At 44.3% G+C, this 60948-nt stretch overlaps 1 long non-coding RNA gene across 1 annotated transcript; it reads left to right on the top strand.

The window, feature by feature from the left end:
* Window positions 1-1704: 1704 nt before the first annotated feature.
* Window positions 1705-28578, top strand: LOC143927946 (uncharacterized). The gene is made up of 4 exons (XR_013262353.1): window positions 1705-1926; window positions 4509-4615; window positions 21268-21392; window positions 21478-28578. It is a non-coding gene; the product is annotated as an uncharacterized LOC143927946 (long non-coding RNA).
* The last annotated feature ends 32370 nt before the right edge of the window (window positions 28579-60948 follow it).

The following is a 60948-nucleotide window of genomic DNA, read 5'->3' as shown; positions in this document are numbered from 1 at the left end:
AGAGATGTGCTATGTAGGGTGCACTTCTATAAATGCAAGGAGGAACTTTTAAATAAAGCACAAAATCATGGTCCTATAGACTCAAATGGTGCCCAAATCACACTTTACTCAGATCTTTCTCGACGAACTCTCGCTAAACTGAAATCTTTATGTCCTCTAAATAGAGCTCTTGTAGAGACTAATATAACTTACAGTTGGAGGTACCCATTTCCTCTTTTGGCTTGTAAAAATGACCATGCCTGTATATATTACGATCACCAACAGAGCTTCCCGTTTTTATTTTTTTATTTTTTTTATATAAAATCTGGGCATCCCACAAGTGGAATTGTATCCTTGGCCTGATCCCTCTATGCCACATTTCTCTGAGCTACCATTGTGGGAGCTGTGGATTCCAGCAAGAGCTCTAAAGCATCAGCAAAACAAATGAATTAGCTACACAATCATTAGAGTGAAGAAATGGCTTTATCCACTAGTAATCTGTGTTTGCATCCCCTTTTTTTGGGGGGAGGGGCTCATTGCTCCAAGATCCATTTTGACTATTCGTTTTTGTGATATGTAAACAATGATATGAGAGACTTTCTGCTGTATATTAGCCTTACCGGGCCTAGGTCTAGGTGCTATGAAAGACTTTTATGTGGGTAGGAGGGAGGGGAGAGAGAAGGGAAGAGGAAGAGTAATGACTAAGATAAATATTATGTGTTTGTTTTTTTTGGTTTTGTTTTTTCTCCCTCTCCTTTTCTCCCCCTACATCTCACTTTACACTCTTGGTTTTGTTTCGTGTATGTGTATATATATATATATATATATATATATATATATATATATATATATATATATATATATATATATATATATATAGATTAAGGCGCATGTACGTATAGACATCTATCTGAGGGCTCTCTTTCCCTTTTTTTTTATTTACATTTTTAAAATTTTTGGTAGGATTCGCGCCTATGCGAATTGGAGGTGGGTTATCCCACCCCTGGTTTGCATGATAGGAGAGTATGACTGGCACATAGTGGAACTACTTTACATTTCTCCGGGGGTGGCTGCAGAGCATGCACGGTGTTTCTCTGGTTCCATTCCGGGCCCTAGTTCAGGTAAATTGGGCTCTTGACTCATCCCTAGAGGGTGGAGGGGAGCACACTGAGCCCCACGCTGCCAGGCACTTAGCAAATAATGTGAACCCAGCCTTAAATGAATTAAATGAATTGTGTAGAATATGTGGCTTCAGGTAAAATGTGTTTATAACAGGCTGAATAGGACTGGGGACAATGGGAACCTAAACAGGTATATATATATATATATATATATATATATATATATATATATATATATATATATATATATATATATATATATATATGTATTTATTTTTTTATTATAAAAAAAAAAAAATCTTACCCAATGGATTTGTTACTATATTGCAGAGCTACACATCCTCCCGAATACACCATGCCACATGGGTCTGCGGTGATATCCACTGTACCTCTGCTTTTGATGGGAGGGTTATTTTATTACTATTTATTTTTTTATACGTTTCTTTGTATATATATTTTATATTGTTTTTTTTTGTTGTGTTTCTCTGGGGAGCCGCCTCGTGACCAAATATCATACGCCAGGTTTATCTAAGTCTTATTTCCACCCACCATGAGGACTCGAGGTTTGTATCCTTGAATGTCAGAGGCATGAATACGCCCCCCAAAAAAAAATCGCAAATAACATATGATATGCATAAACAAAAGGTAAACATTCTTTTTTTTTTTTGCAGGGAACTCACTTCAAATTCTCTCAGGTAAAGCCCACTAGCTTTCATTCCTCATGGTTTATAAGTCACAATCCAAAGAGGTAAATCAAAAGGTTTGGCGATTGGTATACACGCCTCTATTCCAGTCTCTGATGTGCAAGACCTGATTGACCCTGTGGGTAGGTACTTCTTCGTTTAAATGTTACATTTTTGATCAGCTATTTACACTAGTTAGTTTCATAGTTAGTTAGGTTGAATAAAGACACCAGGCCATCCAGTTCAACCTGAGTGAGTGTCTACAATTTTGCCTATCCCTGTACACTGCACACTCACATCAGTCCCTACCCTCAAGGAGCCAACAAAAGCTAATATATACGCACCAAATCAAGGACAAGCTACTGTTGACCTCAGTCTTAGGGAAACTTAGGGACTTTCAGGAAGGAGTTCTAGTTTTGGGAGGTGATTTAAATTTAACTTTGGAGTATGCTATGGACACCTCAATGGGTCTCTTATGTTAGTTTAAATAGGTTGAAGTGGATGTTTCATTCTTCCCAGTTAGTAGATGTTTGGGGTGTTTTATACCCTCTGAATAAAGATTTTATGTGTTACTCTACTACTCTATAATACATACAGCAGGATAGATTATTTCTTAGTCTCCCATCGCCTTTTGGATTGGGAACCGCGGTCCGAGACATGTATACAAAAGTGGTCAGATCATTTTCCACTATACTTCTCAGTGAAGGTTCCTACTACTATGAAACCTAAACTTACGTGGAGATAAATGAGAATCTATTAAATTACTCTTTGACAGCGGGGGGGCCATAGTGGAGACAATTTCTGCTTTTTTCAATGATCATAAAGATGATACAACAGCTCTGCCAATAAAGGGGAAGAATGAAATTGCGTGCTGATGGCAATATTAATTTTACATGGTACACGATTGAAGAAAGAAGGGGGCGCGGCGACCGAGCTCTAAGATGGCCACTTGATCTAGGAGCTCCGCTCGGCTGCCGGAGAAACACTTCCCCACCGGAGCACGCAGAGCCTCCACGGACTCACAAATAGCATCGCTACACCGTCGAACGATCCGGGAATGACATGGTGCAGGAAAAACCCGCCGCGACCTAACAAAATGCTGGATTTCTTCACGCAAAAATCCTGTGTGATCCAGCAAAATGGCGGCGGTAGCAGCGGCTTTCACACACAGAGGTTGGAGGATAGAGCCACTCACCACACGAACTGGCACAGCGGAACCCATATGTGGACCTCCGAAGCCCACACAGGCAGCGGATCCTCCTCAGGCACTTCAAGTCCATCCACGAGAAGCCCAGCCAAATCTAAGCCGCAGATGGCATCTCCTGACAGGCCGCATTACATGCCGGACATGGAGGTAAGCAGGCCGCAGAACATCCTGCATACAACACCACTGAATGACCCCGTAGCAGACTTCCCCACAGCAGATAGGCCTATTTCTGATACCATGTTAAAAGAAATTCTTCTCTCACTCAAATCCTCTCTGCAAATTGAAATGGTGAGAGAGATCACACAGTGCTACAAAGAAGTGCAGGCCTTAGGAGTCAGAGTGGACCAAAATGAACACCAGATGGACACCTATGCTTCCACCTACAATACTATGGTTGATGCTCATGTGGCACAGGGAGAGGACATAACCTGGCTGAAGGACAAGGCCACTGACCTTGAGGACAGAAGTAGGAGGAACAGTATAAAAATGACAGGGGTCCCAGAGACAGTCCCTGCCACACAACTCCTACAACATGCTCACGCCTTATTCTCCACTTTAGTCCCTGAGCTGACTGCACAGGACCTCATAATAGACAGGATCCACAGAATTCCCAAACCATCATTCATCCTGGAAGGCACTCCAGGAGATATTCTTCTGAGGGTCCACTTCTACCATATAAAAGAGAATCATTCAGACAGTGCACAAACAAGATTCTATCCCTCCACAGTACTCCGATATCCTCTTGCTACCAGACCGCTCCAGGCACACCCTGTAAAGACGCCGCAACCTGGCGACAATCACAAAAGCACTCCATAACACACAAATGGAAGTATCCTGTAATATTAATCATCACCCATAATGGTGCCACGAAAACCATCACCACACTGGAAGAAGGGATAACAACTCTACGCCAATGGGGGATACTATCCAACCAAAACATAACGTCTGCCTCTTCCTCTCAACCGATGACACTTCAATCCGAATGGCAGGTAGTGTCGCACAAACGTGCCAACAAAAATCACACCGGTGGTAACTCATGACGGGTGGCACAGTGGTGTAGTGGTTAGCACTCTCACCTAGCAGTAAAAAGGGTCACTGGTTCGAATCCCAACCACGACACTACCTGCCTGGAGTTTGCATGTTCTCCTTGTGCCTGCGTTGGTTTCCTCCAGGTGCTCTGGCTTCCTCCCACGCTCCAAAGACATGCAGGTAGGTTAATTGGCTTCTGTCCAAAATTGGCCGTAGTATATGAATGGGGTCCTTGGATTGTGGACTCCTTGAGGGTAGGGACCGATGTGAGTGTGCAAGGGATAGGGAAAATTGTAGACACTCACTCAGGATGGACTGTTGTCTTTATTCAACCTTTCTAACTATGTAACTGTCTGAAAAATGACCACATGCTTCTCCGGTTAAGGGAGTGTACTATTTAATCTCCTATCGCCCTGATACAATACGCAGCACTGTTCTTTTCATCTTTTATTTCCTTTGTTCCTTTTGCTTTTTCTCCTTTGTACACAGTCACTCCAACCGCATGAAAATGTCACCAGATGCTGAGACCAGCTTCCAAGGAACCTTCCCATCATCATCGTCTCCTTAGAAATCCACCGCAAGAATCAATGGACATAGTGAGTACCTATCCTACACTACCAGAAATCACACCCCCCAAAGCCACAGATGACTATCAAGTGTTTATCTATTAACGCAAGAGGCCTGAACCATCCAGCCAAACAATTCTCAATGTAGAGAGAGGCCCTCAAACATAGAACTGACATTCTCTGTGTTCAAGAGACTCACTTCCAAACGCAAAAAAAGCCAAAATGCTTGCACAGAGAATACCCCCACGTATTCTTGGCATGCACGCCTAACAGTAAAAAAGGAGGTGTGACGCTGGCAATAAGGAGCTCCTTATCATTTCAACTCAAAGACAAATGTATTGATGAAGGAGGCAGGTACCTTATAATCACTGGAGACATCAACTCTAGACCATACACGATAGCCACAGTGTATACCCCAACCAACCACCAGATACACTTTTTACAAAAAGTTCTCCAAAAAATCTAATCTTTACAATATGGCAACATCATACTCGGAGAGGACTTCAACTGCACACTCCTCATTCCTCTCCTCCCTCTCACTCCTTCCTCCCACTCCTCCTCCCTCACCTCTCCCCCACACTCCTCCTCCTTCCCCTCATCCTCTCCTAACACCCCTCTCCTAACACCTCATCTCCCCCACACTCCTCATCCCTCTCCTCCTCCCTCCCAATCCTCCCCCCTCTCCTCCTCCTCTCCCCTTCCTCTCCTAGAACCTATCCTCCCCTTTTTCCTCCCCCACACTCCTTATCCCTCTCCTCCTTCCTCCCAATCTTTCCCCTCTCCTCCTCCTCCCCTTATCCTCCTACCCCCTCTCCTCCACTTCTCCTCTCCCCGTCTTCCCCCACTTCTCCTCCCCTCTGCCCCCCTCTCTTCCTCTTCTCTCGCCTCCTCCTCCTCCCTCCTCCTCCTCCTCCTCCTTTCACCCCCTCCTCCTTTCCTAAAACCCCTCACTCCTCCTCCTTCTCTCCCCTCCTCCTCTCCTAAAACCCCTCACTCCTCCTCCTCCTCCTTCTCTCCCCTCCTCCTCTCCTAAAACTCCTCACTCCTCCTCCTCCTCCTCCTCCTTCTCTCCTCTCCTCCTCTCCTAAAACCCCTTACTCCTCCTCCCTCTCCTCCTCCGACTCTCCCCTTACACCCCTTCCTCCCTCTCCTCCCCTCCCCTCCTTCTCCTCCTCCTCCTTCCCCCGTCCACCCCACCCCTCTCCTCCTCCTCCCTCTCCTGAGAGAGCAACCACCAGGGATACCCACCAGTCGTACCAGCCAGAAGTTCCTACCCACAGAACAGCCATCTGCAGCCACCTGCCATAGCCGCTGCAGGTGGGGTTGGAGGTAGAGCCAGGGGGCGGCAAAATGAGGTTTCGCCTAGGGTGTCAAAAATCCTTGCACCAGCCCTATGCATAATATAACTGGGTACCTCTCAGGGGATCAGGAAGGAATTTTTTCCCCTGCTTTAGCAAATTGGATCACGCTCTGCTGCGGTTTTTTGCCTTCCTCTGGATCAACTGTGGGTATAGAATTGGGTATATGGGATTGTATGATATTATTATTTTTATTTTTTTTGTGGTTGAACTAGATGGACTTGTGTCTTTTTTCAACCTGACTAACCATGTAATCATGTAGATCCAGATATGGATACCACTACACTGAAACCTAACAGACCTAGAACCCTTCAAAGCCTACATAACCAGGATCTGTTCAATGCATGGATATGCTTCCATGCCAATGAAAGGGACTACCCCTTTTTTTTTTTTTATACCAGGCATTGCACATACTCCTGCATCGACATGTTTCTGGTGGATCAATGGCTCCTACAACGAGTATGCTCTACTCAGATACACAACATAACTTGGTCTAACCATGCCGCAATCTTATTGTCGATGCAGCACAAAATTGTTACAAGAACCCCATACAGTCCCTGTGATCTCTCAGCATCTCCGAGATTTCTTTCAAATTATTCACACACCTACAATAGATCCATTCACACTATGGAACTCCCATAAGGCCTACACAAGGGGCATACTCATACAAATAGGATCTCAAGAAAAGAAGCGATATTCCACCAAATTAAACGCCCTCTTATCAAACATATGCAACATTGAACACCAAAACAAAACTGCACCAACAGTGGCTATATCGGCCCCACTTTATAAACTCAGAGAATCCCTGCGAGAACATCTATCACAAAAATTTGATAAACACCTTCATAGTTTCATAGTTTCATAGTTAGTTAGGTTGAATAAAGACACCAGTCCATCCAGTTCAACCTGAGTGAGTGTCTACAATTGTCCCTATCCCTATACATTGCACACTCATGTCGGTCCCAACCCTCAAGAAGCCCACAATCCAAGGTCCCCATTCATACACTAGGGCCAATTTTGGACAGAAGCCAATTAACCTACCTGCATGTCTTTGGATGGTGGGAGGAAACCGGAGTACCCGGAGAAAACCCACGCAGGCACAGGGAGAACATGCAAACTCCAGGCAGGTAGTGTCGTGGTTGGGATTTGAACCAGCGACCCTTCTTACTGCTAGGTGAGAGTGCTAACCACTACACCACTGTGCTGCCTACTGACCTTAAAAAAACTACAGCTAAAGTCATATGCTAATGCAAACAGAGCAGGGAAATATCTTTTTTTTTTACTTTATTTCTTTATTAAGATATTTATTTTGTTTACAAAATACATCAAAATTAAACATCCCCTCAGTCCCCCCCCCCTCCCTCACATCCCCTTATCAGATAAAAAAAAAGAATGGTTCATATCTTGGGTGGCCTAAGAGGGGATTGGTATCATGAGGGCCATCCTAGCTGATGTTCCATGTAATCTAGATTCCCACTCTATCACACTTCCCTCTCATCCCCATTCTCGCACACTTCCACCCTCTTCATTTGCCCTCTTACTTTAATTCCTATTGGGTCACTTTTCATCGTTAAAATATTTTTTCCACACTATTATTATTCACATATCAATCCCTCTGGCTTCCCACCAAGGTTTCCCCATCTTGTCCTATTTCTTTAAAGTCCCTTGTTTTATATATAACGCTTTCCTCTTTAAGAATTACCACATTCATGCTATTTCTCCATTCTCTACCGGACGGAGGCGACACCAACAACCATCTTAGGGCAATCAGTTTCCTTGCCTGAAATAGGCATCTCAGAACCGCCATCTGGCTGCTGCCTGGGTTTCCAACTCCTTTAACTAATCCCAGGAGACAATAATTCGCCTCCATCCTGGTGGAGGTTCCAAACACCCGATCAATGGTTCCTGTCACCTCCGTCCAGTAGCGGATAAACTTCGGGCATCTCCAAAAACATGTGAATCATGTCTCCCTCCATGTCCCCGCACCGGGGGCAGCTTGCGTCCGGCCGTCGGTCAAATTGAAGAGGTTTACGAGGAGTATATTAAGTTCTATATAATAAGAACAGATGTGACATCCTCTGAGAGGGAGAGAGTGATACCAACGGAGCCAGTTCAAGAATTCGATTCCATTGTATTTCGGAGATATCAAGGTGTAAAAAATACTGCGCTATGAACAAATGTACTCTACCCAGCTGCCAACACTACTGAAGACTACACAGTAACATACAAAAATTAAAACAAAAAAGTGTGGCGCTTAGGTGGCAACAAACCACATGTACCAGTAAGGCACTAATTCAAGCAAAGAAAATTACATACACTTCAAAACAAGAAGAGAATATGTGTAAATTCTGTTATATATCAAGAGATCTTACTCCCAAGGTAAAGAGTGCATGAACCTCATGCACACAAAAGGTTAAAGTAAATAAAATTAATTATACATATACAGTCCATCAAGTGAACGTCTAACAGTCCTTGAAATGTGTAATATCAATCAATTCCAAACTTGAGGTGACGTAAAAGAGGTGAAATTCAACTTCTGATGTATAGAATAATACCACCACCACCGTGATAAGGAAGGGGAGAGGAGGCTTACCAAATGACGTGGACTCGGAGGAAGGCTTACGCCTCTCGAATCATATGGGCCTATAGGTTAGAAAACCAGACAATCATACATCTAGTGTGTAATCTCCAGCAAGTCTTCAGGTCGTGAAATCATCCGTAGCGATCCTCCTATAGTGCTCATCCCACGAAAATAGGGGGCTCAGGTATCAAAGACCATGGAAGTAGAAAACTAGCATAGCGTGATACCGTTTTAACATCCAATTTATTAAAAATAATACAAAAATTACACTCACATTTGGTTCAATCGAAATAACACGATCAGAAAGTAGCGATGTCTGTAAGGGGGTCCACCCGACGCTTTTCAACTAAACAATTGTCCTCTGGGGGTCACACCCCAGAGGACGACTGTGGGAGCGCTACTCCTCCTTCCTGTTTTTGTAACTGCAAAGTACTCAATCGAATTCTTGCCGACCCACCCTTCCAAATCAGTTCCCTGAACACCATGTCTATCTTTTGAAACCACATTTTATATAACCAAATTGGGGAGTTATGCAATACATAGAGAAGCTGCGGCATCCATATCATTTTAATTAAATTACAGCGACCTGCCACAGATAATGGCGGGCGTTTCCACACTTTTGTCTTCCTCCTAAATTTATTCAGTAACGGGATTATATTATCTGCTGTGTACTGTTGAAGGTCTCTGGATACGTTTATTCCTAGGTATTTAAATTTACTTACTATTTGGATCTGTGTCACCTCCTCAGGCAAGGGGCTTCCCAGAGGATCTACTGGCAGAAGGCTAGATTTTTCCCAATTTATCTTAAGTCCGGAAATTTGTCCAAATTTGTTAATAATGTCCATAGCTTTCTGAAGGCAATCCTTTATATCGCCAAGGAATAACAGTAGGTCATCCGCGTATAATGCTACTTTTTCTTCCAAGTCTCCCCTTCTAAGACCTTTCACCTGAGCAGAAGACCGCAGGGCAATGGCCAGAGGTTCAATTGCAAGGGCAAAGAGGAGAGGTGACAAGGGACACCCTTGTCTTGTCCCCCTCCCCAGTCTAAATTTATCAGACTTTTCATTATTCACCTTTACTCTGGCTTCTGGTGCCCTATAAAGCATTTTTACCCATTTCATGAAACCCGGTCCAAATTGGGCCGTCTCCATAACTCTCCAGAGATACTGCCACTCAAGACTATCGAAAGCCTTGACGGCATCTAAAGACAAAATAGCCCTCTCTCCACTCTCATCCGTAGGGACCTGAAGATTCAAGTACCGTATATACTCGAGTATAAGCCGAGATTTTCAGCCTCTTTTTTGAGGCTGAAAGTGCCCCCCTCGGCTTATACTCGAGTCATCGCCGTCTGTCTGCCCGAACAGCGTGTCGAGCAGACAGACAGCGGCCATTCTAACTTTCAAAAGCCGCGCCTCCCTGTCTGTGATAGGCGGAACACAATTTCCCAGCAGTCTGTGTTCCGCCTATCACGGACATCCGCTCATCCTCATACTACGGACGAGGATAAGAGGATGTCCGTGATAGGCGGAACACAGACTGCTGGGAAATTGTGTTCCGCCTATCACAGACAGGGAGGCGCGGCATTTGAACAGGGGAATGGGCGCCGACGAAGAGCGGTGATCCTGGGACGGGACCGGACGGAGGCTCGGCTCGGGACGGGACGGGACCGGACGGAGTCTCGGGACGGGACGGGACCGGACGGAGTCTCGGGACGGGACGGGACCGGACGGAGGCTCGGGACGGGACGGGACCGGACGGAGGCTCGGGACGGGACGGGACCGGACGGAGGCTCGGGACCGGACGGAGGCTCGGGACACAGGTAGGCTGGACACACAAGGCCACACACACACACACACACACACACACACACACACACACACACACACACACACACACACGGATGGACACACACACACACACACACACATGGATGGACACACACACACACACACACATGGATGGACACACACACACACAGGGATGGATGGATGGACACACACACACACAGGGATGGATGGATGGATGGACACACACACACACAGGGATGGATGGATGGATGGACACACACACACAGGGATGGACAGGCATATCTCACCCTCGGCTTATACACGAGTCAATAGGTTTCCCAGTTTTTTGGGGGTAAATTGGGGGCCTCGGCTTATACTCGGGTCGGCCTATACTCGAGTATATACGGTATACCCTCCTTATATTTGTGCTAGTAGTTCTTCCGGGTATAAAACCTGATTGATCAGGGTGGATGAGTTTCAATATAACCTTGTTCACCTTAGCCGCCAAGACTTTTACCAGTATTTTTATGTCAGTGTTTAATAAAGTGATAGACCTATATGAGGCAGGATCAAGTGGGTCTTTACCCTCCCTGTGTATGGTGATTATGGTGGATTCCATCATCGATGAGGGGAGCTCTCCCCTCATTAATGACCAATTCAATACCCTCAACAGCTCGGGAAGCAATACCTTCTCATACTGCCGATATATATCTCAGTCGAGAGTCCGTCTGGGCCCGGGGATTTCTGTTGTGCCATCTCAATAGTGACCTTTTGTATTTCCTCTATCGTTATAGGTCTATCTAACTCAGTTCTATCTGTCTCATCAAGACAGGGGAAATTCAGATCCCTGAGAAAGCTGTCCATTTCATCCCCCATTTCCTCCTGTTGTGATCTATACAAGTTCTCATAATATTCTTTAAACTTGCCCACTATTTCTGGAGTATATGAGGATACCCTTCCATCTCCTATAGTTATCGTGTGTATAAAGGATGGGGTGGAGTTCACCCTGACTAATTGTGCCAGCATACGTGCCGCACTTTCCCCCTCTCCAAAGGCAAATTGTTTCTGGAAGAGATGTTTATTCTCTATTTTTCTAAGGGTCATTAATCGATAATTTTGTTGTTCCTCTATCCATTTCCTAAGTCTATCCGGTGTTGGGCCATTGATATACTGTTCCTCTGCTGTAGTTACCCTCTCCCCTATCAGTCTCTCCCACTCCTTAGTCTGTTTTTTAATTTTTGAGATTTGTTGGATCATTATGCCTCTTAAGAAAGCCTTCAGAGTGTCCCATGCTATTCCTTCTGAGGCAGTACCTCTATTCAAATCGAGAAACTCCCCCATTGATGCCAATATCTCGTTCGGATCCTCCATCAGTTCGATCCAAAATGGGTTTATCCTCCACTCCCCAGGATAGTTACGCTCGCCCAGCTCTAGTGATATTGTCACTGGGGAATGGTCCGACAGACCCCTTGGTCTGTAGTTCACACTCTTTATGATAGACATCATTTCGTCATTTCCCAGCACTAGGCCGATCCTGGAGAGTGTCGAATGTGTGGGGGGATGGGGGGGGATATCCGTGACACCACCCGTTAGTGTCCCCGGGGGGAACCTATCTAGTCTCCGGTCCATTACCACATTGAAGTCCCCCGTTACTATCACCAGGACTTTCGGCTTATCCACAACAAACTTGGCAAGCTCACAAAGGATCGAAACGTTAAAGGGTGGAGGGAGGTACACATTTCTTAATACACGGACTCTGTTCTCAATCTTACAGAATAAAAAATAAATCTCCCATATTCATCCACCTTAGCCTGCATACAAGAGAAAGCCACCCCTGATCTAACAAATATACTCACCCCCCTACAATAGGAGGTGTGTACTGAATGGAACTGTGTACTGTAATCTCTCCATCTCAATTGGGAAATTGTCAGGTCACCTTGAGGCGAGGTGACAGGTGCACGCCGTAGGGATCAGGAGTGCACCGCAAGGTTGTGGACCCTACGGCTGACTGCTGCAGACGGGGGACAGATCCCACTGGGGTTAGAGCGTAAGATTCCCTGGGGCGCGGAGTCTAAGAGCCAGCAGGTGTTCACCAGCGCCTCCAGTGGTGAGGATGGTCCCCCAGCTCACACCCACAGTAGGCAAAAGGAGGTTAGGGATGGTGAGGGACAAAGCCAAGGTCGGGCCACAAGCAGACAAGAATAGTTTGGTACACGCCAAAAGGTCAGGATCACAGGCAAACAGGGATAGTCAAGACACGCCAAAGTCAGTAACGGAAAACAGAAGCAGAGCACACGGCAGGAAACAGGAAGCTAACACACAAAGGAATACACAATGGTTGATCAGCACTGATGGCCTGCAGTGCACAGGTTAATATAGGGCTCCCTGATAGGGCCTGGGGGGGAGCCATGCTTAGAGGAGAGGTTATAAAAACCACCAGGTGGAAGTGGCTGGGCTCTTAGGCTGAAGACATGAGGGGAGGTAAGCAAACACAGGAAGATCACTGCATAACCATGACAGGAATAGAGATTTTAGTAAGATGTGTCTCCTGCAAACAAAGGATAGCCACCTCGTATGTCTTTGCAATCAGGAGAACTGCTGCTTTCTTCTCTGTATCTCCCATTCCCCGGACATTCCATGAGCACAAAATTTATTTTTTAATCTGGGTGCGCATAACCAAAGTTTAATTTTTTTAGTGAATCTAACCAGTGCCTTTTCAAATTTAGTTTTCACGTATCATTTTTTGTGACTCCATAGTCTCTCTTCTCATACCTGTAACTTAAATCGAACAAACTTTTGTGCCAGACCCACCACTCATTCCATCCCATACATCCGTACCTCCTCTCATGCCTATAATTGTGTTCACACAGTCTTTTGTACCAAACAACCCACTTGTTCCATCTCATACACCTATGCACACCATTCACCTGCCCACTGGGCCTATTTTGGGGCTTCCTAATGTGACCTTTGCATTCATCTAGCAATTTAAGTGTTATCAACTTTAAACTTGTGTTCTCACACTCTTCCCTCCCTATCCCCCCCCCCCCCCAGAAAACCATACAGCCCACATTTAATAAAATAAACAAACAGGACAAGACAAATGTAGCAAAACAGACAACACAAATAGAGAACTCTTCGCTCCACCCCTTAGAAACATGGGGTGGTATGCTCGTTGTTCCCTCACCCTTTCCACCGCCAACACCCTCCTCTCTCCCTAAATTATTCAACAGTGTAGTGGTTTGTGTCTTAAACAAAATCATATTGCTAATAAAAGTCCAGGGCAATATAGTCAGATTGGTCTACAGTCTCCCACTATAGGTTACTATCCAGTTCTCCACTCCCTCCGGGGTATCGAAAAACACAGTCCCCCCCGGGGGGGGGGGGGGGGGGCGTTTATACGTAGTCTTGCCGGGTATAGCAGTACATAGTTAAATTTTAATCGTTGCAATTTACGTTTGACTTCTCCAAACTTAGCCCTTCTTTTTTGCAGATCAGGTGAGAAATCTGGGTACAGAAGAATATTACCCATTTCTCTGGCTTTATTTAGTATAATTACTTTATCTTTATAGTAAAGCAGTTTTACCAATAAGGGTCTTGGAAGGGCTCCTGATTTGGGAGGTCTAGAGGGGACCCTATGAACTCTTTCCAGCACAGAAAGGGGTGAGAAGGACTGTTCTCCAAATAAGTCTTTAAACCATTTTTCCAAAAATGTAGTGGGATCTGTACCCTCACTACGTTCTGGGAGTCCCACTATCCTCACGTTCTTCCTTCGCATCCTGTTCTCCATTTCGTCGACCTTTATCTGGTAGTTAGCCATCTGTTCCCTTATAGTCCTTATCTCCCGTTTAGGAGAGTTCAAGTCGTCTAATAGGCTGACCCTCCCCTCCAGGGTGGTAGTCCTTACGCATACTTTTTGCATGTCATGCCTAATGAGGGACATGTCTTCCTGAATAGTTTGAAGCTGGGCAGCCATTTCATTTATGGAAGTTTTTCAAGAGTTAATTGCGTTCAGTACTTCCCTCAATGATGGTTCTGCTTCCCCCAGAGCTACCATTTTAGTTGGTTATAATGACCGCGTTTGAGCATCCTCCATACTCTCCCCCAAAGGGTTTCCTGCAGGGGGATTCACTGCCTTCACAGGAGTTACCTGTCCATGTCCCTGACTCTTTCTTGTGGTGGGAGCAGAGGCCCCGGTCTGTGGTTTGGACAACATGCTAAATTCTCGACCGTTTTTAGGGGAGCTCTGCTCAGAAAGTCGACCTTGTGCGTGTGCAAATTTCCCCAGTTTAGCTGCTGCTGCCTGGCTTACTTTTGTGGTGCGCTGCAATGGCATAATAACATATAGTCGGGTGGCTTAATTACCAAAAAATATTTATCTCAATCCCCCTTTTTCCCCTCCTCCACTGTCCCCTAAAGCCTGCCACCTAAATAGCGTAATACGCTGGACCAATAAGCAAAAAATAAAAAATAAATAAATTCCAAGGTGGAAAGGGGAGAAAAGCGATCCACCACAGTTCAAGAGGATTACTCTTCACAGTCCAGTTTCCAAAATCTACGCCGGGAGATAGTGGGGGGAGGAGTAAAATGGAGTGCTCTATCTCTACACGGCTCTTTTCTCAGCATGCGATTTGTTAGATGTACTGAGAATAGGGTGGAAATTATATACAATAAGTCCGCTAAGTCCAGGGTAATAGAGGGAGACAATGCTCACATGTTGGATTTACTAAGTTTGGTATATATAACCTGTGGCGTATATATGGCAAGATTAGCAATAGGAAATACAGCTGAGGGGTTACCTTAAAAAGTCTCTCAAGCTTAAGCGTTTGGATATGAAACACCAGTAATGCAATGTGCTACCTGTACACTAAGATAACAGACTGGATCAGGTTTTGGTGCTATATATTTTTAGCATATCATCCTTAAAGCTACCAACTGCGTCCGCTTGTCTTCCACTTTGGCTCAGATCCAATTTGCATGGCTGATAAGCAGGAAATAGTGGTAATGAAAGGAAAAAAAAGACAAAAAAAAACAAAAAAACTGGCTTTTGCCTCTCATCCAGTGCTGCAGGGGTTAATCCTCCAAGCCTCTGCTCTCTACATACATTTAAACTGCAGTTAGATCTGTCCCATCATCCAGCTCCTTATCACACACTGTTTCTTGAGGATATCACACTAAATAATAAAGGTTTGCTCCCTTAGTGTGTCAGCAGCTCAGCGCTGTTAGCATATCAATGATAAACACAGTCCAGGCTGGCAGTGTGCAAGAGAAAAAAAGAAAAAAAGTCAGAGAAAGCAGAGAATGGGGGAGAAAAAGAAAATAGGGGTTTCACCTGCATTCAGCGCACATGGGATGATCCTCAGACACGGTTCACTGCTCTTAGCTCTGTGTCTGGCATACACGCTGTGGCTGCTGGAACTAGTCTCCTCGTAGTACTCTGACCTGCAAGGGAGGAAGAGATCTCTCATCATAAGCACAGCTTGTCCAGGCTAGTGGGATTGTGTTGGGGAGAGGAGCATTTAGGAAATATTTTTAGCACAGGCTGATGCCTCTCACACATCCCCTGCTAGCTTCCATATCCCCATCAGCCTCTCAGGTGTCTCAGGTGTGTGGGGCAGAGGGAGGGAGAACCGTCCTCTCACATCCACCTCCGGTCACGCCCCATTGTCCCATCGTCGGCTTTCCTGCTTGCCTTACCCGGGAATATCGCAGAAACTGCGAGAGGTAGTCAGGAGATATCGACTTTGATACATTGTTGTTACATGACCTTTTATTTTGAATTACATTGTAAGGCCGTGTACACACGGGCGGACTGTTCGCCCAACTTTGTCCGCTGAACAGTGTTTCAGCGGACAGTCCGCTCGTGTGTGGGCTTCAGCGGACAGTTTCAGCGGACAGTCTGACGAACAAAGTTTTTCGGAATTTCCGTAAGACTGTCCGCTGAAACTTGGTTTGAGCGGACAGTCCGCTCGTGTGTAGGCTTGTTCGACAAACTAAGTCTCGCGCATGCTCAGAAAGAATTTACACGGCGAAGGTTGCATTGCAGTGTATTGGACTTCGAATTTCTCGTTCCGTCGTACGTGCCGTTCACGTCATCGCGCAAGTTTTCAGCGGACTGTTCGTTCGTCGTGTGTGGTCAAGTCCGTTCATGCTAATTTTGAACGGACTGTTTGTCAAACTGTTTGACGAACCTAGTTGGGCGGACAGTCCGCCCGTGTGTACGCGGCCTAAGTGTGCAATCTTAAGCAAACCTATAATAAATACATTTTAGTACTGGATTACGATATGTGTATCTTTGTTCTCTGCCTGTTACGAGCAAACATCTAGATGGATTACATGCAGAGAGCTGACAACACCCATTGCAAGTCAAGTGTATAACTCAGTATCTTCTGATGGAGTGTATGCAGTGAGCAGACATCATCCATTGACAAATAGGCATGTAACCCAGTATAATCTGGTAAATGTATTTCCCAGGGGGATTGTGACAAGTGTAGTGTGGAGGAGGCGATTGTTTTGAATTATTATCTGCAACATTTTCTGTGATGGACAATCCTACATTTACATCTGCCTCATTTTATATAAAGTGGACTTCATACTTATTTAACAATTTTAGTGAACTTTAAAAAAATCCTAAAATGTTTGGATTATTTTAGCTCTGCTATTGTTATGGTATTGTTGCTGTGACATATTTCTGCCTTAGTGTTTTATTATCATAGTAGCTGCTTTTTGTTATTTTAAAGTAACAACTTTCCATGAACGCTGAGGGAGAGATACCAACTGAGTGTTGAATTATTTTTCATTTTTCTGCCAAGTTTAATTTTCAACTTCCTTAAATAGACCAAGCAGTCCACAAAAGTGAAAGTTAGTGGATTGTAAATACTTTTTAAAGGCATTGTACACTTTTATAGTTATATAGGTATTTATTTAGTCAGGTTGAAGAAAGACACTAGTCCATCTAGTTTTGGGGTAGGCAACGTTAGAGTGGTGGAAGTTTACCTGATCAACATGGGAGAAATCAAAGATCACTGGGCACAACACGCTCTTTTTGCGAGCTAACCTAGCAAGGCCATTAAAAAGTAAGGCAGTTTTGACGAAAACTTGGGGCCAATTCACTCCAGGATCACACAGTAATGCAGCACACACTCCTGTGCATTTCCCACATTTTTCCCCTGTGGTGCATTTTGACAGCCCACTTATTTGAATGGGCTGCAAATTACACTGGAATGGAATTAGACGCTGCCCGTGTCTTCCGGGTCCCCTGGAAGACGTCAGTTGTGACGAAACGGCGTAGGGAGGAGTGACGTGCTGACGTCACCGCGTACTGCACTGGACCCGGAAGACACGGGCAGCGTCTAATTGAGTCGGCCAGCTTGTTTGTTTCATCTTGAGCGTGTACGAGAAAGAATATATGTGTAAGTGCAATCTTATTTTAAATAAATCATTGTGTGTACGAATTACACTATGGAGGCATTTTTGTTTTCCGCATGGGGGAGGAACATTGCCTAGAACATTTCTGTGTCATCTGTGACGTTTCTATGAGAGCCGTTCTTGAGAGCCTGAAAGTGAACTCCTGCCTGTGAAAGGATTACATGCCTGTGTAGATCTCCCTAAAAAGAGATCATAAAATCTGGTAAGCGACAGTGTGTGCAGAGGTGGAGGATTTCTCGCTTGGAACGGGTCACTACTTTCCAGGTGTACATTTTTCATGTGATGTCACGAGGAATAGACTAATAAAGATATAAGCATATTTGGAGGACTCTTTTTTCATTTATTATTTTTTTCACCTGTCTGATTGGACGCTTTGAGAATTTGTGCATATAGTTATTTCACAAATATTGATCACTTTGGGGATTGTGTCATTTCACCGATTGATCCCAATTATTCATATTTGTATATCAATGTTTTTGTGTGATTAGTCATGTAAGAAACACTTTTTCAGCGCAGCTAATAGGTTTGGAATGGCATGGTACTGTGGGTATCTCACATAATTTAGCTGCAGCAGTTAAGTGAGTGTTTATCACCTTTAGGACAGCGCAGTATGATATTTTCACAATTTTAACATACGATCTCCCAATTACCCTCTTAGGAGCTAAAATACCTATGCTGCCTACAAAGAACCTCCTAGCAGGGGTATTAAACAATATCCAAGATATGTTTACAGGAACAACTCCCAAGTCTCCTGAACAAATAATGGCCACATACCACCTACACGATAAACTACTATTCTCTTACCTATGCATTTCCCACTTCCCAAGGACTTAAATTCAGTTTGCCCTCTACAGCATGGCTGTTCTACATGAGAAAGCCTCCCCTTGCTAAGGGTATATCATTATTTTATAACCTCATTCAAAATAAACACCCTTTTCATAAGACAACGGCCATTAGGAAGTGGGAAAGTGGTCTAAATACTACATTCTCAAATGAACAGTGGAAACACGCCTTTAAAACGATATACATAACTTCACACTGTATAAATCACTAGGAAATGACACTTAAAATCACCAACGGATGGCACTATATGCCTTATAGACTTGCTACCTTCTTTACAGAAGCGTCCATGTGCTGGAGACCGTGCGGACAAATAGGCAATTTATTACACATACTATGGGAATGCCCGAGCATAACCAGTCTTTGGAATGACACCTTTAGAATTATCTCCTCAACTATAGGGATTTTAACAACACCAGCCCTAGCAATCCTAAATATTGGGATAGAGAAATTTCCACCTGATCGTAGAGCGACCACCACACACATATTATTATCAACCCTGCAATCTTATCTTTCGTAACTGGAAAAACACCACAGCCATCAACACATCTGAGGTGATCACTCTGGTCAATAGAAATCGAACCTTTGAACGCCCATTGGCTATCAACTCCTTGTCATGTAAAACATTCGACAAACACTGGGAAACCTGGAGTAAATTATATAAAATTGCCTAAAAACGACACTGTACTATGTATAATTTGATCAATCGGCATTATAATTGAAGTTAAACTAACACAAATATACATGTGATTTTGTAACAATGCAAATTTACTTTTCAGAACTGTGTACAAAGGTTATTTATTTGACATACTACATGCTTGTTCAATTTGAAAATTCAATAAAAAATATTGAAACAAAAAAAAGGTGAACTGCCCCTAAACACCCCTCTGTTAGCCTTTTTTTGTCGATATATACATAGGCATTTACTGGTCTTAAGACCCCTTTCACACCGGGGCATTTTGCAGGAGCTATAGCTTTAGAAATAGCGCCTGCAATCCGCCCTAAAAAAGCTGCACCATTGTTTGTAGTGTGAAAGCCCGAGGGCTTTCACACTACATCGGTGCGCTGGCAGGACGTCAGAGAAAAGTCCTGCCAGCAGCTTCTTTGGAGGCTCCTCCACCGCTGCTCCCCATTGAAATCAATGGGGCAGCGCTGTAATACCGCCGGCAAAACGCCGCTATTGCGGCGTATTGCCGGCAGTTTTAACCGTTTCTCGGCCGCTAGCGGGGGTAAAAGCGCCCCGCTAGGGGCCGAAATGCGCCGCAAATCCGGTGGTAAAACACAGCTAAAAATAGCGGCGTTTTACCGCCGACACTATGGGCGGTGTGGTGTGAAAGGGGTCTTAGGGGCAAAATTCTGAACGCAATATCACGTTCAAGAGAGGAGCGTTTGGGCAGAAAAAAAATGCCTAATGTACCTAAACATATGTTAATGCATCTAAACACATCTAGACACAAGGTGCAATCAGCGCTTGAGCATTTGTTCATATTGATAGCTAGAATACATTATTATTCTAGCCAGTCAACTAAATAAACCACAAAATACTTGATAAGCCTTAACGCGTCTAATCATGTTTTAAAAATGAGGCTTTAGGCGCATTTTAAACGCTGCTTTTCTATCAGGAGAAAGGCATTTAGAAGAGCCTAGTGTGCATGAGGCCTAAGTTCTGCAAAACAGTTCTAGTGGTTATACTGTCATTATTTGTATGTATTGTTTTATTGCCATATTTTATGAATCTGAGAAATAAATTGGATCTTTGTGAAATGAATTCCGGACCACTTTCTCAGAACATTGCTGTAATGGAACATAAAATAACAGCAGATAATAAATATTATTATTGAACTTAAAAAAAAAAAAAAAAAAAAGAAAAGAAAGAAGTCCTCTACTATGGCCTCCTTGCTGGAAGAGATCCATGAACTTGAATTGAAACATAAACAAAACTTAGAGGCCTTTACCTTTTAAATCTCTTCAACAAAAGAGATCCGAATTGTATTCACTACTTGATCAGGACTTTTTGAAACATAAGGAATGCACGCAACATGTTTTTTATGAATATGGAAATAAGTGTAGTAAAGCTCTTTGCACGCTCAATTTCTAAGAACCAGCCCAGATGTTACATTCCTAAGGTTTATTGCCCTTAGCAGGGCCTTGTATGTGCTACTGAACAAATAGCTTCCACTTTTCATGATTACTGTTCTTCATTATATCATTTAAACGATTCAATCATATCAACACCAGATAGATTCAGTTACCCCCAACTTTATGATTACAGCCATAGCACCAGCTAGCCCAGTGTGTCTGAGGAGAAGGCAAAGAGTCTTCTGAATCCTTTCTCATTGGCAGAAGTTACTCAGGTCATCAAATCCTTGAAACCAGGTAAAAGTCAGGGGCCTGATGGATTTTCAGGTATTTTTTATAAGCAATTTGGATATATTCTTAATCCAGTCCTGTGTAATCTTGTAATCTGTGTAGGACACCAGCACACCCAGTGGATACTATAGGGGTGTCTCCATCTGTCAAACTTGCACAAAACAGGTAAGTATTCCAGCTTTAGAAAGTCTTTAAAATAATGTTTTCAACTTTGAACTGCCAAAAAAGAAAATTGTACGACACTTCCAAGCAATGTTTCATATTCCTATTTCTGCCCTCAAATATCAGTGTGCCAAGTATTCCTTTTTTACATTCTCATAGGGGAGAGAAAACTCAGGACATCTGAGGACACCAGGGACCCCACAGCTCCCAAAGAAGGGAAAATCCCAAAAGCACAAGCAGAGAAGGAGAGGTTGTTGAAATTGGCGAAATTAGCACCATAACAGGTGAGTGTCTGAGACCACAGCTTCAGGTAATAGATGTATGCCTGCATTTTTATAATACATGGTATGTTTTTTGGTTTATTTTTAGGTGATGTGGATGTTGTGGAAGAAGAATCGCATTTTACCAGACAAAGTGCCCAGATACTCATCGGGGATACAATGGGGTGCAATTGCAATTTAGATAATCTCAAGAAAAACATCAATGAGGTTCAACAAAAAAATGAAGAACATCATTGATGTTTTAGGGAGAATCTGAAACACACAAAACTAGCTAGGATCGATTTTTATATTTTAAAAAATAGTTTTATATTTTGACAAAAGCCAAATTTGGAAGATGCACTGTCGGGGCTGGATTAGCCCTTACTTCTCTGGGCTGGCTGCTCAGCTGTCGGCTATTTGCCAGCTCTCATTTCTCTCCACAGTCACCAAGCTGTTCCTGATCCTGCTCGTCTGACCTGCCTACTTAAAGCTGTCCAAGTCACTTCATCTCTGCCTTTGCCTTGGTCACATCACAAGTAACCATCTCCTGTGGTTCTGTTTAAACACAGAAGGATCCCTGACTTCTGGCCTGGCTGATTACCCGATCTGGTTATTGGACTCTGGACTGGCTGACTACTCGATCCGGTTACTGGACTCTGGCTTTGACTATGCTTACTCTATTTACCTTTTTTATTTTTTATTAATAAACAAGTGTGAGTTAATTGTACTTCTGTCTCGGTCTGATTCATGGTTTCTGACAGTAGGCGAAGGCCACGAATTCAGAAGATACAGTCAATCCACTTGTTGGTAATATTTTTTCCAGATTGGATGAGCAAGATCACCACATGGATCAGTTTACCATACCGTTACAAAACGCTCCTGAGTCGCACGGCTCACCTGGAATCCCCCACTGTGGCTGCTCCGGTACAACCTGAGTTGCAGGCTGTCCCTGCTGCTACGCCAATCTCTGTGCAGGCACCTGCCTCAAGTATTACCTGTCACGTACCTTACAGCGGAGTCAGACTGCTGGGGGTGGCCTCTTGCACGGTTCTGTTCTCAACACCCCTGGAAGTGGGGACAGGGAGTGTTGAGACAGCGAAAGGGTGCAGGTGCCTGCGGATTTGAAGATGAAGGCTTGAAGACCCTGGATCCTCACGGAGGAAGAGGTGTAGACTGGTTACTGGAGGTATTCAGTGGAAGCCAAGCAGGTATGAGGAAAACACTGCACGTCAGGAACAAGCAACTGGCTGGCAATAAGGTACAGGAACGGAAGGCAGATACGTAGTCAAGGACGAGCAGGGGTCTGGTAACGTGCTGGAAGTGAGGTACAAAATTCAGGAAGCAAGCCGAAGTAGGAAGTTTAAACCGAGGTCAGTTATAATCCAGGAAGTAGTAAGCAGGGATGATCCAAAAGAATAGTCGAGCAAGCCGGGTAATCAGGAACAAGGTCACAGGTACAAACAACGATCAGGTATTTCAGGGACAAGCTGAAGATGATCCAGCACTGGTATCAGGTCAGAATCCTGTTTATATATTGTGAGATGTGCCAGGATTGGTGGACGTGGTCGTGCGTGCGTGAGTACACACATACGTTTGGTTGGCGCGAGTGCGTCCACGTGTTCGTATTGGCGTGAGCATGCGTCCGTTCGTTCCGGAACTCATTCGCCTTTGATGGGAACACTGCGCATGGCCCTTGGAACAAAAATAAACCGCTGCTACACGGGGACGGACATTCACATGGTGAGTTCCCTGACCGTGCCCCCCCTTAAGGGCAGCCTCCAGATGCCTCTTCCAACCAAACCTTGGGAACGATGAAAGGCCCGTATGAGCCTCTGGGCATGGAGGTTTGCTTCGGGCTCCCAGGAATTCTCTTCAGGACCAAAGCCTTTCCATTTGATTAAATATTGGTTTTGTCCTTGTCGTTTCCTGTAATCCAAAATGGCTTTGATCTAGAACTCCTCCTCCCCATCTACCATCACAGCTTCTGGAGGGCCTATCTCATGATCTGGAAAGGAATTGGGTACATAAGGTTTAAGTAAAGAAGCATGGAACAGAGGATGGATCATGAATGAGTCTGGAAGTTCAAGTTCATAGGCCACTGGATTGATTTTCTTCTTAATTGGGAAAGGCCCCAAATATCTGGGTCCCAATTTTTTAGAGGGACATGCCAGTTTCAGGTTCGCAGTTAAAAACCATGCACGATCACGGCCTTTAAGTCCAATTCCCCCATTCTCTTCTTGTTGAAGAATCTTTTATTGTCCTCCTGTGCCTTGGAAATGGTTTCCTTAAGTACCTGATTGTTGGTAACAAAGAAATTTAGCCTATCCTGGACAGCTGGTACATGAGAATCCAGTATAAATGTTTGCAGAAAAGAAGGATGAAAACCGTAATTAGAAAAGAATGGTGACTAATTTGTGGCAGAGTGAGTAGAATTATTGAATGAAAATTCCGCCAGAGGTAGTAATGAGGCCCAATCTTCCTGGGAAAAGGAAGTGAAACAACGTAAGTACTGCTCCAACGTTTGGTTAATACGTTCTGTCTGCCCGTTATTTTGGGGATGATAGGCTGAGGAAAAATTTTGTCTAATACCTAGTGCTTCACACAACGACTTCCAGAATTTTGATGTGAATTGAACTCCACGGTCAGAAACAATATCACTGGGAATTCCATGAAGCCTAACAACTTCTCTAATGAATATTCTGGCTGTCTCAGTTGCATTTTCGAAAAACGATCCACCACTACAATGATAGAAGAGAACCCTTCAGATGGAGGGAGTTCAACAATAAAATCCATTGCGATTTTATCCCATGGTCTTTCATGAATAGGTAGCGGTCTCAACAGTCCCCATGCTTTATTTTTGCTATTTTTATTTCTGAGGCAGGTTGGACAAGAGTTGACATAGTCCCTACAGTCCTTTGTAAGATTTGGCCACCAGAAGTGTCTTTGAACTAGATTCATAGTCTTGTGACCCCCAAAGTGACCTGCCAGGGGATAGTCATGACAGACCTGTAGGACAGAAGTGAGGAGATCTTGAGGGATGAAAAGTTTATCTCTCTGCCAGAAGAGTCCATCCTTCTCTTGGAGGTTTGTATCTGGGGAGACTGATGTTCCTCGGGAGGACTGACAAACCTGTGATAAGAAACTAGGTTGGGTTAGTAAGAAATTCCCAGCTTGCAGGATAGTGTCCGGAGGAGATGAAACTTCAGTGTCTGTGAACATGCGGGATAACGCATCAGGTTTACTGTTTTTGGATCCTGGTCTGTAAGTTATATGGAAATTAAAACGAGAAAAGAAAAGAGCCTATCTCGCTTGCCGGGGCCTGAGGCGTTTGGCCGTTCTGAGATACTCTAAATTTTTATGATCTGTGAAGATCAATATTGGGTGTGTTGCCCCTTCCAGGAGATACCGCCATTCTTCTAAGGCTGATTTTATTGCCAGAAAGTCCAAATGGCATGTCCAGGTACTCAAAGTGGCCAAAGCGTGTCCGGAAAGCCGCTTTCCACTCATCCCCCTTACGGATTCTGATCAAATTATAGGCCCCTCATAAATCCAGCTTTGTAAATATTCTTGCCGACCAAAGTCTCTGGAATGATTCCGGGATCAATGGAAGGGGATAGCGATTTTTAATTGTTACTTTGTTCAAATCCCTGTAGTCCACATATGGGCGGATAGAATGATCCTTCTTCTCGACGAAGAATATTCCGGCACCAGCTGGAGAAGAGGAGTGTCGGATGAATCCCTTCTTGAGATTCTCGTTGATATATTCTTTAATGACCAGAAGTTCAGGTTCCGATAAGGGAAAGATCCTTCCGAAAGGAATTTCAGCTCCTGGCAATAATTAAATTGGGCAATCATAAAACCGATGAGGAGGAAGAGTGTCAGCCTTTTGTTTGTCAAAAACGTCTAAGAAACTATGATATGTAGCTGGGACCAGTCTTTGGGTCTCAGATGTAGGCCCTGAGCAGGCAATGACTGGGACCAAATGGTGGGAGATCTTATGGCAGTTCTGGAGGCAGCAAGCAGACTGAAAAACCACCTCCCCAGTCACCCAGTTTATTTGGGGATTATGGGCTTGTAGCCAGGGCATTCCCAGAATGATTGGAAATAGTGGCAAGGAAATAACATCCAGGCGGAGTAGTTCTTGATGATCGGGTAATATGTTGGCTGATAATAGTTGAGTCTCATGGGTAATGGGGCAAGATCTGATGTTTGATCCATCCGCTAGCCGTATATGGAAAGTTGGCGTTGCTTGGGCATCAATGGTATTTTGTGTTGAAGAACGAGAGCATGATCGATGAAGCAGCTACAGGCGCCAGAATCAACTATAGCTTGGACCTGGAGTGTTCCTTCTGGAAGCTGTAAGGAAATGGGAACAGTGATGTGAATAGATTTTGTCAAAGGCAATGCATTGGGTTCATGAGGTCAAGGATTGAATTTATGGGTCTTGTTTGGGCACGTATTTGCATAATGACCAGCTTCTCCACAATAGAGACAGAGATTGTTCTGGCGTCAGCGCTGCTTTTCATCCGTAGATAACGGTGAACGAAGCAAGCCTATTTGCATTGGCTCTGGGGCTTCAGAGGTGGTAGCAGGTACATGAGACATAGGAATGGGAGGATGATCCGGGACCTTAGGCAACATTAATGTGGGACGAATTTGGCTGATTCTCTCAGATCTCTGCTCCCTTAGGTGACAATCTATTTGAATTGATACTTGGATTAGGTCCTACAAAGAACTGGGAACTCCGACACGGGCCAACTCATCTTTTAGAGCCTCGGAAAGTCCAATGCAGAACTGGTAAAGGAGGGCGGCGGCGTTCCACTGAGTATCAGAACTCCACCGCCTGAAGTCCATTACGTAGTCCTCTATGGGTCTGCGACACTGCTGGAGAGCATGGAGACTGGCCTTTGCAGGTATGGCACGCTGAGGGTCATCGTACTACTTAGCCATTTCATTCAAAAAAGAGTCCATAGTATCTAACAGAGGGCTGGCCTGTTCCAATAAGCGGTGAGCCCAGGTTTAGGGTTCCCCCTGAAGTAAGGAAACGATGAATCACACCTTTGTGCTTTCCAGGGAGAAGGTACAAGGCTGTAGCAGAAAATATAACTTGCAAGCATTCCTGAAGGCACGGAATGGACTGCGATCTCCGGAAAACCTCTCTGGAGTAGGAACTCAAGGCTCTGGGGGTGGCACCACCACTGCAGGTGCAGATGCTGAAGTTGCCAGACCGGAGGACCGGGATGCTGTGGCCCCTTGGGAAGCAGCTGTGCTTGGTGTCAATGACTCCACTCTCTGCTCAAGTTGGTGATAACCATCTTGCAGGCCCTGGACTGCTTGGGTAAGGGTGTAGATCTGTTGTCACAAGGCTTCCAAAAGGTGAGGCCCCCCTGTTGGACTCCATTATGGCTGGATCGTACTGTCATGTACCTTACAGCGGAGTCAGACTACTGGGGGTGGCTTCTTGCACGGTTCTGGTCTCAACACCTCTGGAAGTGGGGACAGGGAGTGTTGAGGCAGCGAAAGGGTGCAGGTGCCTGCGGATTTGAAGATGAAGGCTTGAAGACACTGGATCCTCATGGAGGAAGAGGTGTAGACTGGTCACCGGAGGTATTCAGTGGAAGCCAAGCAGGTATGAGGAAAACACTGCACGTCAGGAACAAGCAAGGTTGGCAACTGGCTGGCAATGAGGTACAGGAACGGAAGGCAGATACGTAATCAAGGATGAGCAGGGGTCTGGTAACGTGCTGGCAGCAAGGTACAAAAATCTGGAAGCAAGCCGAAGTAGGAAGTCCAAGCCGAGGTCAGTAATAATCCAGGTAGTAAGCAGTGATGATCCAAAAGAATAGTCGAGCAAACCGGGTAATCAGGAACAAGGTCACGGTTACAAACAACGATCAGGTATCTCAGGGACAAGCTGAAGATGATCCAGCACTGGTATCAGGTCAGGATCCTGTTTATATATGGTGAGATGTGGCAGGATTGGTGGACACGGTCATGCGTGAGTACGCACATACGTTCGGTTGGCACGAGTGTGTCCACGTGTTCGTATTGGCGTGAGCGTGCGTCTGTCCGTTACGGAACTCATTCGCCTTTGACGGACGGGGACACCGCGCATGGCCATTGGAACAAAAATAAACCGCTGCTACACAGGGATGGACATTCACACGGTGAGTTCCCTGACAATTACCTCTATAAGAGATATGTCTGGTTCCACTCCGCTTCCCCAGCGATTTGGGGGCGATCCAGTTCAATGCAGAGGGTTTCTCAACCAGGTTGAGATTTACTTTGAAATGCTGCCCCAGGCGTTTCCCACGGACAGAAGCAAAGTAGGTTTTGTGATATCTTTGCTTTCTGAGAGAGCCTTGGCCTGAGCAAACCTTCTATGGAAGATGCAAAAACCTATTGTCTTGAGTTACCCTGACTTTGTGGCCTCCTTTAAAAGGGTATTTGATGTTCCTGCACGCTTTGCTTCTGCTGCCAAGTGCCTCATATCCATCAAACAGAGTACGAGAACTGTTGCCGACTACGCCATCCGTACTCTGGCAGCAGAGGTTGCTTGGAACAATGAGGCCCTCGTAGCTGCTTTTTCTCATAGTCTCTCGAATTCCATCAAGGATGAGATAGCAGCCTGAGATATACCCACTGAGCTGGAGAGCTTGATCTTGTTTGCCATCCTTATTGACTCCAGACTCAGAGAAAGATCTTCTTTGAAGGAGCACTTGCGGAAGCCTCCTGTACGTTTGCCTCCGAGCTTTGCAGTCCCACCCATGCCTCCCTCACCTCCCATGCCTCCTGGTACCAAGTCGTTCAGTGAAGATGAACCCATGCACTTGGGCTTCACGCATCTCTCTGCGGATGAGAGAGCCTTTAGGAGGAGAGAGAGATTGTGCCATTATTGTGGCCAGGCATGTCACTTTTTGAAGTCTTGTCCTACCCATCCAGGGAACGCCCAAACCTTGAGGTCCTGTCATGGACAGACCTTAGGTGGTGTTGTTTTGTCAAAACAAAAGAAAACACACCACGCTAATTCAAACATAAACTAGTGAAAAGAAAAGTGAAAAAACTATAAAATATTCTGTGAGGAACACAGCCCAGCTGCTAGCATACAAACAAACCAAGTCCACATAACATAAATACAATAAATGCTGCGCTAAAAGGCACCTATTTGAATAGGTGAAAGAAATAAGTGATGTGTATAAATAACAATATGAACGAGTGAATACAAAAGTTCATGAAGTGTTTGAGAACAGTCCCAAAAAATGATTCACTCTGGTGCGTCTCAGGCTGAATTACAAGTCCGCAGATGACATTCAGGGTGAATTATCCTACCAAGTTCTCCGCCCTTGGCGACTCTTGGAACTCAATTGTAAGCAAGTAGAAGAAATAGGTACCCTTACCAGATGAGTTGGACACATCCACCTTATAGTAGTGTGTCTTGCGAGCTTATGGGGGAGGCTCCAGCCACACACTCCAGTACACCGACCCGATATGTTGTCCTCTCAGGGTTCCTCGTGGTCTACAGATAGGAAAGGTGAGTGGGATTTCCGTGCCAAACGCTGCGATCAAACTTGATGCCAGATGTCCCGCAAAGGTTCACCATAAAGGAAATAGAGCATAAAATACGCTTCGCATGGTGAAATACAACCAATGATGGTTTATTGAAAAAAAATTTGCGATGAACAAAATTAAAATTATAAAATCACGTGATACATAAAAAATAGCAATGTGGGGAGCAGATAACTGCTGGCCCTACGCGTTTCGACCTCAAAGTCTTCAACAGGGGCATAACCTGACTCCCCCACATTGCTGCAATATATAGACTGAATACTCAATTAGAAAACAAAGGCTCATGGGAAAACACCACCCCCACAGTTAACCCCATGTATGCTCACACCGTGTTAAGAACGCAAACACACAGGGCTCTAAACGCTTCTCAGCATACTCAAACTCCGTGCCCCCAGTCACAGCACAACGCACAGTACCTGTCGTTGGTATAACACTCCTACATGACCAGCTACAGGCTCAGATGTATTCAAATTATCACACTTCCTGCGTTCCAACTGAAACCGGAAGCAGGAAGTGTGTTGGTGTGTTTATGTAATGACGCCGGTATATCAATTAACCGGCGCCATCGGATCACCCTGATGGCTCTGGGCGAACACATATACCCATCTCGCTTTAAACAACCATTTGTATTGGCATATAATCATCCCCATATCACGGGGGCAATCTTATTAGCGAGGCCGGAACGCTGTCTTGCGCTCCAAGCCTCACTTCCGGCTCCGGAAGTGACGTCCGCCCATCCCAGAGCAAAAACGCCGGCCTGCGCTCCAAGCCTCGCGTCCAGCTCTGGGACTAAATGGTACTATCTCCAAAACGGAAATGGCATCGCTGGTAAACAAAACCAGCGACGTCACATCCGCATGGACTTCCAGTATAAATCACATTGGCGGAAATGACGTCGCCGACGAATCAGCGACGCCATATCACCCCGTGCCTCAAGCCTCGTCCTGACATCTAAGGGAAAGAGGAAGTGACGTCTGATGGTAAACAATAGATGTTCACTCGCCGTGGAGGACCATTACAATGTATGATCTAATAAATGAATAAATGGAAAAATTAAAAAATTGAGAAAATAAACATGAAATGAGAATGGAGTAATAAAGGACAAGAGAAGAAGAAAATAGGAATAAAGATCAAAATAAATAAATAAACAAATGGAAAAATAAATAAATAATAAATAAAAAATAAAATAAAAAATATATATAAAAAAATGTCAAATAAATTGAAAAAAAGAAAAAAAAAAGGAAACGAAATTTAAAAATAAAAATAAAATCAAATAATGGAAGAATGAAAAATGAAAAGGATCGATAGAAATCGGAGAATAAATGGTGAGAACAAAATAAAATTATAAACAAAATAGAAATAGAAATGAAAACGAAAGTACACAGATACCTAAATAAAGGGCTGGTGAGGTGCCACTCAACCCTGGTCTATGAAACAATTAATGTCCCATTCGACGTTCATACCATGGGGTGAGTAGCACCTCAACTCATGTATCCAGTAGGTCTCAAGCCGGGATACACCTCTGACCCGTGGTTCTCCTCGCCAATGAGGGATGAACTTGTCAATTATCTGGAATGTGGTCCCTTTAGGGTCTTTCTGATGGTGCTCCAGATAGTGACGGGGTACAGTGTGTTTGTCGCATCCTTTCTTGATCTTCGCAATATGTTCATTAATGCGAACCGAAAACTCTCTCTTGGTGCGACCGACATACTGCATTTTACACGGGCAAGTGATTAAATAGACCACATATTTCGTGGCACAGGTAGCAAAATGTCTCATATTATACACACGTGATGTGGTACTGGACATAAAAGAATCAGATTTCCGCTTCAAAACATTGTGTGAGCACACATTGCACCTTCTACAAGGAAAATATCCCTTACACTCCGGAAAGAAAACAGGCTTTCTAGGAGGGTCAATGACATTAGGAGCTAATTCCCCCCTCACTGAACGTGCTCCCCTAAAAATAACTGCAGCTCGTTCTGGTAAAGTTGGTCCTAATATTTTATCGTTACGTAAGACCTTCCAATGCCTGTTCAATATTTTGGTAATTTCTCGATATTGAACAGAAAAGGAAGTGAAAAAGGACCATTTGCAATGGTCTGCTTCTCTAGTTTTTTGTTTAGGAACCAACAATGATTTTCTATCCACTTGTTGTACGGCTACAATATCCCTATCAAGAATTTCTGGTTTATAACCTTTTTCTAGGAACTTCTGTCTCAGAACCATTGCTTGTGACCGATAGTCCTCCATATTTGAGCAATTCCGCCGTAGGAGTAAGAATTGACCTTTAGGGATGGACTTCAGCCATTGCTGGTGATGGCAGCTATCTACTGGAATAAATCCATTCCGGTCGGTAGGTTTGAAATGGGTACGCAACACCAGTTGTCTGTTAAAGATGGAAATCTCTAAATCTAAGAAATGTATCTTATTAGTACTGATCTCAAAAGAAAGTGAGATCCCTCGGTCATTGGTATTCAATTCTGTTATAAAATTGGAAAGCGACAAATTGTCACCCCTCCATAGGAGGAGGATGTCATCTATATACCTCGCCCACAGGACCAATTCCGGTCTCTCGTGGGCATAGATGACATCCTCCTCTCACTGGGCCATGAATAAATTGGCTAAGCTGGGGGCATATTTCACCCCCATAGCCACGCCCTTGATTTGAGAGTAAAACTCACCCTGAAACCAAAAATAATTATGGTCTGTTGCGAATTTTAACAGTTCCATAATATAATTTTTATGGATCAATGACAAGGTGGATTTTTTACGAAGAAAGGATTCTACTGCAGCTAAACCTAAATCAAGCGGTATAGATGTGTATAAAGATGATACATCCGCTGTTACTAGAAGAAGATCATCTGGGTACTCGACTTGTTCTAACCTATTGATGGTATCTCGAGTGTCCTTCAAATAGGATGGTATGTCTCTAACTAGGGGCTGTAAGTAAAAGTCAATATATTTACCAATCCTAGAGGTAACAGAATCGATCCCACTCACAATTGGTCTACCTGGCGGGTGAACGGGGTCCTTGTGTACCTTAGGAAGGTAATATATGACTGGAATCCTAGGGACTAATGGGACTAGATGTTCTTGTTCTTTCTTATTAAGGATCTTCAAAGAAAAGCCCTCATTGACCAATTCAACTAGAGCTGATTTATATTCCGATGTGGGATCTTTAGACAGAACCCTATATGTAGCACGATCACTTAATAAGGATTTCATCTCAGTGATGTAATCTTTTTTATCTACGACTACTATCCCCCCACAACTCTTCTGGCTCTGGCCGGCGGAATATCAAATATGGAGGACTATCTGTCACAAGCAATGGTTCTGAGACAGAAGTTCCTAGAAAAAGGTTATAAACCAGAAATTCTTGATAGGGATATTGTAGCCGTACAACAAGTGGATAGAAAATCATTGTTGGTTCCTAAACAAAAAACTAGAGAAGCAGACCATTGCAAATGGTCCTTTTTCACTTCCTTTTCTGTTCAGTATCGAGAAATTACCAAAATATTGAACAGGCATTGGAAGGTCTTACGTAACGATAAAATATTAGGACCAACTTTACCAGAACGAGCTGCAGTTATTTTTAGGGGAGCACGTTCAGTGAGGGGGGAATTAGCTCCTAATGTCATTGACCCTCCTAGAAAGCCTGTTTTCTTTCCGGAGTGTAAGGGATATTTTCCTTGTAGAAGGTGCAATGTGTGCTCACACAATGTTTTGAAGCGGAAATCTGATTCTTTTATGTCCAGTACCACATCACGTGTGTATAATATGAGACATTTTGCTACCTGTGCCACGAAATATGTGGTCTATTTAATCACTTGCCCGTGTAAAATGCAGTATGCCGTTCGCACCAAGAGAGAGTTTTCGGTTCGCATTAATGAACATATTGCGAAAATCAAGAAAGGATGCGACAAACACACTGTACCCCGTCACTATCTGGAGCACCATCAGAAAGACCCTAAAGGGACCACATTCCAGATAATTGACAAGTTCATCCCTCATTGGCGAGGAGAACCACGGGTCAGAGGTGTATCCCGGCTTGAGACCTACTGGATACATGAGTTGAGGTGCTACACACCCCATGGTATGAACGTCGAATGGGACATTAATTGTTTCATAGACCAGGGTTGAGTGGCACCTCACCAGCCTCTATTTAGGTATCTGTGTACTTTCGTTTTCATTTCTATTTCTATTTTGTTTATAATTTTATTTTGTTCTCACCATTTATTCTCCGATTTCTATCGATCATTTTCATTTTTCATTCTTCCATTATTTGATTTTATTTTTATTTTTAATTTTCGTTTCCTTTTTTTTTTTTTTTTTCAATTTATTTCACATTTTTTTATATATATATTTTATATTTTTTTTTATTTATTATTTATTTATTTTTCCATTTGTTTATTTATTTATTTTGATCTTTATTCCTATTTTCTTCTTCTCTTGTTCTTTATTACTCCATTCTCATTTCATGTTTATTTTCTCAATCTTTTAATTTTTCCATTTATTCATTTATTAGATCATACATTGTAATGGTCCTCCACGGCGAGTGAACGTCTATTGTTTACCATCAGACGTCACTTCCTCTTTCCCTTAGATGTCAGGACGAGGCTTGAGGCACGGGGTGATATGGCGTCGCTGATTCGTCGGCGACGTCATTTCCGCCAATGTGATTTATACTGGAAGTCCATGCGGATGTGACGTCGCTGGTTTTGTTTACCAGCGACGCCATTTCCGTTTTGGAGATAGTACCATTTAGTCCCAGAGCTGGACGCGAGGCTTGGAGCGCAGGCTGGCGTTTTTGCTCTAGGGATGGGCGGACGTCACTTCCGGAGCCGGAAGTGAGGCTTGGAGCGCACGACAGCGTTCTGGCCTCGCTAATAAGATTGCCCCCGTGATATGGGGATGATTATATGCCAATACAAATGGTTGTTTAAAGCGAGATGGGTATATGTGTTCGCCCAGAGCCATCAGGGTGATCCGATGACGCTGGTTAATTGATATAGCAGCGTCATTACATAAACACACCAACACACTTCCTGCTTCCGGTTTCAGTTGGAACGCAGGAAGTGTGATAATTTGAATACATCTGAGCCTGTAGCTGGTCATGTAGGAGTGTTATACCAACGACAGGTACTGTGCGTTGTGCTGTGACTGGGGGCACGGAATATGAGTATGCTGAGAAGCGTTTAGAGCCCTGTGTGTTTGCGTTCTTAACACGGTGTGAGCATACATGGGGTTAACTTTGGGGGTGGTGTTTTCCCATGAGCCTTTGTTTTCTAATTGAGTATTCAGTCTATATATTGCAGCAATGTGGGGGAGTCAGGTTATGCCCCTGTTGAAGACTTTGAGGTCGAAACGCATAGGGCCAGCAGTTATCTGCTCCCCACATTGCTATTTTTTATGTATCACATGATTTTATAATTTTAATTTTGTTCATCGCAATTTTTTTTTCAATAAACCATCATTGGTTGTATTTCACCATGCGAAGCGTGGTTCCTTTATGGTGAACCTTTGCGGGACATCTGGCATCAAGTTTGATCGCAGCGTTTGGCACGGAAATCCCACTCACCTTTCCTATCTGTAGACCACGAGGAACCCTGAGAGGACAACATATCGGGTCGGTGTACTGGGGTGAGTGGCTGGAGCCTCCCCCATAAGCTCGCAAGACACACTACTATAAGGTGGATGTGTCCAACTCATCTGGTAAGGGTACCTATTTCTTCTACTTGCTTACAATTGAGTTCCAAGAGTCGCCAAGGGCGGAGAACTTGGTAGGATAATTCACCCTGAATGTCATCTGCGGACTTGTAATTCAGCCTGAGATGCACCAGAGTGAATCATTTTTTGGGACTGTTCTCAAACACTTCATGAACTTTTGTATTCACTCGTTCATATTGTTATTTATACACATCACTTATTTCTTTCACCTATTCAAATAGGTGCCTTTTAGCGCAGCATTTATTGTATTTATGGTGTTGTTTTGTCCCCAGTTATCCAGAAGGATAAGCCCCTGGTTTTTGGCCATCCTTTCTTGGGCTGAGTTGTCCATCAAGATACAGGCTCTAATCGACTCTGGGGCCGCAGGCCTGTTCATTGCTGCTGCATTTGTTTCACAGCACTCAATTCTGCTGCAGCTGCGTGACACTCCACTTGCCACTGAGGCTCTTGACAGGAGACCTTTACAGCCTGCCCATGTGACTCATGAGATGGTTTCATTGTCCATGGCGGTAGGGGCTCTTCTCCATGAGATAATTCAATTCCAAGTTATTTCCTCACCCAGGTTTCCGCTGGTTATTGGTTATCCTTGGTTACAGAGGCACAACCCCTCTTTTGATTGGCTCCGTGCTAAGTTTCTCTCCTGGTCACCTGTTGGAATCAGACAGGAATTATTAGTATACATCTACACCGCTGTTTGTACAGCCGAACTCAGCCATGTTGATGTTTGCATGACACATGTTTAGAATGTGTAGAGGAATGTGGCAGAATCTGCATATCAAAGGAGTTACCTTCAGCCCAAATGGTGCACACAAGCTTCAAAGAGATTGATGACAAAGACAGCCCAGGGCACGTCAGATGGGACTGGCCACAAAGCCAAGTATGGCAATATTAGGAGGGCTGTCATGTGAACACTGATTGGTCCAAACCAAATGGGACTGGCAGTAGGGTGTGGTATGGCTGAGGTGTGTTTGACAAAAAAAGGTTTGCGACCATGAGGTCTCTCTCTGTCTCTGTCCCTCTTCATTCCATCATGAGGTGTAGCGGCGAAGGTCAGATAAGTATGGCGTATATTATTATTGTATTGTATGTTCTGAATGTAAGCTGCGTGATATTGTAATGTCCTTTTATTACTTTATGTCAGCTTTCCTAAATTAATGGAAAATAAATAAGATAGTGTTTTACTAGCAGCAATGTGTGTGTTTTCATAAGTAACTTTATATCAGTGTGCTTAGTAGGGTTGAATAAATTACATAACTATGGGAAGAGACAAGGTAGTAATAGTTTGTAGAGCACATAATGTCTTTCATTTGGCACCCCAGATAACATGTGGCAATCCTAAAAGCTGCATAGAACTTACAGGACAGAAGTGCTCGGATACAAGGCAGCTGATAATGCCACATTAAGTGTGGTAAATCTGTACTATGGATAGGCAAAATTGAATGGTTTTGAATGATATCAGGTAAAAGTGGTAACGAATTAAGAATAGAGAATGCTAGAAGAGCGATTTGTTTTTGTTTTGTGTGAGTTGTAAGAGATAATGATAATTGAGTTTGATTTAGTACTCAATGCAGTGTTGGTACGTTAGTACAAATAGAAGTGTGTATTGTGTGGATTGTATGGTTGTGAAATGGAACTTGTGTATACATATGTTAAAAAGTATGCCTCTGCCAGTTACCATTCATGTGCAGATGAAACTCTTGAAAGCCAGTATAAGATTCTATTATCTCAGTGTCAGCAACATAATAGCAAAGTATCGGGCAAACAGCTAAAAAAAGTTAAGAAAGAAAAGTTGGCTAATGAAATTGCAGTTTTGCTCAGAATTAAAGTTATATCTGAGCAAATGGGGGGGAAGTGGGAAGTAGACAGGAGGCATCTGAGTGAGGACATAGCGGAAGTCAGGGAAAACCTTCTAAAGATTGCAACAGCCTCCAGTGATGAGATGGATGAATTGCAGGCAAAAGCAAAAGATTTGTCAGAGAGAAACGGTGAACTACAAGAACAGATCCACAGTTACAGGATGGACTGTAATATGAAGAGCAAAGTTGTAGAGTCATTGCGAATGAAATTGTCAGAGATGGAAGAGTTGGTTATGTCTTTAGAAAGAGAATTAGCAAATGTACGCTCCCAGCTTCTTACTACAGAGAAAGTTATGGTATCGCTCAATGAGCACAAAGGAACATGCCAATTGGCCGATATCTGCACGATCAATGAGGAGAAGGGCCGTGATGAAACACAGTCTGCTATGGCACCTATAGCTTCAAGGCAGAATGAGAGTTTGATTACAATCCAAGAGAGACTTACTTTGTGCCAGATGTTGGGTGAATTTAATGCCCTGGAATCACCAATGAGTCTGTCCAATAAATTTGAAGCTCTAGTGGTTAAATTCCATTTGAGTAATGAGGATGCATGCTCTCTTCTGAAAGCATGGCTACCAGGACCTTTGGTAGGTCAGTTATCGGCACAAGTTAATGATAACGTAGCAGTTGCAGAGGTGCGGAGGAAAGAGTTGCAGCGTATTGTGGACAGTCGTGATAATGGTATGAGTGATTTGCAACGAATGAAATTTAGGAGAGGAGATGACCCAATTTTGTTCTGCAGTGAGTATCTTGCATTGTATATGAAAGTGTTCAACTGTCCTGACTTATTGGAGGACGATGCAAGTTTCATATACTCAATGGCCAATAAGTGTTATGTAAGCTATCCCACTAGAATGGCTCTGAGGAATGCTAGATCCTACCAAAATTTTGTCAATATTCTCAGAGACTTCTGTCAAGAGTCCAGGGAAAGGGAGTATGGGTCAAAGGCAGATGTGTCCGTAATAAGCAGAGGTACAGGAAGGCAGAGAAAGTTCAGACATAGTAAATGGAATAGACATAGATTTCATAAAGTCCTTAAAATTGCTAGCATTGAACAGGAAACCCCAGAAATACAAGTACCTACAATGAAAACCCCCACCCAGGGCAGGGACAGGGTAAATCAAAGGCCTGATATGAAAGATAGCAGCCAGGACAGATTACACAGTTCTGAAGGAAAGATAAGGAATGACAGTTCACACCCTAAGCACAGCCAGCAACAAGACTGGATGAACATTCCAACATTTGCGCCCTGGGCTAATCTACCATTTTGGCTTGTATGTAATTGGACACAAATGGCATTGACATTTTTCTTGGGTAATATGGCAAAGATTTCCAATACCACTGCGTAGTATAGAAAGGTATGGCAACTATATTGCATTAATGGGAAAGGCTTTGGGGACTTAAAAAGTCAATTGTCATGATAATTGTGTGTAATCACTGTCTTTGTATTTTTTTTCCACAGACCATGAAAGAAGTTAAATGGCTTTAGATACTAACATTTGCATTTGTTTGCAGGTCTGTCAAAGTGAGAACAACAGTGGTAAAATATATGAACATGGGTTAGGTTATTGTAAATGCATAATCGATTATCACATGGTACCATGAGCTCATTAGTTAGTAATTGTTTGCAAACAATGAAAAATAATAGTACTAAAAAGAGTTACAAATGAAGCTAAAATGTTGTGATGATACATATGCTTTGTTTTGTTTTTGTTTTCCCCATTAACTAATTGTATTTCAGATTGGAATAAGCACTCTTTGCAGGAGAAAAATCCATGGATGTTGTCAACTAAAAGTTGAGTGTTTGTCGTTGTTGTATGATGGTTGTCTTGTCGTATGATGGTTGTCTTGTCATGTTGTTTGTGTGATCATGGCCGGATTTTTTAAGTTTTTACATTTTTTTTTTTAATTTATTTTTTTTGATTTTATTTTTTTTTATTTTTTTTTCTTCTAAATTTTTTTTTGTTGATATTGGTTTAGTCCTCTATGTTAGTTATATTTTTATTCAGGTGGAAAAGTAGTAGGTCTAATCCACCTGAAAGGGGGGGAATTGACAATGCCCTCAGTTAGAACCAGTCACCTGAAAAGGGGTAGTGCATACATCGTAAAGATACAGATAGATGCATTGTTTTTTTTAGTTTGTAAAATTTGAAGTTTTTGAGAAGCAACACTGACGTTCAGTTTTAAACGTTTTTTGATCATACCATGGGGATCCATTTTACAGTGGGTGTAGCCTAAAGAGGTCATGGTTGTTTGGATAGTTTGGTCAGAGTTGCAGAAGCCAGGAATACTGAGGTCCTGGGCTCCAAGGAGGGAACTATAAGTAAACATGATAAGCGAGCAGATATTGTGGATAAGAAGTTGATACTGCTCTTGTTTTTCACTTCCAGAATCCAAGTGGAGCGAGAATTGGAGAGGCTTCTGGAAGATGGATGACAGATGATCATCTGGTTGGCAGTTTGTCTGTGCCACACCATACCACAAATTTGTTCTGATAAACATCAGGAGAGGAAAAAAGGAAAAACTTGAAAGATTCAGATTATGCTTGTTTTTTTTGGTATGGACAATTTGGTGCTAATGCGGAATCTGAAAGACTGTGCCTAGCAAGAGAACTTGTGAAATATTTTTGCTGAAGTCTCTCCTGATGAATGCAAACATGTTATTTATACATGTGCAATGGGTTGGAGGTTGGGGAAGAGTTATGACACATCCAATCCGTCAAAACATGAAAATGTAAAATATGTGGTTTTTTTGTTGGAAGGAGGAATTGAAAGAAGAAAGGTGTTAATGTATTACATGTATTGGTGTAACGGAGTGAATATGGTGCAGGTACCCAGGAGGCATACTGGCGCTTATGCATAATAAGGTAGCTGTGGATCAGACTAAAGGGTGCCAGGTGACACATCAATGGGGTGAAAACATCCTCGTAGGGGTGGTGTCTCAATCCAAGCGATCCTAGAGAGAAGCTTTCGGTTACTGGACATGTGGGACACCAGAACTAGACATGGGGAAGATAGGCCCGGTTGGTGTCTCACCTGAGAGGTTGAAACCCTGCACAGATAATGCCAGTAAATACACACAGGAGCATGCTCCGTTAAAATAAAGGGAACAAACGCTGGCTACCAGGGTACAGTAGGACTTCACCACATGGTGCTGCAACATCTCATGGTGGTTGACAAAAACCTATCACCCTATATGTGCTGAGTATACACTGAATCAGGTGCGGTTATTGTACCAGTGACTTACTCCCAGAGATGAGAATGAAGTCCATGCAGGATGCTTATTTCTGAGGAGTAACCCGAAAGAGGAGGGATGTATTCAGCACTATATTGGGGGGGAACAATAGCTGGGATGGGTGTTGTTAATGGAGGGGACATCAGCCTCCTGAGGAACAAACTCACAGCCATAGCTTCAGAGAAGGAGCGTGACTTTGTTACCCCGGGAGATTGGTGGTATCCTTGATAACATTCAATGAAATCACAGAAACACTCAGGTTAGAGTGGCTCCGGATTTTGTCAACCATGTTGAGAGGTTGGTAGGGAAGACAGAAACCTGTCATTGGCTCTGGCGCGCACTCTGTGGCAGGTGGAAATATCAGCCAACATCAAGCTGATTGTACTGTCTCTGTATAAGGGGCAGTGGCCTGATGAGTTAGCATCACCGCTCAGTAAGAGTTTGCCAAAACACGTTGCTTATACTAATCCAAAGTAGTGGTCGAATGCCTGTATGGGTGGTACTAAGTTGGATTGTGAAAGGTGTTATGCTGTAGGTTCTCATATACAGAAGTGCAGACTTGGTCTGTATATTTGGTGGCATCAATGGGCTTACTGACTGGGGACTCTATCTTGTTGCATTTGAGGCTATATCACACATGTGATCAGAGAAGATGAACGCTGGAGGCAGGTTGATATTTCCCTTTGTCGGAAGCATGACCATGATGTCCTTGGTAGGCCAGGTCAATACATGGGGATGAACGAATAATGTTGGGAAGTTATTTCTCTCTGTATTCTGGATGGAGAGGTCATTGCTGGGAAGAAGGCACCCAGGTATTATTTAGGACATAGGCGAGTTTTTGTTTCTTTGTCCTAAGGAATACCGGGGTAGTGTTAGTCATGGGACTCGAGGGTTCCCTGAACCTAACCGTAGGTAGAGGTGCATGGTACACAATGATCTCTGAAATCCAGGTACAGGGGTGGAATTGTGTGGGTTTGGTAATTGTTGTAAACTTATATGTGTAGTTAAGCGATATTTATCTAGAAGGGTCTCCCAGTTGTCTATGCAAGTTGAGGGATGATTTGACAGTGAGCTCTCTGTGTACAAATTGGAGACGTTGCTGCCAAGTCAGAGCCCTGCAACGCCGCTGCGAGCAAGCCTGCCTAATCCCGACCCGTATTTACAGTAAAAGGTTATAGGAGGTTGGGAGCGGGGTGCGTAATACATATATAAGTATATATTATGGTAATAAATTGATTTATGTTTGTGGTAGAGTATGACCTATGGGTATTGTAGGCTAGTAATATGGGCAAGAAGGCCCTCCTCAAGACTCTGGGTCTGAAAGCTGGGTGATATGTTGCTCTGAATGGGTGCTGGTGAATGGTGAATGAATGGGCACCCCTTGCCTGTACTGCCGTCCTGAAGATACCCAAGATACAGAATGGTGACATGGAAGCTGTCGCTGAAGAATGGTGGAGATGTGTCACTCAGTGGCAAAGCGGCACGTGTTGGGAAACATCACGTGGTAAAACAATTATGGACTGCTCCATAGGACCTGTTTCTGCACACGTTGAAAACACAACGTGGTAAGACACTTGTGTACTGTTCCATAAGAGATGTCTCTGGAGCGCTCGTTGGAAACAACCACGCGTTACACAAGCTAAGGACTGTGCCACAGGTGCTGGTTCGGAAGCACATGTTGGGGAACCACACACGTTAAGACAGTTATGGACTGTTCAAAAGGAGCCGTGTCTGAAGAAGGGTGGTATGCGCCTTTTAGGCGCAAAGCGGCATATGTTGGAATCAGACAGGAATTATTATTATACATCTACACCGCTGTTTGTACAGCCGAACTCAGCCATGTTGATGTTTGCATGACACATGTTTAGAATGTGTAGAGGAATGTGGCAGAATCTGCATATCAAAGGAGTTACCTTCAGCCCAAATGGTGCACACAAGCTTCAAAGAGATTGATGACAAAGACAGCCCAGGGCACGTCAGATGGGACTGGCCACAAAGCCAAGTATGGCAATATTAGGAGGGCTGTCATGTGAACACTGATTGGTCCAAACCAAATGGGACTGGCAGTAGGGTGTGGTATGGCTGAGGTGTGTTTGACAAAAAAAGGTTTGCGACCATGAGGTCTCTCTCTGTCTCTGTCCCTCTTCATTCCATCATGAGGTGTAGCGGCGAAGGTCAGATAAGTATGGCGTATATTATTATTGTATTGTATGTTCTGAATGTAAGCTGCGTGATATTGTAATGTCCTTTTATTACTTTATGTCAGCTTTCCTAAATTAATGGAAAATAAATAAGATAGTGTTTTACTAGCAGCAATGTGTGTGTTTTCATAAGTAACTTTATATCAGTGTGCTTAGTAGGGTTGAATAAATTACATAACTATGGGAAGAGACAAGGTAGTAATAGTTTGTAGAGCATATAATGTCTTTCAGCTCCGTGCTAAGTTTCTCTCCTGGTCACCACAATGCAGTGAGACATGCTTCCTGAAGGTAGCCAAGGTCCTGTGCATCTCTACACTCTCCTCCCTGTCGGAGGAGTACCGTGATTTTAGAGATGTCTTTGATAATGGTCAAGCCTGTAGTTTGCCTCCAAACCGGTCTTATGACTGCGCAATTGACCTTCAACCTGGTGCCATACCTCCTCGTGGCCGAGTTTACCCTTTGTCGGTCTTGGAGGATAAGGCCATGGAGGAGTATGTTGCTGACACTTTCTCAAGGTTTCATCCGCAAATCCTCGTCTCCTGCTGGTGCTGTTTTTTTCTTTGTAAAGAAGCGGTGCGGTGAACTGAGACCTTGTATAGATTATAGGGGTCTCAATCGTGTCCCTATTTAAGAATGCCTACCCGATTCCATTGATTACAGAGTTATTTGACCGCATCAAGGGAGCAATGGTAATATCTTTTGGCCTTTGTAACTCCCCGGCAGTTTTCCAGGAATTTATTAACGATGTCCTCCGAGATTTGTTGCAGTTATGTGTGGTGGTTTATCTCAATGATATACTCATATTTTCCAAGTCCCTGGCGAGCCACCACACAGATGTCTGTTGTGTGCTTCAGAAACTAAGAGAGAACAATCTCTATTGTAAACTGGAGAAGTGCGAGTTCCATTGTGAACAGGTTACATTCCTGGGCTATGTCCTTTCCACTGCTGGTTTTTCGATGGACCCAGAGAAACTTTTGGCAGTCCTACAGTGGCCTCAACCCGTGGGTTTACGTCCTCTGCAGCGTTTCCTGGGTTTTGAAAACTACTATCGGAAGTTTATTCGTAACTTCTCGTCTCTGGTCAAGCCCCTGACTGATATGACCAGAAAGGACGGTAAACCACAGAGTTAGTCTCCGGAGTCCATTAAGGCCTTTGAGACTCTCGGCTGCCTTTGTTTCTGCTCCTGTGTTGGCACATCCTGATCCTACATTGCCTTTTATCCTAGAAGTTGATGCTTCTGAGACTGGAGTTGGCGCCCTTCTGTCTCAACGTCCTAACTCAGAGAGCGCTATGCATCCGTGTGGTTACTTTTCCAAGAAATTGTCACCTGCTGAGTGCAATTATGATATTGGTGACAGAGAGCTGTTGGCGATCATTTTGGCCCTGAAAGAATGGAGACATCTCCTTGACGGTACCACTGTGCCTGTTCTTATTCTTACTGACCATAAGAATCTTACATTCTTGTCTGACTCTAAGCGACTCTCTCCCAGAAGGGCACGATGGGCTCTTTTCTTGTTGAGCTTTAATTACATTGTCTCGTTCTTACCAGGTACTAAGAATGCAAGGGCTGATGCCTTGTCACAACAATTTTCCTCCACTTCCAAGTCGAAGTCGGTTCCGGTTCCTATGATTCCTCCTGATCGTATCTTGGCTACGGTTCGTACCAGTCTTCTCCTTTGGGTGACAAAATTCTTGCTGCTCAGGTCCATCTCCTCCTGAGAAACCTTGTGACCGCTGCTTTGTCCCAGAGAGTCTCCGTACTGCTGTGCTCCAGACTTACCATTCTCCCAAGGCAGCTGGCCATCCTGGGAAGAATCAACTCCTTTTGGGCCATTGCCCAACAATTCTGGTGGCCTAGTCTATGGGCTGATGTTACTGCCTTCGTAGGTGCCTGTCCCGTGTGTGCTCAGAATAAGACTCCACAACACCTTTCAGAGGGCCTCCTACAACCCATACCCAATGGAGAGAGGTCCTGGACCCACCTGTCAATGGATTTCATTGTGGAGTTGCCGAACTCCCACGGCAACACTGTTATCCTTATGGTGGTTGACTGGTTCTCAAAGATGTGTCATTGTATTCCACTTAAGAAGTTGCACACCTCTAAGGAACTGGCTTCCATTTTTGCTCGGGAGATCTTTCGCTTACATGGGCTACCCAAGGTTATTGTCTCGGACAGGGTCAGTCAGTTTGTCTCCCGGTTCTGGCGAGCCTTTTGTGCACAGTTGGGAATCCCAGCTTGCGTTCTCTTCTGCGTATCACCCGCAATCTAATTGGCTCGCTCTGCGGCCCCATCAGTCCTTGGAGCAATTCCTACATTGCTATATTTCTGACCACCATAACAACTGGCCAGACCTATTACCATGGGCAGAGTTTGCTCACAACAGTGCCTTGAATTCTGCCTCCCGATTGTCTCCATTTATGGCAAATTATGGTTTCCAACCTTCCATGTTTCCCGACTTATTTGTTCCGCAGAGTATTTCTGCATTAGAGGAGCATCTCCATGGTCTTCGTTCCACTTGGGTACAAGTCCAGGCGGCTTTGCGTCATGCTAATGATAGGTACAGACTCCTTGCTGACCGCATGACGCCTGCCTGTGCCTTCCTACCAGGTTGGGGACAGGGTCTGGCTGTCACCTCGCAACCTCCGGCTTCATGTTCCCTCACTGAAGTTTGCACCTCGGTTTGTTGGGACTTTCCGTATCCTTCACAGGATCAACCCAGTGGCTTCCTCCTAGTATGCGCATCTCAAATGTGTTTCATGTCTCCTTATTGAAACCGTTGGTCCGTAACCGATTTACCACCTCGGTGCCACGCCCTCACTCTATTCAGGTTGAGAACCATGAGGAGTATGAGGTACAATCCATTGTTGACTCCCGTTTGTTCCGCATACAGTACCGGGTGCATTGGAAGGGGTATGGTCCGGAGGAACGCTCTGGGGTTTCATCCTCAAACGTACATGCCCTTGTCCTCCTCTGCGAGTTCCATAGACCTTTTCCCCTCAAGCCCGGTGGCCCTCCGAGGGAAAGGGGTCATTGAGGAGGGGGTACTGTCAGGGCTGGCTTAGCCCTTCCTTCTCTGGTCTGGCTGCTCAGCTGTCGGCTAATTGCCAGTTATCTCTCTCCACAGTCACCCAGCTGTTCCTGATCCTACTCGTCTGACCTGCCTACTTGAAGTTGTCCAGCTCACTTCATCTCTGCCTTCGCCTTGGTCACATCACAAAAAACCATCTCCTGCGATTCTGTTTAAAGACTGGCTTGCTGACATCCCTTCTGGCTCCTTACACTGCTTGCTTTTGCTCCACTTGGATCCCTGACTTCTGGCCTGGCTGATTACCCCGATATGGTTATTGGACTCTGGACTGGCTGACTACTCTATACGGTTACACCCCCAAAACACGTACAATGATCCCCCATGATGAGAGATAGCACATGTTGACATTAGGCATGGAATCACAAGGAAAATGCCCAGTTTGCTTTACAATTTGTGTGCATCTTCCAAATTTGGCTTTGACAGAGGTGACCCCCCCATGTGATGAAGGCAATATCAACACAGTTTGGACATACTCATATCTGATTTTGTCTTCACTTTTCAAAGTTGATCTTTGTAAGTTCCTGAATTCTGTATGTTATGCCTTGATACATGCCTGTTTGCTCAAAAACGGCAAGTTAAATTAATGTTACCAAAAATTCTTTTATATACACCAAATATGTTGGTTTGTTGTAAAACCCTTTTATAAAACGCACATGTGAATGTGCTTTGAGTAAAAAGTTTAATTAACAACAATGCGTGGCTTCCTTTTTCAATGCGCAAAAGCAGTATTTGTAGTAAAGTTGTTGATTTCTGTGTCAATGGGTGTTATTTACTAAAGGCAACTTTGCACTCCAAGTGCAGTTTCAGGTGAACTTTTGCAGTGCACTTGTAGTGCATAGTGGATTTGACTTAAATAACACCCACAGTGCTTTAGGATTTTCCCCAATCAGGCCATTTTCATGACTCCACACATTTATGTCATGGTGCTGAAAATGAGCAATATTTTGGTCAGTAATGCACTACATACATTAACAAAAACATGGTGTGTGTAGCAGACCCACAGCATAATAAGAAGAGACTGTTACCTCATCTCGCACAGAAATTTGTTTTGCACTGTTGAAGAAAAAGGCCCAAAAAACAAAAGAAAAAAAAGCTAGGAGACACCCAAAACAAACCCAAGCAGTAAAGGAAAACAAATATTATTGCAGTTTGAAAGAGAAATTTGTTTAAAAAATGCCTCTCCGACATTGTCTGGCATATCAATGGCCCCCCTACCGCAAAGTACTCAGTGTATCTGTTTCTGACCTCATGGATGCTTTGGGGGGGGGGGGGCAAGCCAGGACGGCCAGCTTCAAGTGCTATCAGGTTGGCATGTTCTGGAAAGTCTGCATCAGGCCCAACTGAGCCCACATAGTTTGGAGAGCACTTTTTTGAAAAAATTGTGCAGAATGCAGCAGGAAAGCACTATATGGTTCAGTTTATATGGGTGTAAAAAATAGGCAGAAAAACGGCTGGCCATTATCCCGAAAGCATTCACCACTCTTCTGGCTCTGGCCAGCCGATAATTAAAAACCCTCTGGTCCGGGGTGAAGGTCCTCATCGCGAATGGCTGCATAAGATGGTCCCCCAGTGCAAACACTTCATCCGTGACAAAGACGAAGGGGAGTCCTTCCACATTCTCCTCTGGAGGTGGCCCAAACTACCACCCTGGAGTAGCTAGTACAACTCTGTCTGCACGATCACTCCACCATCCGACCATTTTTCCCACATACAGGAACTCGTATGTTCCTGACACCACCGCCAATCACGATACTATTATACCCCTTATAATTATAATAGTAGGACCCCGAGTTGGGAGGGTATGATGATGCGGACATGTTTCCCATCAATTGCACCTCCACAATTGGGAAAGTCCCAATGGGTGGCAAAGTGGGAGGCTACAGTCTGCCATTCCTGTGACGTTGAAGGAAACTGTGGAGTCAAACAAGAAAATATTTTTTTTTAATTTTGCACATCAGATTAGACAAAAAACATTTTTGGCAAAGATCAGTATAACATTTTTGGAAATGTGTATTGAAAGCCAAAAGTATAAGGTCCCCTCATCAGATTCCTCACCCCATCTGATGGCCCATTGCAAAAAATTAGGGGAGGGGGGGTGTTTTGGACGGGTAACCCTTTCCACTTCATTGAGAGCTGAATGCATAAATAATGTGTGATACTTTGGCCATCCCCTCATTACTTACACTATTGGCAGGCCACTGGACAGGTAAAAAGTGTCATAATCCAAAAAAACAAACAAAAAAAAACTAACTATGAACAAATGGAAGCACATTTTTACATTCTGCTATTACCTATCAAGATAATAATAGGAGAAAAATCTTAAAACAGTAGCATTTGAAAGTATTGAGGCAGGCCCCTGCACTACATGCTTTGGTGAATTCAGCCATAAATCTGACCACAAAAGAGGTAGGTATAGTGTGTATGGGTTTGGCAAAGTCAGTAGATAGAGGATTGGTATCAACTGACTTAGCAGTTGGGGGAGGGGGGATTTCTAATGAATTTGGCCCACCAAATAAAAAAGCCTCTGCCACTCTCCATGAATTTAAAGACACATAACATTTGTACATATTTTAGGGGGTGTTTAGGGGAAAGCACTACTATGGAGCTGACAAAATACATTGCTAAGTGACTAGGCTAGAGGTGTTTATGGGCCCAGAAGAGCATGCTAGGGAGGTTAGTGAAGGCAAATATGCATGAAGGACAAAAAGGGAAGTTTAAAAGCTTCCAGCATGCATGAGGACAAAGGGGCACATCGTATTACAGCATATTACAATGATGGTAATTATGGAATGAGTAAAGAAATACAATACATTAGCAAACATTAAATACATAGAATGTGATGTTAAAGGAGAAATCTTACCTTAATATAGTCCTTCTGCAGGAATGAATGATGGCAGAACAGGTCTCTGGAATAATGATCCCCAGAGCTGAGGGGAGATGCCTGTAGAGAACTTGAGGTCCTGAAGGCTTCTCCCTGTCACCAAGTACCACAACGTGGCAACTAGCCTCTGCTCGGGAGTGATGGCTTGCCGCATCCAGGTATCCTGCCTGCTGATATAAGGGGTCAGTAAAGCAAACAGACGGTGAAAAATGGGGTCCGTCATCCTGAGATTATTCCTGAAATCATCAGGATTATTCTCCTGGATCTCACGAAGCAAAGGCATGTGCAAGAATTGGTCACGCTGGAGCAACCAATTCTTGCTCCATGAAATCCTCCTCATCCTGTTCATGGACTGGGCTTGTGTCAAAGCTAAAAGCCCAACACAAAGCCCTTGCACAGCATGAATTCTACGAAGAGTATGTACACTCAACATGGCGTCAAAAGGGTCGGCTGGTCAGAATGGACTAACAGAAAGCACTGATAAACAGCAAGGCCTGAAAGAACGAACTGAAAACCAGAAACGAGCGGACAATAAGCACTGAAAATCAAAGCATACTATATAAATATAGGCTGCAATGACAAACAAATGAGAACTGACTACACGCACTGATAAGCAGATACGCACCGACAAGCACAAACTGTAGAGCAGTAACGGTCTGAAGCACAAGTCTGAAAAGCGTGAATCATCTCTAACCAAACTTCTACTAACACACGATAAATGCAAGATCAGCAGAAGGAGCCCAAAGGACGCCGCACGTGGTGCTGAACTTCCCTTTTATAGTCCCGTCATACGCGCTTTACGCCACCACATTCTTGACAATGGGAAATTCCGACAACTTTGTCCGACCGTGTGTATGCAACGCACTTTTCGGGAAAAAAAAATCAGTCGGAAAAAAGTCTGATGGATTTTGTGGTCGGAATGTCCGACCGTGTGTATAAGGCATTAGTATAAGTATACAGGGATGTTACCAAAAGTTTATGGATTTGTGGTCACCCTGGATTGAATTCTCGAGCTCACACTTGCTGAGGTCCTACCTTTTGAAAAGTTACTGTTTATGGGTGGGGCGTGGACTCGGGTTGGTTGTTTAGCCTGGTGGTTGGGAGGGGGCTTCCCAGAGGTCTGTGTTTTGTTTTGTGTATGTTTATTTATTTTTTATTTATTTTTTTCCTTGTCATTTTTTTACTTTTAATTTTTATTTATTTATTTTTTCCTTTTTTGGGGCAGTTATCTGTCGATAGCACAAAGTAGTCATTATGGAAAAAAAGGTAAAAATACCCATCTATATTGATTTCAGTACATTCAGTACATTTCTAGTTTGTATGAATTGACTGATATAAGTTCTGTTTTAACAACAATAATATAAGGATTAGGGATGAGCCGAACACCCCCCGGTTCGGTTCGCACCAGAACTTTCGAACGGACCCCAAATTTGTACGAACTTTAGAACCCCATTGAAGTCTATGGGACTCGAACGTTCGAAATTAAAAGTGCTAATTTTAACGGCTAATATGCAAGATACTGTCCTAAAAAGGGTTTGGGGACCTGGCTCCTGCCCCAGGGGACATGGGTCAATGCCTAAAATGTTTTTAAAAATGGCCGTTTTGGCGGGAGCACTGATTTTAATGACGATTAAAGTGAAAAAAAAGTGAAATATTCCTTTAAATATGGTGCCTGGGGGGTGTCTGTAGTATGCCTCTGAAGTGCCACGTGTTTCCCATGTTTAGAACAGTCCCTGCACAAAATGACATTAAACGGAAATAACATCATTTAAAACTGCTCGCGGTTTTAATGTTATATCTGGTTCCTGCAATATGCGTTCCTTTGGGTCTTGTACGCATATTAAGGGGAACACCATACCCATATTAAAAAAAGGAAATGCATGTGGCCCCCAGGCCCTATATACTCAGAACAGCAGTATAGAAGCGGTGCAAACAAGACAGGGACTGTGTAGGTTTGTTGTGTCAAGTTGAATCTGTTTGTAATTTTCAACTGGTACATTTTTAAAGTGTAGCTCCAGTCAAAAAAACTATTTTTAAGCTTTTTGGAAAACATAGGGAAGGGTTATCACCCCTGTATAATTTGTTTTGTCGTACATATTTGCTCATCTCACTTGCTGTTGTCTCCTTCCGTTTGCAAGTAGGAGATGTTTGTAAGTTGGATGTTTGAAAGTAGGGGCCTGCCCTATATGCTCTGCAGAAATGGCGGAACAAGGTGTTGGTTTTGCCACAACATTGTAAGCCCTCAAAGTGACTCTTGGTGGGCGCTGGAGCGCCCTGCTGTGAACGATTATATCAAGAATTGTAATTACGTGCCATTGTTGAACAGTGGTAGAAGTGGTAGAAAAATTGACCTTTGGTGGTTGTGGTGCTAGTGCCACAACACTATAAGTCCTCACAGTTACTCTGGGTGGGCACAGGAACGGGCCCTCCTGTGAAATATTATATCAAGAATTGTAATTACATGTCCCTGTTAAACAGGGGCAGAAAACTTGGGCCTTAGGCACTGGTGCTGGTGCCACCACACTGCAAACTCTCCCATATACTCTAGTTTTATTGCAGGAATTAGCCCTGCTGCAAAGCATTGCATCAAAAATTGTAAATAAACGCCCCTGTTAAACAGGGGCAGAAAAATTGGGCTGATGGTATCACCCAGAACCAGAAATGTTCTTCCAACATATCAGCGGAGGAGGAAGAGGATAGACAATTAACATAACAGGACAGTCAGTCAGCATCAGCATAGGCAGTCTTGAAGGGATGTGATATTTCAAAAAAAATTATTCTGTTACATCAGCTTCAGGTGCTTGGTAGCTGTGGGTGATCCAAGACTGATTCATCTTGATGAAGGTCAGTCGATCAACTGATTCGGTGGACAGGCGCACCCTGTGATCGGTAACAAAGCCACCAGCAGCACTGAAGGTGCGTTCCGAAAGAACGCTGGATGCAGGACAGGCCAGTAGCTCAATTGCATATTGTGCAAGCTCTGGCCAGTGATCCATCCTCAAGACCCAGTAAGCCAGAGGATTTTCGGTGGGAAAGGTGTCCAAGTCTGACCTTGCCCCTAGGTATTCCTGCACCATGTAAATCAGACGCTGGCGATGGTTGCTGGAACCGATCATACCTTGGGGCTGCGGACTAAAAAATTGTCTGAAAGCATCAGACGGCCACCTTCTCCACCGCTCCTTCTGACCGATGCCTCAGCAACACATTGTCCAGGACCAGGAGTTTGTAACCTCCCATTCTCTGGGAACGCATTGCACAGACCTTTCTGCAAGGCCTCCCGGAGATGTCTCATCCTCTGCTCCCTCTGCGATGGCAAGATAAGGTCGGCAACCTTACTCTTGTACCGTGGATCAAGGAGAGTGGCCAGCCAGTAATGGTCCCTCTCCTTGATCCGAAGAATACGAGGATCCTTCCGCAGGCTTTGCAGGATCAGGGAGGCCATGCAGCGTAGGTTAGCTGAGGCATTCGGTCCGGAGTCCTCTGGGTCACTAAGGGCAACATGATCCGCAGCTACCTCCTTCCAGCCATGTACAGGTCCACGTGTTTCTTGGGACTGTAAATCATCCCTACAAGACTGCTGCTGCTGATGCTGAGTGCCAGCCTCCACCTCCATGCTGACACAATCATTCTCCTCCTCCTCTTCCTCCTCCTCATCCTCTTCCTGTGCGATGGGTGGCACAGCAGGAACACTGTCTGGATAAAGGGGGCCTTGAGAGGCAAGGAAGTCCTTCTCTTCCTGCCTCTGTTCTGCCTCAAGTGCCCTGTCCATTATTCCACGCAGCGTATGCTCCAAGAGGTGGACAAGAGGTACAGTGTCACTGATGCATGCACTGTCACTGCTCACCATCCTTGTGGCCTCCTCAAACGGTGATAGGACAGTGCATGCATCTCTGATCATGCCCCACTGGCGTGGTGAGAAAAAACCGAGCTCCCCTGACCCTATCCTGGTGCCGTAGTCGCACAGGTACTCATTGATGGCCCTCTGCTGTGTGTGCAGCCGCTGCAGCATGGCCAACGTTGAGTTCCACCTGGTGGGCATGTCACATATAAGGCGGTTCTTGGGCAGGTTCAACTCCTTTTGGAGCTCAGCCAGCTGAGCACAGGCATTAAATGATCGGGGGAAATGCACACAGACTTTCCTGGCCTGCTTCAGGACATCCTGTAAGCCGGGGTACCTTCCCAAGAACCGCTGCACCACCAGGTTAAGGACGTGAGCTACACAGGGCACATGGGTCAGTTGTCCCTGTCGGAGGGCGGAGAGGAGGTTGGTGCCATTGTCGCAAACCACCATTCCTGGCTTAAGCTGGCGTGGCGTCAACCACCTCTCAGCCTGCCCCTGCAGAGCTGACAAAACATCCGCCCCAGTGTGGCTCCTGTCCCCCAAACAAACCAGCGCAAGCACGGCATGGCATAGTTTTGCCTGCGTACTTGCGTAGCCCCTGGAACGCCTACGGAGCACCGCTGGTTTTGAGGACAGAGCACTGGAAGAGGCCATGGAGGAAGAAGAAGAGGAGGGGGTGGAGGAGAGAGGTGTGTCACAACCAATAGTAGCATTTTGGAGGCGTGGTGGCGGAACAACCTCCAACACTACTGCACCTTGTCCTGCATCCTTCTCAGCTGCCAGAAGAGTGACCCAATGGGCCGTGAAAGACAGGTAATGTCCCTGTCCATGCCTGCTGGACCATGAGTCAGCGGTAATATGCACCTTACCGCTGACCGCCCTGTCCAGCGAGGCAAGGACATTGCCTTCCACATGCCGGTAGAGAGCCAGAATCGCCTTCCGTGAGAAAAAGTGGCGTTTGGGGACCTGCCACTGAGGAACCGCACATTGTACAAACTCACGGAAGGGGGCCGAGTCTACCAACTGAAAAGGCAGCAGTTGAAGTGCTACCAATTTAGCCAAGCTAGCATTCAACCGCTGGGCATGTGGATGGCTAGGAGTGAACTTCTTTTGCCGGTCCAGCAGCTGGGGCAGGGACATTTGCCTGCTATAATCGGACGTGGGTGTACTGCTAGCAGAGTGCCCGGAAGCACTTGGCTGTGACACACCTAATTCTACACCTTCATTCCTCTCAGAGCAGGTTTCAGAGAGGACTGGAGGTCTAGTGGGGTTGGAGATGCCAGCTGATGAGGAGCAAGGAGAGGTCCGCTTTGTTCTTTGGTGTGGGTCTTTGAGGTACGCTTGCCAACGAGCTGCATGGCAGGTCAACATATGTCTGGTCAAGCATGTGGTGCCCAAGCAGCTGATGTTTTGGCCACGCGAGATACGCTTCAGACATATGTTGCAAATAGCAGCGGTGCGATCTGATGCACTCGTCTCAAAAAAGGCCCACACCAAAGAACTTTGAGAATAACGTGCAGAGGCAGCGCCCTGCACAGGCCGAGCTCTGCGGTGTGATTCAGTCGGTGTGCTGCCCCTAAGCTGGCCCCCGGAGGGCATCCTGCCTCATTGGACATGTGCCTCCTCCTCCTCCTCTCTCCTACCAGGCATCCACGTGGAGTCAGTGCCCTCATCATCCCCTCCCTCTTCATCACTGTAGCAAACCTGGCAATATGCTGCAGCTTGTGGAACATGACTGCCAGATTGCTGTCCTTCTTGAGCATCCCCTCTCTCTGCATTCACGCTACTGCCTTCCTCTAGCTGAGTGTCATCATCAGAGCCTACAAAACACTGGGCATCCTCCTGGAGCATGTACCCAACACTGTGCTCAAAGAGTTCTGGAGACTCCTCAGGAGGACGTGGTGGGTCTAGGGAAGGAGTCACTGTGGATGACATTGAGACGAGGGAAGACGATGCGTTGGCAGCTGCTTTGCTAGTACCCTGAGACTGGGTGAGAGAGGATGAGGAGGATGAAGAGGGCTTGGTCATCCACTCTACCAAGTTGTTGGCATGTTGCGGTTCAACATGTCCAGCTGCCGAAAAGGACAAGCGTGTCCCATGGCCATGTGCTGATGACAATGCACCGCGTCCACGACCAGCACTGTTGTCTCTAGACACAGAGCCTGCTTGCCCTCTTTTATTGGCTCGCGCCTGTCTGCCTCTCCTTGCTGGCCTTCCAGACATGGCAATGGCCTGAAAGGAGTTGGGTAAAACAGCAGTTGGGTAGTGTATATTGTGCAGGAGGCACACAACACCCACTAACTACTGCAGATGCATTTATTATAGAACACCAGAGATAAAGGGGTATACTGTAATGGAGTCACACAACACCCACTAAGCCCTGCAGATGGCTCTATTAGAGAACAGCAATAAAGGGTAGATACAGGTGTATATTGTGCTGGAGGCACAAAACACCCACTAACTCCTGCAGATGCCTTTATTATAGAACACCAGAGATAAAGGGGTATATACAGATGTATACTGTGCTGTGCTGGAGGCACACACAACTTCCAATAACTCCTGCAGATGGCAAGTGGGCTCAAATAGAGAAGAGCTATGTAGGTGGATATAGCGGTGTGTACTGGGTACAGAGCATGCACAAGCTCCTAACACTACTGACTGCAAGCTCTATTATAAAAGATAGATCACTAGCTATATAGGTGAGGTGAATATAGCGGTGTATACTGAGGTCAGGGCACGCAGACAACAACCACTACAGAAGAGCAAGATCGCAAATCGGCCGATAATGATCGGTGTATACTGTGTTGAAGGTACACAGAACACCCACTAACTGCTTCAGACGCCAACACACTACACAAGGCCGCCGCGCTGGCGGCCTTATATAGTGTGGGGCGTGTACTACACAGCCTGAGCTATGATTGGCCACAGGCATCCTGCCTGTGGCCAATCATGGTTCTCCTCGCTGCTGGCGCTGTGATTGGCCAAGCATGCGGGGTCACAGTGCATGCTTGGCCAATCATGAGCCAGCAATGCACTGCGCTGACGCAGTGCATTGTGGGCCATGGCCGCCACACGAATTTGGCGCGAACGGCCCATAACGTTCGGAATTCGCCGAACGGGCGAACAGCCGATGTTCGAGTCAAAGGTATGTTCGAATCGAACACGAAGCTCATCCCTAATAAGGATATATGGGAATATGCTATTTTGATAAATACTTAATAAAATGTAATTATTAAAAAAAAAAACCCCCCCTGCTTTCTTTGTGGTCACACTAGTCATCAGTCCAGCTGGCTGACTCTTCACCAGCGCACATGGCTGACTCTCATGAGATCTCTCAGGGAAGGATTGAAGACTTATGCCCCGTACACACAGTCAAACATTCCGACAACAAAATCCATTGGATTTTTTCAGACGGATGTTGGCTCAAACTTGTCTTGCATATTGGACTACAGTCGCACAAAGTTGTTGGAATTTCCGATCGTCAAGAACACGGTGACGTACAACGCGTACGATGGGAGTATAAAAGGGAAGTTCATCACCACGTGCGGCACCCTTTGGGCTCCTTCTGCTGATTTTTTTCGCATGTTAGTAGAAGTTTGGTTAGAGACGATTCGCGCTTTCAGATTTGTGCTTCAGATTGTTATTGCTCTTCAATTTGTGCTTGTGGGTTTGTATCTGCTTTTCAGTGCGTGTAGTCAGTTCGCATTTGTTTGTCAGTGCCTGCTATTTATAGTAGTACCATATTTGATTCCCAGTGCTTTCTTGTCCACGCGTTGCTGATTTTCAGTTCATTCTTTCAGGCCTTGCTGTTTTTCAGTGCTTTCTGTTAGTCCATTTTGACCAGCTGGCCGTTTTGAAGCCATCTTGCATGTACATACTGCTCGTAGAGTTTGTGCTGTGCAGGGGCTTAGTGTTGGGCTTTTAGCTTTGACACAAGCCCAGTCCATGAACAGGATGAGCATGAGTTAATGGAGCAAGAATTGGTTGCTCCAGCGTGACCACTTCTCGCACATGCCTTTGCTTCGTGAGATCCAGGAGAATAATCCTGATGATTTCAGGAATTATCTCAGGATGACAGACCCTATTTTTCACTGTCTGTTGGCTTTTCTGTCCCCTTATATCAGCAGGCAGGCCTTATATGCATGCAGCAAGCCATCACTCTGGAGAAGAGGCTAGTCGCCACTTTGCGGTACTTGGTGACTGGGAGAAGCCTGCAGGACCTCAAGTTCTCCACAGGCATCTATCGCCACTTTGCGGTACTTGGCGACTGGGAGAAGCCTGCAGGACCTCAAGTTCTCCACAGGCATCTATCCCCAGGCATCATTATTCCAGAGACCTGTTCTGCCATCATTCAGGTCCTGCAGAAGGACTATATTAAAGCAAATTTTCTCCTTTAGCATCACATTCTATGTATTTAGTATCAATAGTGTTTATTGAATAATAAAAGAATTAAAGCTGGATTGCACTGTGGAAAAAAATATTAAAAGCCAGCAGCTACAAATACTGCAGCTGCTGACTTTTAATAAATGGACACTCACCTGTCCCGGGGTCCAGCGATGCCGGCAGCCGATCAATCGCTCAGCTCTCGGCTGCTGCCGCCACCATTCTAGGTGAGGGAATCAGGAAGTGAAGTGCTGCGGCTTCACTTCCCGGTTCCCTACTGCGCATGCGCGAGTCGCGCAGCGCAATAGGAATTGTCCGCGCTGTCTCTGGGACCCGTGTGTCCCAGCAGACAGCGTGCAGGGACAGGAAGAGGCATAGACTCCCAGGGGAGTCTTTGACAGGTATCTGCACCCCCTCCCCCCTGAAAGGTGCCAATTGTGACACCGGAGGGGGGAGGGTTCCGATCAGCGGAAGTTCCACTTTAGGGTGGAACCCCGCTTTAACAAAAATAAAACAGTTTGAATGACAGTATACAAAAGGTATCATGACTCCATTTATAGTACATATACAAGTTATAGTTGTGGTGTTAGGTACAAAATAAAACAACTAGATGCCAAACTACAGACAGACATGCATAATTAGAATACACATTCTCTAAAATCTGATCAGAAGTTAAAAACGGAGAGGAATGAAGGCAAAAAGAGCAGAGATTGCTAACACAGTACCTTTCTCGCGTAGTAGTGTCAGGCTCATTCTTGTAGGTCATTTGTTCTGAGCAGAACTGAACCATTCTAACCATGGTTGTCATAGTACACGTTTACATGCTAAATTTCCCTGGGAGGCAGCAAACATCAGCTCATAATTTATATGTCGGTCTACCATCCTTATTATCTCTTTCAAATTCGGTATTTCAGCAGTTCTCCACTTCTTTACGATCGCTAATCTAGTACCCACTAAAATATGAAAAACTACCAATCTTTGTTGCTTGGGGATTCTATCTATTCCCAACGACAAGATTGCTAGGCCCGGATTCCTGTGAATACGCGAGTCGGTAATCTGGTCTATTAAATCGAAGACTTGACGCCAAAGATTGTTCAGTTTTGGACATGCCCAGATTATGTGGCCACGTGACCCCCTATTCCCGCATTGTCTCCAGCACAGAGGTGATGTTTGGGGATGAAAGCCAGCCATTCTCATGGGAGTTAAATACCACCAGAGAAGAATCTTAGTAGAAAGTTCCCATAAGTTCACGTATTTAGTAGCCATGTAGATGATTTTTACTGACTCTTGCCACTGGTTTACAGAGTAAGAAGACCCCAATTCGAGTTCCCAAGATCCCATAGAAGGAGACCCAAGGAACTCGGATTTATGATTCAGGAAATTGTAAAATAGGGATATACCTTTAATTGCATTTAATTTTATAATACAAATATATTCTGACCGGTAGGGATATTAGACATGTGCAAAAGGAAAAAATTTGTTTCGTTTCGTTTTAATTTGCGAATTAATTCATTTCGTTTAGTTATATTCGTTAAATTCTTTTTCAGATTTAGTTTCGTTTTCTAACGAATTTGAAAAATCGGTCGCATTTGAAAATATTTCAACCAAATTCGAAAATATTTCTACCGGATTCTAAATGATTTCAACATGATTCGAAACTATTTCAACATGATTCAAAACTATTTCAACCGGATTTGAAAATATTTTGCGACCCGATTTTAGGGCCATGTATATCGGGGTCACTTCGTGCTAGAAACCCCAAATAGAGATGTTGTAGTGTTAGTTCTATTGTGTTTGCATACCAATTTTGGTGTTTCTAGCTATAAGTGACCCCGAGATATGTGGCCCCAAAATGCAATTCTCTGCTGCAGAAAAGTGCTTGACATTTTGTGACCCGAATTTGGGGCCACGTATCTTGGGGTCACTTGGTGCTAGAAACCCCAAATTTGGAGATGTTGTAGTGCTATTTCTATTGTGTTTGCATACCAAATTTGATGTTTCTAGCTATAAGTGACCCCGAGATATGTGGCCCCAAATTTGGGTCACAAAATGTAATTCTCTGCTGCACAAAAGTGCTTGACATTTTGTGACCCGAATTTGGGGCCACTTATCTCGGGGTCACTTGGTGCTAGAAACCCCAAATTTGGTGTTTCTAGCTATAAGTGACCTCGAGATATGTGGCCCCCAAAGTCAGGTCGCAAAATGTCATTCTCTGCTGCAGAAAAGTACTTGGCATATTGCCCATATCTGGGGTCACTTGGTGGCAGGTGACATGGCAAGTGGACAATCCACAACTTGGTCACGTGGCACTCCTGGCCAGTCACATGGCACTCGTGTTAGGAAACGTGGCACTCGTGGCAGGTGTTGCGGCAAGTGGACAATACACAACTTGTGGCAGGTGACGTGGCAAGTGGACTGTAGTAATATGGCTGAACCAGAGTGACTGCATCTTTATAAGTTCATATAGGATTAACCTGGGTAACTTTACTAGCTGGTTTAGATTCTGTATCTGCAGACTGTAGCAGTTTTTCTGTAAACATGCACATAGGGAAATATAGCTTGCATAGGCAGTCTCGTTCTATGCTGTCTAAATAAAGAGATTGTGTCACAATATGTCTGGGCCACATATCCCATGACTGATGTAGAAGCAGATGACATGAGTAATGATATGTAATGATATGTAATGATGGTGTGTAATGTACGTCTCTATATTAACCACACCCATATTCTATGCAATGATTGGCTGATAAGGGTGCATATAAAATGCAGTCCCTCCCACAATATATTAGACAACTCCTGAACTTTGGTCTCGACTTGTCTCTCCTTGTGTTTGTCAGGATGTTTGTCTCCTTAATACTGCAGTATTAAGTAAAGGGTTCCGTGAGTATTGTAATTGCGTTAGTTACACCTAGCTGGTCTTTGTCAGGTATATAGAAATATCATTTTAATCACAACAGAATGGAGGCACTCGCTGAGATTTTGGAATTTAGGAATTTAGGACTTGGCAGGGTGTGGTCAAACGTTGAAGCTTTGACAGACACAACCCTGGCCAGATAAATTTTAGTTAAGAGAATTGTGAGACGGGCCAGGCTGTTAAGAAGTGGCTTATGAGAAGCCTGTGTGTGTGTCCTTGGTGGGACTCTGTTTAAAAACCTAATATTAGGCTCCTTTAGGGAAGGAGAAGGGGAAAAAAGGGTAATGAGGCAATTTCCAATTACTACCAGAACCCACAAAACTGCTACAAACTTTTGCTATATCTGGCCTTTCTTGTCTATCGCATTTGCATTAAAGTAATAAGATATCTGTTGTGTTGTGTGGGATACAGGGCTGTATGGGGTAAGGCAGCCCCTGTTTTCACTGTTATATGATGTCCCAAAAGGGGAAAATTAGATTAGAGTGAAGTAAATTTCCCTTGTTATGTTTAGGTACTGTATCGTGGGTAGGGTGAGTACTGTTATATGCATGTTCATATAAGTTTGCTAAGGTATTCTTTGAAGAGACAATGGTATAGTATATGAATATTATGACTTCTCCCCTTAGAGCTCTGGAATGATAGGTGCTTGATTCTGCTTGAGAAGTGCATAATTTGTTGCACATGTTTAAAATGTGTTTTGGTAACTCTTGAAAGGGTATCGGAATGGTATTTTTTGCAGGTTGTAAAATGTATAGGTGGAAGGGGGTTGATTTTGACAGGTGGGTATTTTGGAAGAATGCCCAGGAGTGATGAGATTTAAGTAAGTGAGTAGGATGTTAATTAAGAATATCCTACATTTGTTGAGGGTAAAGTAAGTGAAGTTAGAAGGTAAAGGAGAGATTTGAGTTATTTATTAAAGGAAGGTGTGCATTGTGCAAGGTTTTTCACTGCATTGTTCTTTTTATATACAAGCCGGGTTTCAAAACCATTTTAGAACTGACATAGAAGGAAGAGAAAAAAAAAAGTGAAGGAAAGTTGCATTTAAAAACGGGAAGTTAGCAGAGCTTGTTTTGAGAGTTAAAGGGGACATTCTATTTGCGTTGAGGAAATGATTTTAAAGGACAGCCGGGATGGGAGGTTTTGGGCAGGTAAGGAAATTAACACAGAGAGAGTTTTGTTTAAAATAAGGATTTTTAAAGTGTCACAGCTGGTTTCATTTGGATTGTCAGATAAAAGGTGTGGTTAAACTAGGGATGTGCAGATCAGTACAGATCCCTGTTTGGCAACGGGCACGGGAAAAAGGTTCAACCAAGGGTAAAAAGAGAGAGAGCTGGTGGGGAGGCTAGAAACCTTGTTGAAAGCACCACACCTCATGAAATGAGCAGCCCTGGTGCTGGGGTCTCGTGAGACTTTTGCGGGATTACGATACCAGAGATTCATAGAGACATCAAGATGTTGGTTTATTGGGCAGTGATTAAATTGCTGCTGGATGCACTGACAGGGGGACATGGTTACTGTTTTGGGGGGTCTGAGTTAGGTAGAGGGAGAATATGAATCTTCCTGCTTCCCCCCTCAGATTGCCCCAGATTCCCTCATCGCTCTCCGATTCTCCACCTCTGAGCTGGTGGGTTTGGGGGTGTGAATTCTGACATGGATCTCCGGTGAGTGAATTGTGAATTTTTGTCTTGTCTTGGAATTCCAATTTAGAGTACAAGATTGTTTTTGTTTTCTGAATTCAGATAGATGGTTGGGTAGTTGATATATGTCCTATGATCCTGCCAAGACAGAGAGCGTTGCTAAAGTGGGCAGGTGAAAGGGACAGAGTAGGGTACTCATCTGTATCTTGTTTCGGGTGGAAGAGGGGAACAAACTTCAACTATATTTT

This window comes from Lithobates pipiens, unplaced genomic scaffold (assembly GCF_037356315.1).
Source record: "Lithobates pipiens isolate NorthernLeopardFrog02 unplaced genomic scaffold, aLitPip1_a1.2 Scaffold_23, whole genome shotgun sequence".
Lineage (NCBI taxonomy): Eukaryota > Metazoa > Chordata > Amphibia > Anura > Ranidae > Lithobates > Lithobates pipiens.
The sequence above is the reverse complement of the archived record's forward strand: the minus strand, read 5'-3'. Positions and strand labels throughout refer to the sequence as shown.